The 72089-nt window shown below is 41.4% G+C and overlaps 3 protein-coding genes and 1 non-coding gene across 7 annotated transcripts; 2 read left to right on the forward strand and 2 right to left on the reverse strand.

Moving 5' to 3' along the window:
- Positions 1-1735: 1735 nt before the first annotated feature.
- Positions 1736-5967, reverse strand: LOC131243711 (uncharacterized). Its single transcript, XM_058243230.1, has 3 exons — positions 4866-5967; positions 4630-4757; positions 1736-2018 (listed from the first exon to the last, which is right to left on the reverse strand). Exons 1-2 carry the CDS (start codon positions 5891-5893, stop codon positions 4655-4657), a joined length of 1131 nt encoding a protein of 376 aa, XP_058099213.1. The 5' UTR covers positions 5894-5967; the 3' UTR covers positions 1736-2018; positions 4630-4654.
- A 2356-nt stretch (positions 5968-8323) lies between these two features.
- TRNAK-CUU (transfer RNA lysine (anticodon CUU)) lies at positions 8324-8396 on the forward strand. The gene has a single exon. It is a non-coding gene; the product is annotated as a tRNA-Lys (tRNA).
- A 1880-nt stretch (positions 8397-10276) lies between these two features.
- Positions 10277-35951, reverse strand: LOC131243712 (uncharacterized). Of its 4 annotated transcripts, none has more exons than XM_058243234.1 (4): positions 34525-35951; positions 23815-23955; positions 14788-14850; positions 10277-10598 (listed from the first exon to the last, which is right to left on the reverse strand). In XM_058243234.1, exon 1 carries the CDS (start codon positions 35851-35853, stop codon positions 34528-34530), a length of 1326 nt encoding a protein of 441 aa, XP_058099217.1. In that variant the 5' UTR covers positions 35854-35951; the 3' UTR covers positions 10277-10598; positions 14788-14850; positions 23815-23955; positions 34525-34527. The 4 variants fall into 4 exon arrangements, with proteins under 4 accessions (XP_058099217.1, XP_058099218.1, XP_058099216.1 ...); XM_058243235.1 differs by having other exon boundaries at positions 10277-10620; XM_058243233.1 differs by lacking the exon at positions 10277-10598 and having other exon boundaries at positions 14592-14850; positions 23815-23945.
- A 15728-nt stretch (positions 35952-51679) lies between these two features.
- Positions 51680-53548, forward strand: LOC131243715 (metallothionein-like protein type 2). Its single transcript, XM_058243238.1, has 3 exons — positions 51680-51837; positions 52514-52597; positions 53294-53548. Exons 1-3 carry the CDS (start codon positions 51773-51775, stop codon positions 53385-53387), a joined length of 243 nt encoding a protein of 80 aa, XP_058099221.1. The 5' UTR covers positions 51680-51772; the 3' UTR covers positions 53388-53548.
- The last annotated feature ends 18541 nt before the right edge of the window (positions 53549-72089 follow it).

Genomic DNA, 72089 nt, shown 5'->3' on the forward strand with positions numbered 1-72089 from the left:
CTCTCACTTTTTTCAACGCAAGAAACGAGGAGGCTGCCAAATATCAGGGAGGGCCACCATGATGTATGTGGATTATCCACACCGTCCATCATGCCAGCTGAATTTAGGACATAAGCTAAAAAATGAGGCGATTCAAAGTTCAAGTTGACCACACCACAGTAAAAATGTAATTGAACGCTTACCGTTAAAAACTTCTTGGAGCCACTGTTTACTTTGGTGTGAGACACTTGAATGTTGGATTTTTCTCATTTTTTGGCTCATGCCTCAAAATGTTAGGGTAAAACGGATGCATACTGTAATGATGTAGCCCAGTCACGTTGCAACAATAAGGAAACTCTTGTTTGTGGCGAGTAGAGGATCCCAACTCCGCCTTAATACATTGTTTCTCCCAATACCCACTAGGGATGGCCCATCGAGTAAATACTCCTAATTGGTTATTAAAGGGTGGCAACTGGGGCGAGCCAAAGCATGCCAAGTCCGGCCCAAATCAAGCTCAGGCCAGCTAGGGCCCACCACATGCAAATGCTTACACTACAATGGTTAAATAAGTCAAGCAAAACATGGGACAGATTCCATGCAATTAATTATTAAGCTGGATAGACAGGCCCAGCTCCAAACAATGGGCATGAAGGCTCAGCCCAAAATGGAGTGGAAGTGGGGCGGGCTTGAACTGGGCCAGTCCATATCCCAAGACAATGATGGTTTTAAGACAGCTCAGATTCGGTAGCATCCAGTCCAGTTCGATACCAAGAGACAAGAGTCACTCCCGACTCGTGCAAGTCGGGCCGAGTTCCAACTCAACTCATGGGAAAATAAGTGTCCGAGTAGCCGAGTCATTTTACCATGAGCACTGTGGGGCCCACTGTGATGTATGTGCCTTACATCCACACCTTCCATCCATTTTGACAGCTCATTTTAGGACAAGATCCAAAAAATGAAGCAGGTCCAAATCTTAGGTGGACCATAACATAGGAAACGGTCATGATTGAATCCCCGCCATTAAGAACTTCATGGGGCCACCGGAATGTTTATTTACCATCCGACCTGTTGATAGGATAACAAGGACCTGGATGAAGAGACCACACAAATATCGGTTTGATCTTAATGGTCGATTACCACTCTTTCATGTACTATGACCCACCTGATATTTGGATCTACTTCATTTTTGGGATCATGTTCTAAAATGAGTTTTCAAGACAGATGGACGGCATGGATATAAGACACATACATCACAGTGGGCCCCACAGTCAAGGATCGCACCCAACTCGGTGTATGATCCACCGAAGCCGCACCCCATTTCACCAGCATTAGACAGTACTTCGGTTTCAGCAGCCGCATCTCCTGTGATAGTGAGATTATCGGAGCCTACCATCATCCACCGTTGAAATCAGTAGGGCCCATTTGGCATACGCCTAGAAATGAGTTCATTTTATTTTACTTCATCGTAATTGTTAGAGGAGAGCCTACCATCATCCACGGAAAATGTGACCGGCTACGAAGAAAATGTCTTATAGTTGAGACAATTAAAAAAATAGCAGGACAAATTTCTCACAAGACACAGAGCTCAGAAGATATAGTTAATATTTCTTTGAACGGAGCTTAGTTACACGAGTCATCCCCTGAATTCAGCAAATCGATTGCAGCTAGGGTAGGGTCAGGATGTCAGAGAAAATCTCTCCTAGATCTGATATAACTCTACCCAAAGATCATGCCAATGGAGGCAGGCTTAGCAATAAATTCAGAAAAAAGAATTGTATTAAGATAAGATTTTCAAGCAATTCTAGTGAATCCCACAAATCCAACAAGATACACAGATCTTGATACCGTCTGATAGACCCTATAAGTATCTACACTACAATCAAAGAAAGTAGGTGACAAAAATCATATCTCAAGCCCTTTTCAATTCTAGTCTACCAGAATGACCTAGTCATTAGAGGGTTCACAGCCTCTAATCAACACCCCCATTGTCTTCATCTTGTCTTTGCAGGTACATTGGTGGACATCTCAAACCTCTTCACCTAGATTTTGGTAATAACAGTAATTATGTATTATAAATAACCACAGTTGATCATCAAGATTATTTTTCATCATTACCAAAGATATACAATCTCTAATATATAATCAAGATTTACAAAAATGAGACGAAATCATTTTGACAAAAGATATGGAATCGCTCATAAAAGAATATACCAAGATATAAAGGTTTGCAAATCCCACGCGAATGTACACCTCCATCCGTGTGACATCCAAGCCACCCATTAGATGGGTGCCAGATGTCGTGTGCCAATCCGAGGGTGGGGAGGCCGCAAGGATCCAATGGGCCACACTTGCATGCTAGATGCCAACCCCGCTGCCCAGCTTTTTGAAGCGTCTATTGGTTTCATATGATGTGGCCCACCTGATGAGTGGGCCACGTTATTATTAGTCCAGGTGGAGGTGTGACCGGTTCGATTGCATCAGATATCATTAACTTTTGTGGTCTATCAGTTTAATTTGGTGGAAAACATCATGAACTTTCAACCAATTTGGTACATTTAAACACACCCAAATTAAAATTCAGAGCCTAATCCCTCAACGGATATCAGAATCCTTTCGATATAACTGTGGCCTACTTGATGATTGGACCAGGACAAGGACCAGAACGGACCATTCATCACTGAACCGGGTTCAGAAACAGCAGAAATGCCAGGCGTAGTTTATACTTTGGTCCCAGTCCTCACGGCTGGCCCTAAGATCTGGCTTACCATTGCCAACCCCAATTATTTAAGTGAGCAACACCAAGGGGAACAATTGGAAGAGGAATGCCCAAAACTTGATTTTTTTTACAAGGATCACCATCATACGTACTTGAAATCCAACCTAAATATCAGATGGGTCGTCACACTTTAGGCCTACTGATGTAGGACATGGATCGAGCACATTCCTAACATACATGGATAAGAAGAAACCAAACGAAATATTGACAAAATTCAGCATAGTTCAATCGGGTTGACAAATTTGGTCGACTAGTCAAAATTTCACTTATGTCCGTCTAAACAAGTTAAAATAGTGTTCCAGATTGCTTGTTGGTTGATTTCTGCTAGTTTAGATAGGTTAACAAATTGGTTTGACGGGTTGAAAATCACAAAATTTCTGATTTAAATCTCTAAACACTTTTTGGTTATTTCAACTCGACAGGTTGACAGGTAGCGGAAATTTACAATTTTTTTTCTGAAATTGTTTCCTTATTTGATCAAAACTCTTTGATTACGATTTAAAGGATTAAACTCATTTTTATGATTCAATCAAAATTATGAATTAAAACTTCTTAGAAATTTTATTTCTTCTTATGGATTCAAGATTCTCGTGGATCTAAGAACGCCTTGTGGATTCAAGGTAGTTATCAATCGAGGAAGATGGTGATTGACCTCATCACGTCCTCCCCTGCGTCACCTACTTCATCTATGATAACAAGTCCAAGATGCCACTAAGCATGTGTTTGGATGCACTATCAAAATGAAATGCAATTATTAGCTATTTCCAATAGTATGGACTATGTGGGCTCCAAATTGCAATTATATTACCTCAAGATTGCACACCAAAAAAAAAAAAAAACTGCAAATTGAGGGCTGCTTCCTAACTATCAATACCACAAACACCATTCATTTTCTTGTCATTTCCTCTTGGTTTAAAATGAATATTCACAATTAGATTTGTCTGTGCATCCAAACACGGCCAAGGTAACAATCCAGCGGAATTGATGTCAGGCCAAAAAACCCACAGTTAGGTCACAGTTGGTGTTTGTTTGAAATGTCCACAGAAAAATACAATAGGATTATGCTCTTGACAAACTAAAATTATCAAGAACAACTGCAAATTGATAATCCAAATGCCCTCATTAACATTCATCAATCGTTCTGTATGCTGAGTCCACATAGACCAGGACAGCAAGTGAATCAGAAAAGCCATTAGAGAGATTTCTAGAGAATGTTTGGATGATAAAAACAGAACTAGAAACACTTGATACACAATGAGAGTCTAGCCCAAAATGCAATTACTGTTGCTTCAAGTCCAACTAGAAACACATGGAATTGCAATCAGGTGTTGCATAATCATTGAGAATTCAGGGCCTGTTTGGGTGCATTTTGCTAGAGGGTTTCTGCAAAAGGGAGTTTCAGGCCTGATTTTTTGGTAGACTCGACGAAAATCAATCAGGTTGGTTATCATAAATGGCATTTTGGCACATATATTCTAGCAGGATAGTGAAACAGGGGTTTGCTAAGTGCATCCAAACAGGCCCTAAATGGTGTCAAACCCGCTTTCGTCATCTCCTCCTTACAGCCTGTTTGGAGACAGATCACTCTGATTAAATCCAATTTCATTTCAACCCAATCAATCTTGCTTTTGATCAAGAAATGAAAAAAAAAAATGAATTGGAAACAAACCACTCTTTTTATCAAATTTTGGATATGCCTAACACTCAAATTTAGCCGATCAAGCTCTTTTCAAGACCAAACTGGCCTCTGATGAATTGAACTGAATTGCAATTCAATTCAAACAGGCACCCAACACAACCCAAGTTCTTAAAAATCAATTCCCCTCCCAAATGAATTAGCACAAAGATCAGACATAGAAAAATGAAGAAATTACCAAATATAGATGGTGAAATCAGACACTATCTTGCAGTGAAAATGGGTTCAGCGTCTGCCGTCGGTTGTGTTCTTCTTGTATACTTGATCAGCAAACCTTCAGAAGTGAGGCCAGGTACCCACAAATCCCTAAAAATCACAAATCAATAAAACAGAAAATCAATACAAATTCAGACCTACATAACGGAAAACACAGTACAAATCCAAGAACCCAAAAATCCAATTGCGAAAGAAAACCTGATATACGGCTCCAAATCCTTCCATTCCCACTTCTGTCGTTCCCGGAACAGAGCAGCAAACCGCTCTGCCGGGTCAGACGGCAGTGCCGAGATGCTGAATTGCCGGACCCATGTCTCAATTCCCATCCTCTCTAGCAGCACTTCCCCCTCCAGCATTTCGAAACATGCACGCATCCCAGAAGGAATGCTCTGCTCCCATTCTTCCATAAAACTCTCCATCTTCCTCTTCCCTTTCCGCAAGATGCGCTTAGCGAAATGCAAGCAGACCCGTCTCTCGTCGAGGCTCCAGACACCTTCAGATTCAGTCCCGAACATCTCCAGACAGTGAATTACAATCGCCGGCGGAAACCCATCTTTTTCGAGAGCAGGCACGACCTCATCTCCCTTCAGCGACTTCAAAGACCAGTCGTTTAGGACCGAATCATGCAGCATCATGGTGAAAACCTCAGCCATCAGTTCATCATCGACGATCCTCCAATACCCATCAATCTCTACAGCGGAGACAGCCTGCAACCCGGATCTCAGTTCCTCGTCGCTGGCCTGAATCCGACCGGCAAGGTCGGACCATGTGTACAGACCTGTCCGGTCAGCCTCATCAAAATCGGGCTGGTACGGGTTTTTTGCAAGAAGGGATTTCAGCTTATCGAGCCTCGGGGCGATGTGGACGAGTTCCATGTGGCCGGGAGCGATTTTCAGGACGGATGTGGGTGTGGCTGCAGGGGCGGGTTCGTTGTGGGTGTTTGGATCGTTATGGGTGTTTTGGGTTGTAGGTGGGATTAGGAAGAGGTTGTTGGAGGTGGAGACGGATTTGAGAGCGTAGGTGGAGGAGGGAGTGCAGAGGACGGCATCGTCGTCGGGGTGGCCGCGGATGCTGACCTGGTTGTGGAGGAAGTGGGGGAGGAAGGTGGGTTCCACTTCGAGGAGGAGGAGATCATCGTGGGGCCCGAAGGATGGATGGTAGGATATGGGGATTGAGGAATTGAGTGGGAGATTGAGGACTGCCTCTGCCCCACCTTCGTCCCCCATTCTCTCCCTCTCTCTCTCTCTCCCCTTCAACGAAATCCCAATTCTCTCTCTCTCTCTCTATAAATCTTTCCCGCGCGCGGGTTTTCTGTTGTATTTAGAAAAGGGCGGGAGCGGGAGAAGGATAGGATACAAGGCCGGCATCTGCATAGTATACGCAGATTTTTTCCAATCTCGCAAGTGGGCCCCGAAATTCTGTGATCTATACCATTGGTATGTTGTTTCCCAAAGTTGATGGACTGTGTCTTAAATATTTTGTTGACAATTGTTCATCTCCATTCTCGCCGATTCCTGCGTAAGCTAATAATAGCAAGTTCGGTGTGATTTGGATCGATTTGTGTGATATGTTTAGGAATTCGTGAAATATATGAAGATGATTTTATAATAATATAGTTGGACCACATCTCACAGTGCAGCGACATTCATATTAAATAATTGATTGAAGAAAAGTTATGTAAAAGCTGTTACAAGACAATTAGGAGAAATAGAAGCAAGTAAAGTTACATAGAAATCGTTAAAACAATAGTTCGAACATGCATCTAAATAGCTCAGGTATAGCTATAAATAATATATAAATTTAATAAAAAGATTATCTCTACCAATCGAATCAAATCAATATTATCTTTCAATTGGTTGTTTTTAGTGTAATTATTTATTTTTTGCTTGACAATTACATTATAATGTAATCCATAATAATAATTAAGTAGCTGTAACCTTCGATATTATTTAGATCTATGCTAATACACTAGATTCAATTTTCCATTTGAAAAGGTAACATGTAGTTATACTTTATGATTAACAATAAGTATTCCTTTCATGTTTTTATTTTTATCTATATTCAAAAGCATTTTGAAATATATACATATGTGTGTGTAGTTCATAGTAAGATGATAGATACTACCATTTGAATATCACAATCCTATTTATGTGAATAATTAAATAAGCAATTGATCTCATTCAATTTTAATAATATACTATATATCTACGTATCTCAAACCTTGTTATAGTTATTCAAATTGGATTAAGTTACAAATTCAATTCTAACACCCTTGGACATCACATGACTAAATGAGAAAAACAATGAACAGCCAGCAACAATAATAACATTTTATTTAGACTTATGGCCTACGCATAGACGGTTGATAATAAAAATAGAACAACAGTACACATTCACCTTAAATAAGCTACTAGTTATTTTCATTGAGATTCTATAATTTCGAATGTTTTTAATAATGTACCATACACTATGGGATTCAAAATACCAACCGTCTAGATTGGATAAATATGGGCCCTACTCGTGAGAATTGGAAATGCGTGTGTTATGAAAGTACGCTGACTACGCATGTTAAGAAGATCAAAACCGTCAAAGAGAGAAAAAAAAAAAAAAAAAGAAGTTTTATACTCGAATAATACGCAGGCGCTGAGAATTGTACACGTGGCACTAAACAAATTCAAACCGAACCGGGGAATTTTTTGGTACCAGTTAAGATGTATCAAAGGCCAAGAATTACACTTCTTTTGTTACAAAACTATTGGTTTGGGGGACATTTATTGGACGGTTGAAATGAAAAATATCCAACGGTTCTATAAAACAGGTGTCCACGAATCAGAGAGGATTGTTCAACCGCTTTGATTTGGGTGTTCTAATTACATAGAGTGTGGTCCACAATTTCTACTGTTTACTTTGAGTTTACATATGCCACGTGTATACTTTCTGAGTGCCTACGTATCAAGCATCATTGGCTGCTGCCTGAGTATCAAATAGCTCTCCATTTCAAAATGGGCCACGGAAGTTTTGGTTAAGGGACCCATCACCAGCTAGCTAGCTGATGTCAAAGATCTGTGGCCCACCATGATGTATGTGTTTTATCCACGCCGTCCATCCAATTTATCCAGATAATTTTAAGGTATCTGTCCAAAAATGAGGCAGATCCAAAGCTCATGTGGACCACAGGGAAACATGGAGATTGAACACTCACCGTTTAAACTTATTAGAGCCACAAAAGTTTTGGATCTGTCTGATATAGTGAGATTTACGTTTTCCCCTGTTTACCGTGGTGTGGTCCACTTGAGCTTCAGATCGGCCTGTTCCTAAAATGAGCTGGAAAATGGATGGTCGGCGTGGATAAATCACATACATCATGGTCGCCCCAAAGAGCTTTGACACGAGCTAGCTGGACGGTGTTGGGGTAGGGGTGTCAATTGGCCCGCCCGTTGACAGCCCTACGTTAGGGTCACCGGCCAAACCCATCTAGGATTATAATTGGTGTTTTCTGTTCATGCCAATTTGACTAACCTTAATGAACGGTTTGGATGACATCAAAATTTCACGGCTGGCCCACTAAGGTTTTAATGTGTGGTGTTCACGGTGGGCTTATTTGAGTCAAACATTCATAAATTATATATTTAAATATAGAGTTTAATATCCAATAAGCCCGTCTAGCTCAGTTGGTAGAGCGCAAGGCTCTTAACCTTGTGGTCGTGGGTTCGAGCCCCACGGTGGGCGTTAGGTTTTTTTTTTTAATGAGGTTCTTTGATATTTGTGATTTTTTTTTCTTTTTTTCTTTTTCTTTCCGACTTTAAACTCATCCCTCTGCCACTTCCTTTTCTTTTACTTAGCTCAAAGAACAAAATGATTCAGCACCTAATGCTATCCACATTGTCCATCCCGTGAGAACCATTTAAAAACAAAACAAAACTTAAAAAATCAACCACATGCTTTAATGGTAGACGTCTCTCTCCTAACTTTTTCCTTTAGTGTGGCCCATTTGAATCACATGTTAGTTTATTTTTTTTAGCCCCATATCTAACTCACGGTTGCACATCTAATGGTTTGAGTGGATTTATTGTACACATCCCCCAATTTTTTTTTGGGTACTTCAATATGAGAAAGTTTAAACATTAAATTTAAGAGAGAGAAGCCACACCCAAAGGCCACCGTACATTTTGGCCTAAGACCCAAAAATCAGAATAATTCGTGATTCAGGTGAACCGGAAAGAGTTTCGAGGGTGGGCAATGGCATCATCTTGTAAGCAGTTTCCAATCATACGGTCCACTTGAATCACCACGGATGGCACTGATGCTTGGGTAAAGGGTAAAAATAGATTTTTCACACTCTTTTCGTACTAAAAATTGTGTATTTTATTGCATAGAAATTACTGACAAGTGTCTTTAAGTTGTCATTTGAATCAGGCCTAGGTGGGTCATGGACATGACATAATACCATGATCAAGGGCTGGTCTGTGATCGGATCCCATCACCTGGCTGGAAAATAATGCAGTTAGCTACACCCATCTGTTATTCAGAAAACGAAGGGATCCAGGTCAGGAGGTGTGGGCCCACTGAAACAGCATGGCCTTCTTATCTCAGGATTCAATTGAGATGTGGAAAATGATTTGTGGCCCACAAGAGCTACAGTCCTCATCCTGGCATGGGCCACCACTTGAAAAGTGAACAACCGATGGACGCTTGGCGTTTTTTGTGGCCTCGATTTTCATGATATTGTCATGTGAGCTCCATATATCCTTAATTCGTCAACGAATGTGATGGGCCCCACCAAAACACTTTGTTTGAATAAATGAAGGGACAGAAAATCATGTTCCTTTGGCCACATCCAAAGCACCTCCACAGAGAGAGGTTGAGAGACTTCAGGGGCCCACCACTAATAAAAGGCTAAGATCGTACAAGTAGCTGCGTATGTCTTCCGTTCTCTCTCCTTTTCATGATTATTGCTGACAAAGGCAGTGAGAAATGCGGGGCCCAGATTGACTTGGGAGATGAAAGGAAGAGGATTGCGTACTGACTAAACTATATGGGGCCCACTGTGATTTATGTATTTTATCCACTCCGTCCATCCATTTTACCAGATAATTTTAGGGAATGAGCCCAAAATTGAAGCATATCCAAAGCTCAAGTGGACCACACCAGAGTTCCGAGTCGAGTCAGTGATGGGGCTGGCATCCATGCATGGTCCACCACTTGAAACTAATCAGGCAGGGGACTCCACATACAAATCACTGATGAACCAGTAAAAAACCATTCTCTGAAAGCAATCTGAACTCTTTTCCTGTGACAAGCTGATCCTCTCCGCCCATGCCAAAAGAATGCAAAGCAGCAAGATACAGAGTTTATGGACTAAGATCATGGGAGGAGATCACCAGCGGCCCCCAGAGGCATGGCATGGAAGGAATCGGAGCATGGATTTGATCGGTCAAATAGTGAATGGGACAGAATAAACAATAAAAAAATCATACGGTTTAGACAATCCTAACCCTTCAATCCCGTTGCATTTGAATATCAATGACTCACATTCATCGGGAAAAAAGGCCCATCAATTAGATGGTTTGGATCATCATGCACATGCCGCACGTGTATGGTACCCAATCTGGAGCACGAAAATGCTTTTGTTATATTGAGTATCTACGATGGTTAGATATTAGGTGAGATGAAGCAACTACTCTAATAAAGGAACTTTCATTTAGACAAGGATCAGGGTCCCACTGAAAGATGTTGACCCATCAGATTGCGTGTGGGTTGCTTTGTAGGGGTAGCATTAAAGTCTTTCTTGAAAGGTAAGCTGTGAATAGGATGGAAACTGACTTGGGCCCACCTTGCCTACCAACCAACCATTCCTTCCACATATTCAGGCCCACGTGCGGCCCAGCGAGTGAAGCATCGTCAGTGCTCTAAGCTAGGCCGGTGTGGTAGCTGAAAAGATGAACGGTGAGATCTGTTTCCATCATGACAGAATAAGAGCAAGGTATTGTTTTCATTTGAAATTTAATACAATGGCATGAGATTTGCGAGCACAACTCTAGACATGGCTGGTATAGTTGATCTGGTGGGCCACCATTGACTCGACAATCTCAGACATCCAATCATCGTGTGAGTTCCAGATATTCGAATCCAGCTGGTTGCTCATTTAGTCCAAATAGTTGTGCCATGGACGGTACATGCATTGGCCCACCAGATCAATGGTCACAGTTTTCCCCAGATATGGGTCAATCATCACCAGATATTTGGTTTAAAAAATTAAGTAAAAATACAATAAAACTAGATAATAAAAAGAAAGGTCTTACATCCAACATGAGGATTCCATAGTAAAAAATAATCAGCCCTATCTACACATCAAGTGGACCACACAATAGATAAAACAATGTCTGCACATTGATAAATAGAAAAATACCAAGTTTGGCCCACTCTATGAATGTCCAGGTTTCTTGGTTTTTAAAATGTGTAAGTTCATTATAATCTTCCTTGGCACATGAGTGTTGTCAATGTGAGCCTCTGCCATGGCCATTGCAGGCTCTAGAGTTATAGGGTAAAAGAGGAAGGTTGATATCCAGTAGGCAACCAGTTCTAGAACTTTTGTCAAACTACCTATTAAAAAGCTGATGATAAAGATTAAGATGCTGATGGTGATACTCTACAAACTCCGACTAGACTGATGTTGATTATGATACTCTACTTGAGAGGATGACGGCAATTATGTTTTTAAAAAAAAAAAAAACAAACAAACAAACAAACAAACAGGTTACTTGATTGTAGAATTGCCAATCTACCATTTAAAAGCTGACCCCAAACCGTTAGGATAAAGATTAAGATGGTGATGATCCTCTACAACTCTGATTAGAATGATGATGATGATGATGATACACTAGTCATGAAGATGACACCAATTATGTAAAATTCAGGTTACTTGGTAGTAGAACTGCCAATCCACCAGCTGACCCAAATTGTTCGGATAAATATTAAAATGACAATAGTGATGGTGATGAACTTTGGCCAAGCTGATACATAATATGGTTTTTATTTCTGAAAAAAAAAAAAAAAAACTAATAGATATATAATAGCGCAACCATATGGACCACATTGGCCAAATGAATTGGACCACACATGTGGATCAATCAGATCACCATGCAGGTCCACCAAACTGTTGGACAGGTGGAACACACTCCTACAACATCACCAGGGCATCCATTGCTAGCAAAGGTCATGACAACAATCATCTCACATCAGAGTCACATAACAGTACAGTGGGACAGCATGTCTCCCATTCTGACAGAGAGATCGTGCCAGTTCCTTCTTCAACTACCTTATCAAGCGATGAAATAATATCAGAGTCGAAGCCGCCAATGACTAGAAGATCTTGTAGGCAGCAATTTGCACATTCAATGCCAACACACTCCAACTATGAGATCCACAATACAAATATCAAGGAGCAAACAAATTACATTCAGTATACTATTGTGACCCTGTATACCCTTTTACCACCAGTAGCTAAATTTAGCACCTGTTGAGTAACTCAAGTGCTCCCACCAAATTGAAATCCCCAACCCCCGCACCTTTATTTTTATTTTTTAATAACTTCCACATGTTGACCCTCTGTCTGATGCCACTATGAAGCCCAAAGCTGCTTCTCATGCCACCTCTTGAGAACGTTGATCAAAGAAAGGAAGATGAGAAAGAAGAGAGCAAGAGAAGAAAGACGGAAGAAGGAAATAACTTGATGAGAAAGAAGGAAATGTGTGCTCTAACCCTAACATCTTACTTCCTATTTATTAAGAAGCAAACCGTGTATGGACCCATTGAGCCTTATGATGTGGGTTGGGCCCAATATCCTACATATTCAACTATTTTTTACAACTTATTCAACTATGTACATAACTTATTCAACTAGGTACCGGAATATATTTCCTCAAATGCTCTTCCTCTAGTTGAAGCATATAATAAACCATCCTTGTGAACGTGGTAGAGACTTGGTACATATGTCAACTAATTGTGAACGTGGCAAAGGCTTGGTGAGTATTACAATCTATGGATGATGAATGAATACATGAAAATATTTGAAGAGAATATGCAGGCCAGCTCCTCCACCATTCCTTTGGCTTCTCTTACCACCTCAAGAAATGCTCTGGCTGTCGCTTCTAAATTGTTGCCTTTGGGTAATTAACTCAATCACCAACCATATAACAAGTACACCATCCCTCCTCGCAACTCTCCATATATAAGCTTCCTTTTCACCATCTGTAGGTGGGTTTTCTCCATAAAATACTTAACATGATGGCTCCATTGAACGTCTGAAAGCAAGATTGGTGGCAACAAGTTATACTAAAACGGCAAGCCTAAATTTTAAAGAAAAATTTTCATTGATGGCTAAGCTGAACTCCTCGGGGGTTAATTTTTGTCGCCACAAATAGATCTTTGTCATTATATCAGCTAGATGTTAAAAATGCTCTTTTGAATGGTGAGTTGACTAAAGAACTTTACATGGAGCAACCTCCTGTGTTTGTTGCTCAGGGGGAGAAGAAAGAGACAGTTTCTAAACTTAGTAAGGCCATCTAAGGTCTAAAGTAGTCTCCAAGGCATGGTTCGAGAAGTTTTATCCAGGTTCTGATGAAATTTGGCTTTCACAGATGTCACGTGGACCGTCTAATGTTCATGAAGCAGACATCCCAAGGAATGGTAACATTGGTTATCAACGTAGATGATATAATCATCACAGGAAATGATGAAAATGGTATAATTAAAAAAGTCAAGCAGCATAAAGGAACAATTCCAGGCAAAGGATCTTGAGTCCTAAGGTATTTCTCCTGCCGCTCGAGAAGATCTCCACTAGTTTATAGACTTAGCACCGGAGGGGTTATCAGAAAAACTGATAACTGTGCGTGTGCAATAAACCCAAGTACCATTAACATTGTCCAACATTGTCTTTCATGAGTGGACGACAGATATTGGAAATAAGACAGCCACTATGCCATGGAGAAACCTACGGATGGAATCATTATTGCTGCATGTCTCCTCTGGTCTACAAATAGTTGATATAATCACAACGGAAATGATCCTCCAGAGTCCTCCAATTTGTTGGTAGATGAATTATCGCTTCAATCCATCTTAAGGCCATTTAGGTCCACCACGCATCATGAATGGCATTATTAGACATAAGGGTAGTTAAATCACTGTACTTACACTAGAACCAAGATTAGTCGCTGCACCAATCTTCAGAGGTAGCAGATTTCTTCTTCTTCTTCTTCTTCTTCTTCTTTTTTTTCTTTTTTTTTTTGTAAAATAATCCAATTTAGGCAAACAAATACTTTTCACTTGATATTCCCAGATTCTTCTTGTTGCATTTTCAGAGATAAATAGGTGCATTCCCACCTTAGTATCTTCTTTCTTGCAGCCTAAGCCCTTGTAGCTTTCTACATCTTGCAATTTGCACTTCTTCAGCAAAATTTTCCTATTTAGTGATATAATATACAAGTGTCCAAGGAAGTGCACATGCATAGACGCAGAGAACTCTAATAATCTAACATCCACCAGTTTCAAAAAATTGTCTACCTTGCTTTGAAAAAGAAATTTCTAGATATTAAAGAACCCTGGTATTCGTCTAATTCTAAGTTATTTGGATGGTACACTGGGTTTTGGTAAACATGAAATCACCTGAAGGACTACCCAATGCAGCACATATAAAACTGGAAGGCTCAAGACCTCAGATCTCGTCGCAACATCCAGTCAATGCTACTCCAAAATGATTCATAGAGGGAAGCAGGGAAGTAATTCAAATATGAAAACACGTTGCTGTGCGGGCTAAATTGAGGAACCACTTGATGAAGTCAATCTCAATTAATGAAAAGAAAAAAAGAATTTATTTTTTTTTAAAAAAAAAAAAGAGGAATATTGTAAATAAAAAGCACATGATGATGCATCTAATGATAAAATGCATTTGCCTGTAAATGGGAGTGATCGATGTATGAGAATCAATTCAATGTATGAAAAAGCACAACACATTGCCATGCTTTATTCACATTGGTGAACTACAGAGAAACTGTGATGCTTTGAAGTACCAATATCACAGGGATATAAGATTTAAGAAACCAAACAACACCCACGCACATACCGGAAACAGCAAAGGCTTCATCTTGAAAGTCTTCATGAGGGCATTAACTTCAACACATGGAACCTGCAAATATAGGCAACAAATCCAAACAGCTTGTAAAATATGAACTGAGAAATAAAAATGGACAGGATAAAACCAATATCTAAGAAAATGTGCAGACAATCCTCTCAAATACTCTGAAGGAGCACCTTAGTTCTGGCATACCATATCGGTCACTGCTAAAACTAGTACATGTCGGCCGTTACAGGCCATTTCAAACAGATATACACAAGTGTTTAAAAAAAAAAAAAAAAAAAGATTTTTGCAACCCACGTGATATGCATAGTCCATCCAACGCATCTAAGAGGAAGATATAATCATCAGGTTTAGATGCCCAAACTATCAGACTGATCCAATCATCAAATTGACCACACCATGCAGAAAACTGACAACCACCCGAAAGATGCAAACTGCATGTGGGGCTCACCATTATGTGTTTATGGAACCCAATCCGTCCAAATGGCATGCCCCATGCATAAAATGGGAAGCCACAAAAATCAGACCAATAAAATCATCAAGTTGACCCCATCACTTGAATTGGGATTTTCTATGCATTTTTACATTGTTTCCTATGCTGCGGCCCACCTTAGCTCTGGATTGGCCTGAATTTTGGGGCACTTGGAGTGCAGATGACATGTGTACACCATCCAACCTGTCCAACAGGAAGATCCAATCATGATGATTTTGGATCAAGCCCCCTTTCTCTGGTCCACTCCAAGTGGGTCTCTCAAATCAAGCCAAATCAGAAGCAATAAAGACAAGTCTACGGCCTTCTTTCTTCTTCTTTTTTTGTCCTTTTTTTAAAGAATTAGATCTACAAGGTTTCTTTGTGGCTGACATCTAGGAAGCAAAAATTTATTGTAATGATTATGAAATTGAAGGGTTGATGTCTCTGTATTTGATTTATTTCAGTCTCGTTCCTAGAGAAGCCAACTCCATGGTAGCCTGTTTGGCCAAGGGAGGAGTCAAGGATTAAAACTCAGTTTTGGGCATCGTATCCTTCACCACCCATATGGGATCGTATCTTCCTGTACCAGGCTGTTTTGGGCCGATATATTGGTATCTTTCATGGGTGATACTGGTATGCACCGGCCGATGCTTTAAACCTTGGAAGGAGTGGATAGGGACTCCTGTATACCGGTGACACTTAACCATCATCTTAATGGGTAATGTATGGTTTTCCTTCTCTAATGTATTTGTATTGTTACTTATCACACGCATACGGGAAATGGTACTATGAGGTTGACCTCATGGAAGCTTCCCATGAGGTCAAGCTCTGTGGGCCCCACCCTGATCTGTGTTGGACATCCACACCGTGCATTTTGTGGGTCCCCTCTAGATCATAGGATATCCCAAAAATCAGCCACATTTGGAACTCAAGTGGACCATACCATCTGAAACCATGTGAAATTGTGCCTAAAACATCTAAAACCACTTGGTGGGGCCCACCTGAGTTTTTGATATGGCTGAAACTTAGTGTGAGTGTGTGACCCCTCATCCAAGTTGTACACACACAATGGAAGGGCTGGAAGTCTGAACCACATCTCAGTGGCCCTATAAACAATCGTGAAGGCTTCGATGGGTGGGTATTTATTCTCAACAGTTGTCTGTGGTGTGGCCCACCTAAGTCATTGATTGACCTGATTCTTAGGCATGTGACCCACCATGGAAGGGCGTGCACATGCGCGTGAGAGGCCACAGAACCCTATGCAGGTTTAATGATGTGCATACATTTGCAGTTGGATTCTGAATAAGATGAAAATACAAGAGAAGGGTCCCTCCCTGTATCTATTCTCAACAGTTGTCTGTGGTGTGGCCCACCTAAGTCATTGATTGACCTGATTCTTAGGCATGTGACCCACCATGGAAGGGCGTGCACATGCGCATAAGAGGCCGCAGAACCCTATGCAGGTTTAATGATGCGGACACAAGCGCATTCAAGGTATACCAACGAAGAAAGCGCCAACCACAAGTGCCGTCCTTGTGAATAGGCGACTATTGAGGAGCTGAAGACCTTTCACATGTGATTCGACATATAGAAGACCCCACTCAGGGAAGACACATGTGAAGGAAGATTGGAGAAAGAAGACCGAGCGCCCAAACTTTCCTGTACTCATATTATTTGCGCGTTTTTTACTTAGTTAGGGGTCTTTTAGTAATTTTATGTCTTTATTTGCTTATTCTAGAGGTATTTTAGTAATTTTATGTCTTTATTTGCTTATTTAAGTAGGCTAAAGCCCTAAACTCAAATTTTAACTATTGATTAATGAAAAGCAAACCCTTTGGCTGCCTCCTTCCTCTCTTCTTTCTAATGGTGCTTCTTCTCTTCCCTTAATCTTTTTCTTCTAATTTCTTCTTGTGCCCCTCCAACTTCTTCAAGGTAATAATTTTCTTCCTTCTATTTTCCAGTTTTGGCTAATCCTTATTCAATCAAAATCTTGAAAACCGATCTAAACCCTAAACCCCCAAATTCTCAAATCCCTAATCCGAGAAACTTCTTAGTTCTTCGGACTAGTGATCTTCATTGATCGATTGGGTGTAACCATGCAAGATCGGGAGGTCTCATCCCTCGCCGGATCCAACCTAAGTAGTAATTGAATTCCATAATCCATGGTTGTAGTGATAGCCCGCTCCATTGCATGTTTCCTTTATGATTTTCTCAGTTATGATGATTACTGTTAGAATTTTAGATCATTTATTCCTTTTATTTCCACTGTTTAATTATGTCCATGAGCATGCATCATAATTAGGGCTGTCCTGCGTCAAATTTGGTATCAGAGCCAAGTTTGCGTGGTTTTTGTCTAGATCGAGTTATCAAATTAGGGTTTTAATTTTTAAGTTTAACTTAGGAAAGTTCCAGGTTTAGAAAGTTTTCAATTTTAGAAACTTTCCAATTTTAGAAAGTTCCTAATCTGGAAAATTTCCAGATTTGAGTTGTTTCCTGTTTCAACTTAATTATGTCAGTTCATAGTAGTTTTGCATTCATCGCATTCATCTTGAAAGTCATAACACCTAGTAGTTTAGTTAAGTAGAGTTTGGTTCAAGTCTTCATTGTATGCTCACGAGAAGAGGTAGAGGTTTCAGACTTCAACCTACCATGAATAACGAGCAATTATCTGAGCAACTTGCTCAATTGATACAAAAGATAACCGCCCTAGAAGCAGGTCAAAGGCGTGAGTTTGCCCGCCTTAAGAACCAAATTACCACTACCATGACTAAGGTGGAGCAACTAGAGGCGTCCCAAAAGGAAAACCCCGCTGTAGGGGAAGATGCACACTCCCAAGTGGAAGGAATCATTGAAGAACGCGCTGCCACACGTGGTGGTAGTGAGGATAGAGATCGTGGTAACGGTCATGGTGTGGTGCGAGAGGCACGAGCCACATGTGGTCGTCAAGACCGCTATGATCCAGATGAGCGTGCGATGAAGAGTGTGAGAGTTGAGGCCCCGAGTTTTGATGGGCGCTTAGATCCCAAGGCGTTCCTTGATTGGGTTGCTGACATAGACCACAACTTTGAGTGGTATGGCATGTCGGAAAACCGTCAAATGCGGTTTGCTAAGATGAAGCTTGTGGGTCAAGTCAAGCTCTTCTGAACCAACACCGAGCGTAGGATAGAGAGAGTTGGTAGAGCCCCTATCACACATTGGTATGAGATGAAAGAACAGTTGAAGGAGAAGTACCTTCCTCTCTCATACCGTCAGAAGCTCCTTGACCAATGGCAATCCTTACGCCAAGGGTCAATGCCTACCGCTGACTACATCACTAAATTTGAAGAGTATGTGATGCGATGTGATATCCGAGAAGACCCTCTAGTAACGCTCTCGCGTTTCAAGACGGGCCTTTGTGCAGATCTTCAGCGCGAGCTGATTACTCGGCCCTTAACGAACTTAGATGAAGCATATCAAGTCGTGCAGGAGTTAGAGCAATATCTGAAGGCTCCTGTCATTCGTCGTTTTGAGTCCCGAGACTCCAGTGCTAGATCTAGTTTCCAAGGAACTAGACCTAATATTGGTAGTCAACCTAGGGCACAGGCGACCATTCCGCCTAGGCCTAGGGAGGACAAGGGCAAAGGGGTTCTTGGTGTTATGAGTGTGGCCAAGATCGCTTAAAACTGAAATTCACACCTCATCTAGACCCGTATAAAGTTTCTTGGGTTAACAAGACATCCCTACCTGTCACCCAGCAATGTCTAGTTCCCATCGAGCTTGGGTCATACAAAGAGTCCCTGTGGTGTGATGTTTTACCTATGGATGTGGGACATGTTATCCTAGGTAGACCGTGGCTATTCGATAATGATGTCACGATCTTTGGCCGTTCGAATGCGTGTACTTTTATGTATAATGGTAAAAAGATCAAACTTAATCCCATGCCACCTGAGAATATACTAGGGAAGAAGAAGGATGAAAAGGCAAGTGAGCCTAGAGAAATAGGAAAATCCAAACCTAAGTCTTTACATATAATCAGCGCAAGAGAGTTTGAAAAAGAGGCTAAGGAGGATTCTATGGTGTATGCCCTTGTGGCTAGAGAAATTACACCTGAGGTTCCATCAGAGTTGCCCCGTGAGGTGACCTCGGTCCTGAAGGAATACAGTGATGTATTTCCTGAAGACTTACCGAATAAGTTGCCACCTATGAGGGACATACAGCATGCCATTGATCCTGTCCCAGGATCTACTCTACCAAACCTTCCTCACTACAGGATGAACCCTGTAGCGCATGCAGAGTTGAAGAAGCAAGTTGATGAGCTTCTGCAAAAGGGTTTCATCCAAGAGAGTATGAGCCCATGTGTCGTGCCTGCATTGTTGACGCCAAAGAGAGACGGAACGTGGCGCATGTGTGTGGACAGCCGTGCCATAAACAAAATTACTATCAAGTATAAGTTCCCTATACCTAGACTTGATGATATGCTTGACATGATGGCTAGGTCCACTATATTCTCTAAGATAGACTTCAAGAGTGGATATCACCAAATCCGTATACGCCCATGAGATGAGTGGAAGACGGCGTTTAAGACGAAAGATGGGTTGTATGAGTGGTTGGTCATGCCCTTCGGCTTGACTAACGCACCCATTACTTTCATGCGGGTGATGACACAAGCTTTGAGGCCGTTCCTGGAAAAATTCCTAGGTCGTACTCTGACGATATTCTTATTTATAGTAATACTAAGGAATCACACCTTGAACATTTAAAGAAGGTCTGTAGTGTCCTTAGGAAGGAAAAGTTGTACGCTAATCTTAAGAAATGTGCATTCATGTCTAGCTAAGTTGTGTTCTTAGGATTATTGTGTCATCTGAAGGGATGCGCGCAGACCCTGAAAAAGTCAGGGCCATAGTTGAGTGCCCCAAACCAAAGAACATTCATGAGGTGCAAAGTTTTCACTGCCTAGCAACTTTTTATCGTCGGTTCATTAGGGGTTTTAGCACAATCATGGCTCCCATTACTGAGTGCATGAAAAAGGGAGAGTTCGTGTGGTCTAAAGCCGCCGTCAAGGCTTTTAAAGAAATTAAGGGCAAGATGGTGGAAGCTCCTGTCATGCGTCTACCTGACTTTTCTAAAGTCTTTGTAGTAGCGTGCAATGCGTCTGGTGTCGGTATAGGTGGAGTGTTGAGTCAAGAAGGACACCCAGTGGCCTATTTCAGTGAGAAACTGAATGAGGCAAAACAAAAATACTCAACTTACGACAAAGAATTTTATGCGGTAGTGCAATCCCTGAAACATTGGCTACACTACCTCCTACCGCAAGAATTCATTTTGTTTTCTGACCATGAGGCTTTGAGATATTTGCATTCTCAGAAGAAACTCAACCCAAAGCATGCCAAGTGGGTAGCGTTTCTTCAAGAATATTCGTTTGTTTTGAGACACAGGGCCGGGGTTGAAAACAAACCAGCGGATGCCCTTGGTAAGAGAGTGGCGTTGCTCAACTCCTTGAGTGTAGAGGTAGTCGGATTTGAGCAACTGAAAGATGAATACCCCATATGTCCTGATTTTGGGGGTACTTACGCGTCGCTCTCTAGTGACCAGCATATTATGGGTGAATATGTTCTTAAAGATGGCTTTCTTTTCAAGAGAGACAGACTTTGTAATCCCCGTATGTCCCTTCGTGAATTCCTCATCTAGGAGCTTCATTCAGGAGGGATAGCTGGCCATTTTGGTCGTGATAAGACCATTGCCCTCGTGGAAGATCGTTTCTATTGGCCAAGCCTCAAGCGAGACGTAGCCAAAGTTTTAGGGCAGTGTCGAACATGTCAGCTGGCAAAGCAAAGAAAGCAAAATACTGGGCTGTACACGCCATTGCCAGTGCCACATGCTCCGTGGCAGGACATTAGTATGGACTTCGTGCTCGGGCTTCCCAAGACTATAAAAAAGCACGATTCCGTTTTTGTCGTTGTGGACCATTTTTCTAAAATGGCGCATTTCCTCCCATGTTCGAAGACGTCAGATGCGTCTCATGTTGCTCGTCTCTTTTTTGATGGTGTGGTGCGTCTCCATGGGTTAGCTAAAACCATAGTGTCTGATCGTGATGTTCGATTTACTAGCTATTTTTGGAAGACACTGTGGCACATTATGGGAACTCGTTTGCAATTTTCTACTGTTTACCACCCACAAACAGATGGTCAAACTGAAGTGGTAAACCGTAGCCTTAGAAATCTTCTACGTTGTCTAGTGGGTGAACATGTTAAGACTTGGGACCTAATTTTACCAACTGCTGAACTTGCTTATAATGGGTCAGTTAATAGATCTACAAGGTCGAGTCCTTTTGAAATTGTAAGTGGTTATAACCTAGAATGCCCATAGATCTCTTACCTATGTCTGTTACCCAAAGGTCTTTTGAGTCAGCCGATGCATTCGCTCGCCATATTCATGATTTGCATACACATATTAGACAGCGGTTAAATAAGAGCAATGATGATTATAAAGTTTCAGCTGATTCTTATCGTAGAGTGCAAGAATTTCAAGAAGGAGACTGTAATGGTGCGAATAAGGCCAGAGCGATTCTCTCAAGGATCTGCAAAGAAATTACAAGCGCGTAGTGCTGGACCATTCAAGATATTACAAAAGGTTGGGTCCAACGCGTATCGGGTTGACCTTCCACCTGAAATGAGCATTAATCCAACTTTTAATGTGGAAGATCTAGTCCGTGCCCATACTCCCATTGTTGATACATCGTCCCTTTCATGGCCTTTTTCTGAGTTTGTTACCCACCCCCTCCTCCACCCATTACCCATAAAGAAACAATTGAGAAAACCTTGGATGACGAGATAGTATCCACGAGAGATGGGGGTTTCCAAAGGTATCTTGTCAAGTGGAAGAACAAACCATCGTCTGAATCTATGTGGCTGTCGGACGACGCATTGCAGGGTATTGATCCAGATCTACTCGAGCGCTACAAAAGTTTCAACTCGTCGAAGTCGAGTTTTTCTCACCCGAGGGGAATTGATGCGAACACAAGCGCATTCAAGGTGTACCAACGAAGAAAGCGCCAACCACAAGTGTCGTCCTTGTGGATAGGCGACTATTGAGGAGCTGAAGACCTTTCACATGTGATTGGACATATAGAAGACTCCACTCAAGAAAGACAAATGTGAAGGAAGATTGGAGAAAGAAGACCGAGCGCTCAAACTTTCCCGTACTCATGTTATTTGTGCGTTTTTGACTTAGTTAGGGGTCTTTTAATAATTTTATATCTTTATTTGTTTATTCCAGGGGTATTTTAGTAATTTTATGTCTTTATTTGCTTATTTAAGTGGGCTAAAGCCCTAAATTCGAATTTTAACTATTAATTAATGAAAAGCAAACCCTTTAATCGCCTCCTTCCTCTCTTCTCTCTAATGGTGCTTCTTCTCTTCCCTTAATCTTCTTCTTCTAATTTCTTCTTGTGCCCCTCCAACTTCTTCAAGATAATAATTTTCTTCCTTCTATTTTCCAGTTTTGACTAATCCTTCTTCGATCAAAATCTTGAGAACCTATCTAAACCCTAAACCCCCAAATTCTCAAATCCCTAATCCGAGAAACTTCTTGGTTCTTCGGACTAATGATCTTCATTGATCGATTGGGGGTGACCATGCAAGATCGGGAGGTCTCATCCCTCTTCGGATCCAACCTAAGTAGTAATTGAATTCCATAATCCATGGTTGTAGTGATGGCCCGCTCCATTGCATGTTTCCTTTATGATTTTCTCAGTTATGATGATTACTATTAGAATTTTAGATCATTTATTCATTTTATTTCCGCTGTTTAATTATGTCCATGAGCATGCATCATAATTAGGGCTGTCCTGCGTCATTTAATGATGTGCATACATTTGCAGTTGGATTCTGAATAAGATGAAAATACAAGAGAAGGGTCCCTCCCTCCCTCTCTCTCACACACACACACACACAAAGAAATCTTAAATGAAGAACTAGAGATGAAAAGCTGGAGGTTAGTAGAAAATACAAGAGAAGGGGCTTTCACAAGAAGATGACTGAGTCAACATTTGCAGTTGGATTCTAACTAAGTTGACATTTGCCGTTATAATTTATCGTACAATGCCAATTAGTTTAAAACAAGTGTAGGAAACAAATATCCCAAGTCCTATAAATTGTAAATAGCAAAGGCAAGGCAAGGCAGATTAGATGAAACTTTCCAATTATGATATAGGCCGCACTTGTATGGGTTCTAATTTGACAAGTTTGAAGGTTTGCAGTTGTCATCTGACTATGACGGCCTGGCATCGACTTCTCCAAAAAATAAAAAATAATAATAAAAAAGGGGGAAAAAAAAAAAGAAAGAGAGAGATGGCCAAGCATGATATGGGTCATACCAGTACGCATCAAACCAAATTCATCTGTGGTGCCATGAGTTCCGCATGACCCATCATAAGCATATTTCATGATTTCTAATTTCACTATATTGCCAGGTTCACTACCGATGTGCATATAACATTTTCCAAAGCCCTATATTCAGCAAAAAAAACTTTCAAAAAAGAAAAGAAAAGAAAAGAAGAGGACCTGACACATCAGATGAAACTCTCCATCCTCCGGGTTTAAACCAAAATCACCGGAAGCTTCTAGAGGAGCATCACCAAACCAGCCACTTGCATTGTGCAAGAATAACCTTTGACCACGAAAACATAAACTTGCTGTCATGTCCTGCATCAAATTAATATATCAATCCTCCCAAAAGTGGCTGTTACAGTAATTTTTCAAGCTCGATGTTTTTCCATGGAGAGAAGAATGTGAAACTTTATTAAAGAAAAAATATTGAAGTCAATATAATATAGCATTGCATGAAAGTGAAAACCCCAACTTGAAAAATCACTGTTACGATGATATTTGAAGCATTTTTATGAATAATGGTATTTAAAAAAAAAAAAAAAGAATCATGGGGCACAATTGTGTTGTTGCATGTAAGTGGTGTTCACTAAACATGGATGGGTGGGCTCCTTGCTATTTTGAACAGAAAACGCTCAAGCATGACCCTTCATTTGTATGTGAATCATGCTCTACACTGTACGCCAGCAACTATACTCCATGAACCTACCTGCCCGCTCGCCCTTTTAGGTGCATGTATAATAGTTCATCTGGGGGTTAGTATTGGCAATGTTTTAAGTATCGACGATATCGGCCGTTATATCCCACGATAAATCTTGTATCCCACCTGTGCAATACAAAACGCACAAGTAGTGGGATATATCTCACACGTTTGATCCGATGAGCATTTTCAATTTTCAATCATTTTTTTTCCATAAATCATGTTAAATTAGTGTCAAATTGTTACAATTGGGAGCTTTGATTTCAAGATTTGGAGGAGATGGGCCAAGTTGCGGAAAATTGAAAAAAAAAAAAAAAAAATTCCCAATTTCTCATAAATCAGTTGCAATCTGTGTCCAAACGTAAAATCAAACATGTATGTAAGCTGATCTAGTTATTCTTCGTTTACTTTTGAATGTATTGCCTGTGTTTCCACACGTCTTCTTACATTTATAAATTATATTAATAGACTTATGTGTATTGATGTCTTTTTTAACAATCACTGAAGTTTAACTGAAAAATTCGACCAATTCCCCATGTTTCCAACAACAATGATACATTACGCGATACAACCGATATATCCCATGTAATAACCGATACGTATCCGTATCCCAAGGGTGCGATACGTAACATGATACCGATTTTTCGAACACTGAGTACTGGGTGGGAGATGGGCTGGGGAGAGTAGCAGATAGCATAACTTTTTCCAAATAACCTTTTAAAGGCTTAGCATGAATTATTGGGAGAAGGCAACTGGAAACTTGATTAGGTCAGATCTTGAATCGTTATTATATCATCAAACTATCCTTTGGTTAAGGATACAGTCTACATCTATCCAAGGATCATCTATTTTTTTAATGGATAATGATAATTTTATTAAAATGAGAAAAAAAAAAAAAAAAAGGCAACTAAAACAGCAAAGAATTTCCAATACAACTAGAGCTCTGCTGCCTCCCTTCTTTCGCAAGGGACAAAAGTTGACTGGTTGGCAACTTTTGGGACTAAGAATAGAGAATCATTTGCCATGGAATCATCTATTTAGGATAGCATACCCTGCTTCACATCTCATCAATCTACTTCGGACCCTAAAATGGCATATTGTATGCCATGGGCCCAATGATTCAAAAGAATTTTGGTTGTTAAGGTCCATCCATTAGTTGAGGAAACAATCCAAAAATTTATTCTGTAAACAGTGGAAGTTGCTTGCAGCCTTTAACTGTAAGTATTTGACGTAGGAGCCGTATATGTCTGTGTAACTAGCTCCATGTTGCTGTTCATTCTCATCTAGTGCTTTCAAGTACTAAAGTTGTTTCACCATCTATGGGCTAAAAGCTTACCAATACCTATTTTGGTGGAGGAATGCAGCATGAGTTTTTGAAAATCGAATAGTCCACAATAATGTGAATGCCCAGTTAGCACTACAAGAAATGGTATGTAGAATCAAATTTCACAGTTTGGATCAACAATTAAGGCTCTACCATATATTGTGATTTGTGAGTTTTTGATGAACATGGGCATAGGTGTCAGTGTCAAAATTTTATAGTGAATTACATAAAGAAAGCCCCCAAAAAATGTGACGATGAACGAGCGGCAGGAGAACAACGAGACGAGCGGCAAGAGGACGACGATGAACGAGACGAGAGGCATGAGGACAAACCCATACTTCTGGAAGAATGCAGAAATCCCAAAGGAAACGGGGTTTCAAAGGAGAACAGAACAGGCGATCGTGAAGATCAAACCAGAGACGACCAAGATTCAAGCGAATGGAAAAAAGTTACAAGGAGAAAGGGAAAGGAGCACAACAACAAACTGGCAAGGAAGACGGCATCATACCCTACTCTCTTCATTAGAGGATACCCATAGGGATGGCTCCCTATAAACATTTCCAGAATTTTTGGTCGAGCAGGAGCAGTAATGGAGGTTATAATGCCAAGGGATCGGCATAGTGGGCTTTAAAGAGGTTTTGCTTTGGTGAGAATGAGCTTGGAAGAAGAATTGGCTAGAGCAGTCTATATGTTACACGGTGAGAGCTTCGGCGGAGTACCCATGCTTGTTCAGAGGGCGAGGTTTGGCCCGGATCAACGTTCCTCGAAAGGGAATCTCCTTAACTCAGAGGCCGGGAAGGTTCCCAACATCGCCCACTCCCAGAGTCTCCAATCTGTCGGATACTCTTTCAAAAACGCACTCTTAAATTCAAAAGAATTTCTGAAGATTAACCAGGATAAAACCCCCTCAATCTCCCTCAACACCGTCAAAGAAAAGAAGAAAGAGTACCCCAAGGAAGACTCGAGCGATAGTGGAACTGACGTTGTAATACGCATCAATTAAGAAACTTTCAATCGCACTAGAATCGAGCTCTCGGAAACGGTGGTGGCGATTACCAAAGATGGAGCTTCCATTCCTCAAGTTAAAAAATGGATTGAGGAATGTTGCGGCTTTCAACCCGCCAACTACAACATTAAACCCATTGGTTACAATGAACTTTCGATTAAGGTGTGTCCGGGTCTTAATCCAAACATGTTAATCATGGCGGGAGTTCTTCACAACAACGGCCCAGTCGCCAAAGTTCTGAGATGGGAAGAGTTCTCCATTATCGGGACGGAAGACGTTTGGTGTCTCATTTGGGGAATTCCAATGGAGTTCTGGTATGATGAATTCTTCATCAAGACAGCAGCCATCCTCGGATCTTTCAAAGAACTAGACCTCAAAACCAAGCTAGGCGAAGAGTTATCAGTCATCAGAGTTTGAGTTAGAAGAAAGAAGGGAACCCCTTTGCCACCTCTCATCAAGGTCCATGCAGATAACAGAGTAATCCATCTCCCGGTGCAAAGGGAGGAGATTAACGGCAAAACTCCCAGGTAGGGAGATTTCTGGCGCACCAGGGAACTTCCACCGACTTCGTTGCCTCCAGAGGCAGAGAATAGGGCAGACGAAGGTGCACAATTTCAATGCTCTCGCGGACCACAACTTCCATCTCCCTACATGCCAGCTACTTCTCTAGGCAAGCGTGCCTCGCTTCAATCCAAGTAAGCGACACGCGTCCTCCCCGCAGAAGACCCTTCAGCTCATCTCGTGATCATCGCTTCTCGAGACGCGCAGTCGCATTCATGTAGGTTGGGGATCGACCCACGTCAGCTCCTCTTGGCGCAAATCTCAAGAGCGCCAGATCAAAGCCTCATCACCATCTTGCCACGCAACCGAAAAAGAGCCGATTTGTGACACGTTAGCCAGCTTACCTTCCCGATATCCACTTTTAGGTCAAGTCCCGATAATATCCCGGGTTCGGAGTCGGGTCCTGTGGATATCCGGGACTTTACTTCTGAACCCCCTCTCGATTGCAACATAGTTACGACTGAAAAGGAGCCCATCAGACCTCTCACTCTCTCCTCTTTAGCTGGTGAAACCCACATCTCCGACCCTCCAAAGATCCCATGGCAACCCCCTTCTCTGATGCATCCCAAACATCACGACACTCAGAGTGCTCTCCAGCTCAAAGATTCTCAACCTGGCTCCTCCATCAGAGAATCAGACGAAGAAGACCCTCTTTCCCTCTCCTCCGACTCGCAATCCTCACCCTCCTCTCCCCCCTCCCTCCCCTACTCCCCTCCGAGAATGGTCCAACCTTGGTCCAATCACCCTCTTTCAAGAAGGATCCAAGAGCGACATCATCGAAGCTGAACCTTTACAGATGCGCTCTGTTTGCTCTTATGCTCAGGAGGAAGCCCTCGAAACAAAGACCGCTGAAGATATCATCAGATCTAAGCTGATTCCTAAATACAGCAAAAGAAATGGATTAGAGACGCCATCGGACATGTGGGCCGATCGTTGGGTTTATCATTCGGGGACCATCCAGAAGACTACATAGCTCTATTCCAATGTATAGAGAACAGAGGCCGTCCTCTCCCAGCGCTCAAAACCCTGACGAAATCTCTTCCCAGGTCTATCAGCAACTCCAACGATTAGCTTCCAACGCTGGCCACGCATCATCCTCTTATGCAACCTCTGGAAGGCAGGGTACCCGAGGAAGTTCGGTTCCCCAATGAGAATCATCTCCTGGAACGTGAGAGGAGTGGGCTCAAAGCAGAAAAGAAGAATGATCAAAGAATCAGTGGGGAGGAGAAATCCTGACGTCTTTTGTTTCCAAGAAACAAAGGTTCCTCTTTTCAAAGATGATCTGATGGCCTCCCTGTGGAAGGCTAAAGATGCAAAATGGGTCTCGCTCAACGCTTCGGGCTCGACGGGAGGCATTCTGATTGCTTGGAAATCGTTTGAGTGGGATCTATTCGGTCTTTGTAATTCTCCAAAATAAATCGGCTAATTTCCAATGCCTCATATCTACGGTTTACGACCCTTCCCTTGATGCCAGAAGGTCAGAATTTTGGAACGAGCTATCGGCTTCAAGGCAATCCTTCTCTGGCCCCTGTTGTATCGTCGGTGATTTCAACATCACCAGATAACCGGAAGAACACTCTCGGAGCAAAAATCGTCCACAGCCATGGGAGAATTCTCGGACTGGATCGAAATGCAGGAGTTAGTCGATCTTCCTCTTCTTGGAGCTAAATTCACTTGGACTAATGGGAGACTGAATCCCATCCTCCAGACTTGACAGATTCCTGATTTCGCTTGAATGGTTGGAAGCTTTCCCTTTCGTCTCTTAGTTAGCTCTCCCAAGAACTACTTCCGATCATTGCCCCCTTATGCTATCGAACGAAGTCAACGACTGGGGCCCTAAACCATTCAGATTCGACCCCTCTTGGGTATTGATCGAAGGGTTCAACAAACTAATTTCCGATTGGTGGTTGTCCTTTCAGGTAGAAGGCTTTGCTGGCCACAGACTGATGGCAAAACTCCATCTCCTCAAAAATAATCTCAATCAATGGAAGAAGTCAGTTCTCAGCAAAAGAAAAGCTGAAATGGACTCCATTCTATCAGAGCTTCAAAAGATCGATGCTGACACAGAAGTTTTGCCGATGTCCACAAAGGTTCTGGGCCGGAGAATTCAACTCATCCAACTCATTTCTGCTAGAGCCCTGGAAGACGAAATCTCTTGGAAGCAAAAATCTAGAGCCAAGTGGATCAGGGAGGGAGACAAAAACACCAAGTATTTTCACAACATTGCAAGCATGCACGCCAGATCCAACAAAATCAGCAGCACCATAGTTAATGAGGAGTGTATTGAAGATAAAGATCAGATAGCAACTCAGGCAATCCAACACTTTGCTTCTCCTCTCAGCTGAAGACTGGAATAGGACGTGTTTAGACCTCCTCCAAGTGGACAGAATCGATGTTAATGAAGCCTCTCTTCTCGAATCCCACTTCTCAGAGGACAAAGTGAAGAAGGCCATTGACTCGCTTCGGGGAGATAAATCTCCTGGTCCTAACGGCTTCCCCATTTCTTTCTTCCAAACCTTTTGGGACGTCATCAAACCTGATGTTATGGCCTTCTTTATAGAATTTCATAACAGAGGGAGACTCTCTCCTGGTCTCGGTGCAACCTTCATCTCTCTCATCCCAAAAGTGGCGGGGTCTCGGTTGAAGAAAGTCATCGTCAAGATTATCTCAGCTAATCAAAGCGTGTTTATTCCAGGGAGACAGATCGTGGATTGTGCCCTCATCGCCAATGAATGTCTCCACTCCAGCCACAAATCGGGCCTAAAAGGCATATTCTGCAACCTCGACATCGAAAAAGCTTACAACCACGTCGATTGGAAGTTCCTTCTATACATGCTAGACCGGATGGGTTTTGGCCATAAATGGAGAGGATGGATGAGCGAATGCATTGGCTCTACCCACTTCTCCATTCTGCTCAACGAAACTCCTAAAGGATTCTTCAAAAGCTCCAGAGGTCTGCGTCAAGGTGACCCTTTATCCCCTTTCCTCTTTCTTATTATGGGAGAGGCTTTATCTCGTATGCTTCATAAGGGTCAACAAGAGGGTATTCTTCATGGTATTTCAATCCCAAGTATGCCCAATCCAATCTCTCACGTCCAATTTACCGATGACATTCTCATTTTTTCGGAAGGATCCTCTGACAAGATTGATAATCTTCGCACAACTATCCAGTGTTTTGAAGCCGTTTCAGGGCTAAGGGTCAACCTAGCCAAATCGAAAATGTATGGGGTTAACATGGAAGCAGAAGAACTTGCCAGGTATGCTTCGTCCTTCCATTGCTCTTCGGCCTCCTTCCCAACATCTTTCGTGGGCCTTCCTTTATGTCTTGGTCTGCCTCCAAAGACTCTTTGGACCAAGATCTATATCAGGTTCGAGAAACTGCTCGCTAGGTGGAAGTGTCGGTATCTCTCCCTGGGAGGTCGTCTCACGCTTATTAAGGCTGCGCTCTCCAACTTACCTGTTTATTTTATGTCTGTATTTAGATGTCCAATATCAGTCTTGGCATCTATCGAGAAGTTGAGACGCGACTTTCTGTGGTATGGCAAGGAAGACAAGAAGAAATTCCACCTCCTCGACTATAATGAGGTGTGCACTCGATTCCAGGAAGGTGGAGTAGGGGTCAAGAATCTTAGGATTATGAATTAGGCCTTGCTCGACAAATGGACTTGGAGGTTAGGGTCCGAAAAAGGCTCCCTATGGAGCACCCTCATCAAAAGCAAATACGATTGTTCTTCAGGTGGGTGGTGGACAAAAGAGACTGCCTATTACAAAGCTTCTTACGTTTGGAAAGGCATCCTCCGCATGAAAAAGAAAGCGCTTTCAGGTTTGGGCTATGAGATTGGTAAGGGAAACAACATCCGTTTTTGGGAAGATATTTGGATCGACGATATCCCCCTAAAATATCGTTTTCCAAATATTTACATTCTTGCTTCCAACAAGGCTACCTCTATCGTTGATTGTTTCTCCGCATCGACCAACAAGGTGAAATGGGCTGTCAATTACAGAAGGAATCTCCAGGACTGGGAAATTGACGAGTACACAGACCTTATTCAAGGCATCTATAAGGCCATGCCTAATCAGCAATCCGAAGACAACCTTATCTGGAGATGGGAAAAATCCGGGAAATTTTCAGTTAAATCGCTTTATTCCCATCTTCTTCTCAGCAATTCTGATCCTTCAACAAGCATCTCGACCCCTTTCATCTGGAAGTATTCGGCCCCTCCAAAGATTGTGTGTTTTGGTTGGTTGGCAGGGAAGAATAAGATTTTGACTGTGGATAATCTGAAAAAAAGAGGAATGCAGATAGTTAATATCTGCTTATGCTGCATGAGGAACGAAGCATCGGCGGACCACCTCCTCATTCACTACCCCTTCAACATTAAAATCTGGTCAAATTTTTGTCTTCGTTTTAACATTAGCTGGTGCTTCCCGAGCTCTATTGACTCTCTTCTTCCAGCTTGGCATGGGGTCAACATAGATAAGAAAAGAAAGCGCATTTAGAGAATGGCAATCCTTGCTATCTGGTGGTCTGTTTGAGTAGAGAGAAATAGTAGATGCTTCAAGAACATCTCAAGTTCAGCGGATTCCATTTCCTCTAAGACAAAGGGTCTGATCTTTGAATGGGCTGTCAATGTTCCTTTTTTGAAGGATTCTGACCTTCGTTTTTTGGGAGTCTAGGTGAGTTTGCTTTCTCAGCAAACTCCCTCTCCTCTTTGTATTTCTTTTTCTCTTAATATCAATCGTTATCTTTCAAAAAAAAAATGGATGTATTAAAAAAAAAACAAGTCTCTAGAGGTGTAAACTATGTAACTCCAATGGATCCAAACAATCAACTTTCTGACAATCAAGGTGAACCATTTGCAGACCAAGAGAAATGCATAAGACTACTTGGAAGGCTTATTTATTTGACCGATACTCGATCAGATATCTTGTTTGTAGGGTGAGTGGGTTCATGCATCAACCGAAGGTCCAACATTGCGAAGCCATCATCTGTATCTGAAAAAAACTCCCAAGCAAAATCTTCTCCACAAATCTCATGGGCACCTCAAAATCGAGTCCTATGCAGATGCTAATTGGGCACACTCCATTACAGATAGGAAGTTCACGTCTGGATACAGTACCTTCGTTAGAGGAAACTTAGTGACCTAGAAAAGTAAGAAACAAACAATTGTTACTAGGCCAAGCGCCAAAGCAGAATACAAGGCCATGGGTTGTGCCTTTTGTGAGCGATTATGGATAAAATTGCTTCTCCAAGAACTTCAACTCTTTAATGAAGAACCAACAATTTTATATTGTGATAATCAAGCAGCATCGTACATAGAAAACAATCCGGTTTTCCATGAACGAACAAAGCACATAGAAGTAGATAGCCACTTCATCATAGAAAAGATAGCATTTAAAAAACTTTCACCCACTCAATGTTGTCAAAAGCAATCGCATAATCAATTATGCGATCGCATAATGACATCCATATGGCATATGCGATGGTTGCATATGCCAGATGGATAGTATATGATCGCATATCGCATAAAGTGATCGCATATGCGATTATGTGTGGCACGCATAATCGCATACTTTCCTGTCCTTTTTTAAATTTCAAAAAAAGAAAAAGAAAAGTTGTGCAATTGCATAATCAACAAGCATAAACAATAGCACATGATCACTTATACCATTTGACAACATTGCACCCACTACATCCCATCAAAGACCCAATTAGTCGACATATTGATTAAGCATCTGTCACATTTACAAGAATTGTTTACTAGTAACAAGCTGGGCATGTTTGAAATATATGCTCCAGCTTGAGGAGGAGTGTTGAAGGAAACATATTTTAATACCTAGTTGAATAAGTTATGTACGAAGTTGAATAAGCTGTAAGAAACAGTTAAATATATATGTATTGGGTCCGGCCATATTATAAGGCTTAATGGGCCCAGACACGGTTTGTACACGGTAAATAGGGAGTAAGATGTTAAGGTTAGAGCTCTCTCTCTCTCTCTCTCTCTCTCTCTCTCTCTCTCTCTCTCTCTCCTCCTCCTCCTCCTCCTCCTCCTCCTCCTCCTCCTTCCTTTGATCAACAGCCTCGAGATGTTTACAATGTCATTGGATCCTCTAGCTACCAATACTTTAGATGACTGAATACGGAGAATAATGTGTGCTAAAGATCTTTACTGCAACGGAAGCTTTTAAATTTAGAATTCTGGTGTTGCTTACATTATGGACTGAATGCAAATGCATCAAATTTGCATCATGCAAGCTCTCATCTTCATCAAATCATGAGCTCCCATTTTTGTATTAGAGGCAAATGACTCTCTAGTCTTGAAGCAAATATTTACATGGCATGCTTCATGCTCCCTAGATGAATGTAGCTTGACCGAGACCCAATTCATTGTCTGGTTTCCTCAAATATAATCTACGAAGATTTGAATAGACTTGTACTGATTCTCCAAATACATCAAATTGATCAACTCATCAGACAGACCACAACTGTACAAGTAAATAGACAACTACCACTAAGAAATATCTGGTTGCATTCCCAGGACAGAGTATTCAACATGTCTAAAATTCTCAGGTGCTTGGCCATCCAAGGGAAGTCATATCCTCTTGTGACTTCACACTTATTGCATTCCAAGCTCTTGTACGTTTGTACTATACCAAGATTGCTCAATAAATGGACCAAAGAGAAAAGGGAAAACTGGAGAATAAGATGGAGAAGCAGTTTTACATATAGTCATAACAGTATAGCACAGAGAAACCAACAGCACAGTTTAAGGCCCTTAGCAACACTAATTCTTCTAAGCCCTTAAACCAAAGAACAGTTTCAACTTCATAAGATCATGTGACAAAGTCCAAGAAGACTAGTTCTATTTCCTTCTTTTTTCTTCTTCTTCTTCCCTTTTTTTTTTTTTTTGAATGATGAGCAATGAAGCCATATAACAAAAGATCGAAACAAACGAGCAGCCACATATGTGATAACACTCAAACATATTACAGAAAATAATAAGTATCGAGATCCACCCAACGTTTCATCTCACAACGGCCCACAACATTCACAATTAAAATCTCTACATATCAAATAAAGAAACCATATAAAAACAAGAATGTAGACATAAATGTAACACCATATCTAAACATAAAAGCACATTGCTCCAATAAGAATATCCTAAGAAAAAGCAAAAAGCTTACATACGCTGTACTTCTCTCACATATAATCTAAATGCATTTGGAGGATCTGAAAAATCACTATACAGCGAAAACCACCACAGCACAAAAAGAAGAAAAAGAAAATCTATCAACCAATCATTTCGAGACCAAGAGAATCTCTGGCTTCTTCGGCTTGCTTGGCGTGTTCGGATTCGACGCAGAGTTGGCCGCTGCAGCCTCCTTCGCCAATGCCCGTGCCCTCTTATCGAGCTGGATCAGACTCCGTGTGGCCAAAATTGCCTGTGGGATTAGATCGTGCAACGCCCGAGCATACAAACATCGTACCGCCACCGATGCTGCGTCCCTCACCTCCTGCGGATTCAGCGGGGCCAAAAGGCAGTGCCCAAGATTTCTCAGCATCACCTGGAATAACTCCCATGGGAGTGGAATTCTGGAACCTCTCAAAGAAGCCCCATTTTCTGTGCAATGCCCATTGGCTCTCTTGGGGCTGCATTCTACAATCCCCAGCCTGCCCATCTCCTCCCCAACACTCTCAATTTCGTCCCCGTCTCCTGAAATCCTAATCTCCATAAAGGAATTGCTATTTCCATCTTTCCCATCCAAGCTAGCACTGTCTAATTCGTCCGGGCAAGAGCAATCCTGCCCTGCCCACGCAGCGGCAAACTCGCACAAGTCAATCTTGGACCGGCTCGGCATAAGGGAGATCTTCTTATGGTAGCAATCGAGCGCGACAGCGACAATGCAAGCGCGCTTGGTCGACTTGATGGCGCTCTGGGGTTCAAGAGGGGCAGAGAGGACACCGACGGACGGCTGGGATTGGAAGGGAGGGGGCTTGTTGCGGGGTGAGTGGTAGAGGGAGGGGTAGGAGAGGTCGGGGACGGAGATGAGGACGGGCTTCCCGGCACGGGCCTTCGTCTCGGAGGCGTAGAGTGAGAGAAGGACGGCCTCGAAGCCGGCGAGGGACGGAGCTGCAGGGCCGGCGGAGACGACGCGGGAGAGGTAGATGCCGGAGAGGAGGGGGATGAAGGAGAGGACGATGAGGCAGAGATCGGGATCGGAGGAGAGGAAGGTATCGTAGAGCCAGTGGCAGAGAGGGTCGTCGCCGGAGCCGGAGTAGGGGGCGGAAAGGGCGGCGGAGATAGAGAGGGAGGCGTCGGGAGATTCGAGGAGGGAGCGGGCCGGGCGATCGGAGTCTGCGAGGGCGGAAAGGATGGACGATGAGGATGGAGGAAGGATGGATGAGAGCGCCTGGATTCGTGACCGGGCTTTGGAGATGGATTCCCACCAAGATTGCATGGGATTGTTGCTGTTGTTGCTGCTGTTAGGGTTTTCATTGTTGTTGTTGGGGTTTTCGTTGTGGTTGTGGTTATTGGGGTTGGAGGAGGAAGAGGATGAAGATGAGGGGGAGATGATGGTGGGGCGGGAGAGTTGGATCTCCATCGTGGCCGTTGATTCTTTCATCGATGTCTACTCCGTCTCTGTCTCTCTCTCTCTCTCTCTCGATCTGCCGATCAAGAACGAGAAGGACTCGTTTGGACTTTTGGAGAGGAAAGGGGGATTTTTACCCTCCCTGATCCGGACGCGGATTAGATACTGACAGGTTGGGTAGCGAGTCGGCTGTCACCCCTCACTGCGATGTATGTGTATACACACCGCCATCCATCTTGTGATGTCACTTAAGGGGGTGAGCCAAAAATTCAGGCGGATAAAAATCTATAGTGGACCCCACCACAGAAAACAGCGGGGAGAGTGATTCCCACCATTGAAAATATCCTAATGCCCACCATCATGTTTATTTGAAATCAAACCTGTTCAAAAGTTAAAAAAGACCTTAAATAAGGGAAAACATAAATATCAGATTCATCTAAAACGTTTGTGGCCTCTAGCAGTTTCTATTGGTGGGCGTCACCGTCCCACTGTATTCGTAAGGGTCTGTTTGGGCGGTGGGATTAGAAGGGACTAGGTGGGATGGGATTCATCGGGTCCCGTGCCAATTCCACTCCATGTTTGGGAAGAATGGAAGAGCTTGGAATTACATTAAATAGAATTGCATCAGGTCCTGTGCCAATTTCACTCAATGTTAGCAAGTTGTTATAGGTCCCACCATGATGTGTGGGCTATATCCACACTGTCCACCCATTTATCGAGATTATTATAGAGCATGGGCCAAAAAATCAGGTAAATCTAATGCTCAAGTGGACCCCACCATAAAAAGCAACAAGGATTGAATACTTACCGTTGAAAACTTCTTTGGAGCTACATGAGTTTTGGATCTACCTCATTTTTAGGACCATGCCATAAAATGAAGTTACAAAACAAATGAACAATTTAGATATAACACGTGTATTATTCTTAGTAATTTCAAATGATGGTGGGTATATCCATTCATTATACCACCATATTATCAACAAAGCAGGGCATTAATCTTATCCCATGGCAATAGGGGACAAGGGACAATCCCTGTCATGGGTAATAATTATGTTTTCTGAATCCCATCCCACTTGATCCCTTCTAATCCCACTGCCCAAACAGGCCCTAATGGGTCCACTAAAGCTTTGGATTTAACTCATTTTTTAGATATTGAAATAAAATGACCTCTCCAAATGAATGAAAGGCATTCTTTGCGGGGTCCACTAGAGCTTTGGATTTAACTCATTTTTTGGATATTGCACTGAAATGATCTTTCCGAATGCATGAAAGGTTTGGATATAAAACATACGTCATGGCGAGGCTTACAAAACTTGGTGACATCGCTTCAGTAGGTGTCTCCCTACTCAAACTGTCCGTAGCTAATCTGCGCCCCTCTACTCCTGTGCCCCCGTTACTGATTATGAAATTCTTGTTATGATCCTCGATCGAGGATATGTGTTGTGTAGTTACAAACTTACAGTATAATCGGAGCTGATTAGACCTCACCGAAGACGGTTGGACACTTACCATAGAGCTCACCTCGATGTATGTATTCTGCATCCACACCGTCCATCCATTTTATCAGATCGTTTTAAGAAATTGTACAAAAATATATGTTGCAGATCCAATTATCAAGTGGACCGTACCATAAGAAATAGCCATGATTGAACATCTTACCATTTAAAACTTCTTTGGCATATCTTGTTACTTAGATGCAGATAAGTTCACATGAGCATGAATGAAGCAAAAAAGGATATATCAGTTTGACCCAAAACTTCTATGGCTCAATAGCAATCTCTACCATTTCATATGATATGATAGTATGTTTGACCCAAAACTTATCTGGCTCAATAGAATTAACTTTAATCCAAAAGTATTTATGCATAGTATATTTACAGAGGTTTGAATTTAATTGCTAAATCAATTTTAATATCTATAATTAGTAAAAGTATATAATGTTTGACACAATGGATGTAATAAGCCTACTAAAATATGTACTTTACCCGAAAATGATGAAATTCCAAGTCTCAGATGGGTCCCAAGTACAAGATCACGGCCGAGTGACTAACCAATGATTTATAACCGTTGATTTACATGGACAATCTTCGAACGACATTGATCATCGTATTAAAGTAATTATAGTGATGCAATTGATAATCTAATTATTTGGGAATATCATTACTGGGCCATGTGTATTACTAGTCCAATGACACACATGTTACACATGCAACTTTTGAAAAGATTTTAGATGTAAATTGAGCTTTCATGTTAATTTCAAACCCCTCGTTGTTTGAGGGGATTTGAAACCCTAGTTACTTTATGGTGCCAGACAATAAGGGAATTTGAAACCCCTACAAATCCCCCTAAATCCATGATGCCAAACGACTCCTAATAGATTACATGGATATAAAATACATACATCAGACAACTCCTTGTGTGAGCCAGACCCTCACTTAATTGACCCCATGGATATGGTGCTCTGTGGGCCTACGATTTTATCCATCCAGTTCCATAATTATTTTAAGGACCATCCAAAACGGGAGGTGGATCCAAAATTTCTGATGAACCACACTATAGGAAAACGGCGATGATTGAATCACCGCCATTGGAACCTTCCTAGGCTCACCGTAATGTTTATTTGTTTAGAGTAACAGGAGATGCTTTAAGATCTTTTTTATGAAATTTTCATGATGTCTTTTCAATAATGGCATCACTCCACCATTAATAGCATCTTTTCATCACCATTTTGAATTCAAATGATACTCCATTTACCAAGAGGCATGAATATTCACCAACATTCACCAAAAGTCACAACCCTTTTTCTAAATTCTCTTTTATAAGGTAAAAAAATATTTTTAAAAATAATAATTATTTTTAAAAAATCCAACAGTTATGCCAATGTAATCAAAGATATCCCACCGAAAATACTTATCACTATAACGTGACTTAGCTGATACCCTAAAACAAGTGGTTTGGGTGGCATCGTTACCGTGGGATCCACCTTGATGCAGGCATTGTATATCTAAGCTATTTATCCGTTAATGTAGGCCCCACATGCCTCATCACTTCTCTCTTTCAAATGCATGATTAGTCAAATCCATAGAAAGTCATGCAATTTACTTCTTTACCCAAACACATACATTAGTTAGTCAAGATATAGTGAAAATCACTATCAATGTAATGGTAAACCGTGACTGCTTATTTGCAATACAATACCTTAAATAAAAGTAGGCACTTCTTCCCAAATGTTTCTTATAATGTGGCATACTTAAATTCCGAGTGATCATAATTTGTACATTGAGTGGTTGAAATTGAGCAGCATGTCTGATTAATGGGGTGGATGTTAACCTGATTAATGGGGTGAATCTCTATTGAGATGTGGAGCCACATTTGGGGTCGTGCACCCTGCTCGACCAGTTGTGGTTATGCAGATTCATTTCCAAATTTAATGTGGACTGCGGAAATTTGAGTCGCCTTTCAGAAGGGTGCAAAAGGGAAGTTGTCAAAACTATAAATTGAGGTCCCTAGGGCTATTCTAATGTAAAGGTGAATATTGAGAAATATTTCTAAAGTGTGGGCAAGGGATTTTCTATATGCTTTTAAGGGAAAGGTTAGTATATTGCCTTGTAATCTTCATTTTTCTTCATAATGGAAGTTTGCATCCGTGGTTTTACTCTTGTTGAGGTTTTTCCACGTATATCTTGTCTTGTGGTTTGTTTGGAATGCTTTGATTCTTCTTCTAGTTTATATTTATTCTTGTTTATCGTTTGTGGGTGAGACCTGAGATTGGATCTCAGTTCACTGCGTTGTTGAGGTGCTGCGCAACAACTGGTATCAGAGCTATTGGTTTAGTTCTATTGAGAGTGATGACAGAAGAAGGGAAGACTAGAATTGAGAAGTTTGATGGTTCAAACTTTGCCTTCTGGAAGATGCAGAAGGAGGATTATCTATACCAGAATGACCTCTATATTCCTCTAGGAGGAAAAGAGAATAAACCAAAAAAAATGATAGATGACGAGTGGTTTTTATTGGATCGGAAGGCATTAGGAATGATCCGACTCTCTTTGTCTAAGAGCGTCGCCTTCAATATATCCAAGATGAAAACTACAAAATAATTAATGGAAGCACTAGCCACCATATATGAAAAACCCTCTACGTCTAACAAGGTTCATCTTATGAAACAACTATTCAACATGAAGATGTTAGATGGTGGGAGCATGACTGAACATCTAAACGAGTTCAATACAGTCATGAGCCAGTTGGAATCCGTTGGCATTGTTTTTTAGAACGAGATCAGGGCGTTGTTGATCTTATCCAATTTGCCAGACAGTTGGGATGGTTTGGTGATTGCTGTGAGCAATTCTTCAGGGTCGACAAAGTTGAAATTTAATGATGTGGCCGGTCTAATTCTCAGCGAAGAATCTATAAGAAAGGCATCAGGAGTTTCAGGGGGATTCAGGGAATGCTCTAAACGTTGAAGGAATATGAAGATCACTGAACAAATGAGGCAATAAACACGGACATTCTAAGTCGAGGAAGAAGTCCAAGGGATCGAAAGATAAAGACGAGTGTTGGCATTACGGCAAGAAGGGGCATATGAAACGTGATTGCAGTGCGCTCAAGAAACAAGAAGAAAGCTCTAAAGCGAGAAGGATTCAGTGAATCTATCTGAGGAGAGTGACACAGAGGCATTGACATTGTCTCTTGATACAAAGAATGAGTCTTGAGTTATAGACTCGGGTGCTTCGTTTCATGCCACCTCATTCAAGGAAGTTCTGCGTAATTATGTGTCAGGTGACTTTGGGAGAGTCTACCTGGGTGATGATGAGCCGTGCAATATTGTTGAAAAGGGAAACGTTCATATAAATTAGAAAGACGGAACGACGTTGAAATTGAAGGATGTCAAACATGTACCGAGTTTAAGAAGGAATTTGATCTCAGTGGGGCAGTTGGGCGATACTGGTTATGTGACGACATTCACCAGTGATTCCTGGAAGATCACAAAAGGTGCATTGGTGATATCTCGAGGCAAAAAGGAAGACACTTTGTACATGACTTCAGGATCATATAGTTCACTCGCATTCACATCAACTGGAGTGAATGGGCAGTTATGACATCAGAAGTTGGGACATATGAGTGAGAAATGGATGAAAGTGTTATTGTTAAAAGGGAAGCTACCAGGGCCGAAATCTATTGACTTGGAGTTCTGCGAGGACTGCGTGTTTGGCAAGCAAAAGAGGGTAAACTTCAAGAAGACGAGACGCGCTCCAAAGACGCATCTATTGGAGCTTGTATACACTGATGTGTGGGGACCGGCACGGGTATCATCTTTTGGTGGCTCACGTTATTTTATTTCTTTTATTGATGATGCCAATAGATAACTGTGGATTTATTTCTTAAAGCACAAATCTGATGTATTTGATGTATTTAAGAAGTGAAAAGTTATGGTAGAAAACGAGACAGGTAGAACAGTAAAATGTCTCAGATCTGATAATGGGGGAGAGTACTGTGATAAGAGATTTGAGGAGTATTATGCAGGAAATGAAATCAATCATCAGAAAATGATTCCAGGGACACCGCAATAGAATGGTGTGGTTGAGTGTGTTAATAGGACCGTCCTTAAGTGCGCCAAGAGCATGAGGTTACATGCAAGGTTGCCCAAGACCTTTCGGGCAGATGCTGTGAATATTGCCGCATATCTCATCAATAGAAGTCCCTCAACACCATTGGATGGTGGGATACCAGAAGAAACGTAGACTGAAAAAGAAGTGAACCTTGCACATCTTAGAGTGTTCGGTTGCACTTCATATGTTCACATTGATACAGAGCACAGAAACAAGTTGGATGCGAAGTCCATGAGGTGCATGTTTATAGGCTACGGGTAGCATGATTTTAGATACAAGTTTTGGGATGCAGAAAATAAGAAAATCATCAGAAGCAAGGACATAATCTTCAATGAAAAAGTGATGCATAAGGACAATGTGCAAGAAAATAAGGCCGACGAGAAAGAATTCGTAGAGCTGGAAGAGTTACCGGACGCGTGTGTTACAATACCACAGGATGATCATGCATATGAGCATTATGAGGCAGAGCCACAGACACCGGTTGTGAGGAGGTCTACTCGGGAGAGGAAACCCACGGTCCGATACTCATTCTCCTTACATTATCTACTGCTGACAGATAATGGTGAACCAGAGTGTTTTGAAGAGGCATTATAGTCAAATACACGGGTTAAGTATGAGCAGGCCATGGATGATGAGATGAACTCTCTTGAGTCTAATCGTACATGGGAATTGGTCACTCTACCTAAGGGTAAGAAAACTCTTCATAACAAGTGGGTTTACAGACTAAAAGAGGAGCACGATGGTTCGAAACACTACAGAGCCAGATTGGTTGTGAAAGGGTTTCAACAAAAGGCATGTATTGATTTCACTGAAATATTTTCATCTATGGTGAAAATGTCTATGATTCGCATGGTTTTGAGTATAGTGGCTACAGAGGACTTACATCCAGAGTAGCTAGATGTTAAGACGGTCATTCTTCATGAGGACCTTGAAGAAGAGATATATATACATCAGCCGACAGGATACGTGGCACCAGGAAAGGAGAACAAGGTGTGTAAACTTAAAGAAAAGCTTATATGGCCTGAAGCAGGCCCCAAGGCAGTGGTACAAGAAGTTCGACAGTTTTATGTGGGGAAACGGTTTTAGGAGATGTTATGCAGACCACTATTGTTACTTGAAGAAGTTTGATATATCATACATCATCTTTCCTCTGTACGTTGATAATATGTTTGTGGCTGGTTCAAGCATGAAAGATATTTCAGATCTCAAAAGACCTGTCCAGAGAATTTGCCATGAAGGATTTATGAGTTGTAAAACAAATCCTGGGCATGAGGATAAAGTGTGATAGGGAAAACAAGAAACAGGTTTTCTCACAGGCAGAGTATATAGCCAGGGTACTTGATTGACTCAATATGGGAGGTGCTAAGTCAGTTAGTACTTCATTAGCCAACCACTTCAAGCTATCTAAAGAGCAAGGTGCAAAGATGCAGGAGGAACGTGATTACATGGCTAAAGTCTTATACGCGTCAGCTATTGGGAGTCTCATGTATGCTATGGTTAGCATGAGACCAGACATTGCTCAAACAGTGGAAGTTGTTAGCAGGTTCATGAACAACCCTGAGAAGGAACATTGGGAAGCTGTGAAGTGGATCTTTAGATACTTGGTAACTACTAAGGATGTAAGGTTGTGTTATGGTGGATCGAAAATCAAGCTACAAAGTTACGTGGATTCAAATTTGACAGGAGATATCAACAGTAGAAGAAGCACTATAGATTATGTCTTTACTCTGGATGTAAGGTTGTGTTATGGTGGATCGAAAATCAAGCTACAAAGTTACGTGGATTCAAATTTGACAGGAGATATCAACAGTAGAAGAAGCACTATAGATTATGTCTTTACTCTGGGTAGTACTGCAGTCAGTTGGGTCTCTCAGTTACAGAAAATAGAATCGATCAGTACGATAGAAACAGAATATGTTGCGGTTACAGAAGCGTGTAAGGAGATGGTGTGGATGTAAGGTTTCATGGAAGAGTTGGATAAGAAGCAAGCAGATTGTAAGCTATACAGTGACAGTCACAGTGCAATACACTTGGCTAAGAATTCAACATTTTATTCAAGGACCAAGCATATTGCCATCAGATATCACTTCATATGTTCGTTATTAGAAGATGAATCGATTGCTCTGGAAAAGATTCATACATGTGAGAATCCTGCGGATATGCTGACCAAGGCGGTCACACGGGAGAAGCTGAAGCTCTGTTCAGCTTTGATTGATTTTCAGGCTTGAAGACGAGGAGGTGGTGCACTCCGGATGCAGAAGATGAAGGTTTATAATGATGTATCTCCAGGTGGGAGATTGTTGAGATGTGGAGCCACATCTGGGGGCCGCACGACCGGTCGTGGCCCCTGCTCGACTGGTCGTGGACCCTGCTCGACCAGTCGTGGTTACGTAGATTCGTTTTCGGATTTGATGCGGACTGCGAAAATTTGAGTCGCCTTTCGCAAGGGTGTGAAAGGGAAGTTGTCAAAACTATAAATTGGGGTCCCTAGGGCTATTCTAGTGTAAAGGTGAATATTGAAAAATATTTATAAGATGTGGGTAAGGGATTTTCTATGTGCTTCCAAGGGAGAGGTTAGTATATTTCCTTATAATCTTCATTTTTCTTCATAGTGGAAGTTTGCATCCGTAGTTTTTTTACTCTTGTTGGGGTTTTTCCACGTATATCTTGTTTTGTGGTTTATTTGGAATGCTTTGATTCTTCTTCTAGTTTATCATTTGTGGGTGAGACCTGAGATTGGATCTCGGTTCACTGCGTTGTTGGGGCGCTGCGCAACAATCTCATGAAAGATCCACTCCCATGGGTTTTTTACTAGTGCCTATTTGATTTTCCTACTTATTAGAAAATATTTGGTAATTTGGTCATTATTACTTTTTATAATTATTTAATTTTGGAGAAAAAATTGTCTAAATTTTAATTGAATTTCATATGTTTTTATACACACAAAAACTATGGAGCCCACTGTAATAAATATGTTATATTCATGCCACTCATCTATTTCACAAGCTCATTTTAGGGAACGTATCCAGAAATGAGACAAATCCACAGCTCAAATGAACCAAACCACGTGAAAGAGTGATGCTAATGGACCTCAACAGTTGAAAGTTAATACCTTGCTAGAGCCCACACTTGTGTTTATTTGTCATCCAACCTGTTCATGAGATCCATAAATAAAGGAAAAACTTAAAAATCAAAATTCCAAAATTTCTATAACTTCTAAGAAGTTATCAATAATAGGCGTTCAATTCTCACTATTTTATGTGGTGTGGCTCACTTGAGATTAGACCAGTCTCATTTTTTTAATGGATGGACGGCATGGATATATTCTATACATCACGTTGGGTCCCACAATTTTTGTGCCAAAATGTCTTCCTACATACATTTTGTACCAATACATTGAATCTATTAATGTCTACTTTAGGGATGCGGATTGCTTCCTACCCCTGCCTGGACGGTAGGGCTTTGTGGGGCCCACCATAATGTAAGTGTTTTATCCACGACGTTCATCGCTTTTATAATATCATTTTAAGGTATAAACCTAAAAATGAAGCAGGTCTACGGTTATAGTGGACCACACCAAAAGGAAGCTACATTGGTAATGACACCCACCATTTCTAAAGGCCACCTTTATGTGTTTTTACCATACAACCTATTCATGAGGTCATGTAGACTTTGATGAAGTGAAAACACAAATATCAGCTTGATCCGAAACTTCTCCAGCTCCCAAGAAGTTTTTAATGGTGAATGTTTAATCCCTACTCTGTGGTCCACATAAGCCCTTGAACTATCTCATTTTTGATCTCATACCTTAAAATGATATGAGAAAAACGATGAACGGTGTGGATAAAACATTTACATCATGGTGGGTCCCACAGATCCGCAATCTGCATCCCTACTTTAGGTTAAGAGTGATAAATACAAGTGCAAGTGCATGTAATGATGGCTACTTTACAATATATTTATATTGTAATATAAAAATCAAACCTGAGGGATATCCAAGCTACAACAAAAATTTGAGCTTGGAAAGCAATAAAATAAGCTGAGCCTGACCGTTAATGATTCTATTCTAGGCTTTAGCTTTTCATAAAGTATAAATGTTGTTTGTGGTTGAAATTTCAACCATCCATTTTACTTTCTTAAGATGCCATCGACTTTATTTAAAATATCTTTAAATATCTCTTAAACACATAACATGAAGTTAAGTTGAAGAAGGCAAAATGTCTCCTCCATTAAAGGTCTATTTAGTACCTGGGCTTATATGGAATTAGGTGAGATGGAATTGCATTTGGTCATCCAGTGTTTGGGGAAGTGAGATAGAATTGCATTTGGTCTCATGCAGGGCTTGCATCGATTTTGAAATCTACTACACTTGCACGCCCCACATTGACGCATGTGTTTTATCCATGCCACCCATCCATACATGCCCTTTAAACATGACATTTTGGTTATAGAGAAGGTCAAAATACTGTGGCATTCCCAGACATGCAATTATTGTGCTATAGTGGTGTTAATCTTATCTAATACAATTCCATACGATTTAATCCCATGAACCAAATAGGCCCTAATCCAAATATAATATAGATGAATATGGTCAGTGTGAAGGTTAGAGAATGGGATCGTTGAGATTTTATACAATGGGTTGGAGTCTTAGGTCATGGTTTCCCCATGATGTGTCCCATCAGATCAACAGCCTTCAAGCATGCTATGGTCCCACATAAGGAAAAGAGAAGAAAGAGAGTGAAGCTAAGGATGCTATACATGTCCTTAGGTTGACTAATGACAAGAATAATACTCAGTTTGCAAAGCCTTATGGGTGCACCATGATGCGTGTTTTATCCATGCCGTGCATTCATTTTTCTAGGTCATTTTAGGTCATGAGCGAAAAAGATATGTCATATTTAAATCCCAGGTGGACCACACCACAGGAAACTGAGGGGATTCAATGTTGAAAACTTTTGAGGGGCTGTAGAAGTTTTGGATCAAGCTGACATTTGTGATTTCCCTTCATTCAGGTCCCTATGCCATTGTTAACAGGTTGGATAGCAAATAAACATGACGGTGGATCCTAGGAAGTTTTTAATGGTGGACATTCAATCCCCATTATTTTTCCATGGTGTGGTCCACCTAAGATTTGGTTCTGCCTCATTTTTGGGCTCATGCCCTAAAACGAGCTGAAAAATGGATGGACGGCATGGATAAAACACACATTATGGTGGGCCCATAGAACTTTGACACTAGCCAGTTGGCTGGTGCTGGGGTCACTAGCCAAACCGTACTGTGTATGACCATCTAAGCTAAAATACTCATGCATACACCCACTCTACGTGGCCTACATTTCAACCAATCCCAACCATCCAAATAGTGCATCAAACGTTGAATGGAGCAAGGTCCCAAAATTACATTAATTGAATGGTCCTTATCACTGATTGATGGATATTGGTTTGTTGATTTTGGGCCCTTTGATTGCTTCCAATTTAGCTGTCCATTTGATGACCACGATCAGAACTTTAAGATCATTCATTCATCATAAATTTCTACGAATTCGATTGACATACACATAAGCAACGAGTGGATGTGAGTAAAACCATGGATTCTCATAACCAGCCAGCATCTAAATAGGTTTGCTAGCCGTAAAAGCACCCTTTTAGATGACACATAAGCAGCGGAGATTAAATTCCTGCCGTTGAAAATTACTTGGGGGTGGGGTAAGAAGTTTTAGATCAAGCTAATATTTATGTTCTCCCTTCATACTGGTCTATGTAACTTTACGAACATGTTAGATGGCAAATAAACATCAATAAAGTTGTACACTTAAGCCTTCTATCTACCTCTTTTTTTGACTCATGCTTCCAAATAATCTTTTAAAATTGATGGACGGTGTGGATAAATCATATATATCATGATGGGTCCCACAGATCCCCTAACAAGACCGTCAGTCCTAAGCATGGGCCAACACACAATCCGTTCCAGCATGCATAGGGAGCAAATTAGGTGTGGTTCGGCCATGGCCTACATTGATGCGCATATTTTATATTTACATTGGCCATCCATTTTTCCATTTCATTTTAGGGGACGATATTATGAATTAAATAAATTCAATTCTCAAGTAAACCAAGCTATAAGAAAATAATGGTCATTGACCATTAAATACTTGTTTTGAGCCATGAAAATTTTAGATCAATGTATTAATTATTTTTTATTCATCTAAGTTTGTGTGACTTTATTAACAAGTTGAATGTTAGAATATTACATAAAAATTAGAGTGGACCTTAAGAAGCTTTTTATGGCGGGGTATTGCCCTGTATCCAGGGTTTTGTGTTGGAACTTAGGAAGGTTTTAATAATGGGGCATTCAATCACCACAATTTCCCATGATATTGTTGACTTGAGATTTAAATATGTTTCATTTTTAGACTCATGCACCAAAATGACATGAAAAATGAATGGAAATGGTTAATATAAAATACATACATCAAGGTAGGCCCCAGGTAAAGGCCTGCCCTCACCTAATCTGCCCCCTTATGTGGGATATCAGTACTATGGAAATGGAAGACCCCACCATAAAGATGGTGGAAATTAGACCGTTCTACTCATAAGGTCGGCCGCACCGTTGGAATCAATGGACAACGGATGCTCAGATTCAACATACAGATGCCCACATGAGTCCAGATCGTTTTCAATAAAGTTCGAGTTGAGCAACAAGGCCCATTATTCGAGCCCATTTATAAGGTCTGCGTGACTTATTGATCTGGACCTGGGCTTTCATTTGTCTAAAGGCCTAAATAGTATGGCCCACCTGGCTGGTGGAGCTTATCCACCGTTGATCGTGTTGAGTATTTGGGCTGGTGGGTCTAGCTAATCACCAGTGCATTTGTTGGGCTCATGTGGTCTGGGATAGAAGACCATAAGGCTGTACATGGACATTCTTCAGCTGGCCTCGCCTACTCGACACAGGGCACTTCAAATCCACACCGTCCACATACAGGCACCAACCGTAAGTTGGCCTAATGGTCATTTGTTTATTGAAATAGTTAAAATTGAATGTTGACCGGCCCGTTGTGGGGGACCTCTGTGCCGTCGATCACTAGGACCTCTACCTCCTGGTGGAGTAAACCTGTTGGATGGATTGGATGTCATGCACACATGTCTAGCATCTTGGAAATTTTCGTACTGAACCTCAGTACCTCCGGTCCTCCACGAGCGAGACCGTCAGAGGGCTGCATTAATCCGACCCACTACATTAATTCCGTCAAAAACGGTGGATTTAGGATGACTTGCGATTGGACAACCGTTTCCGTTAGTCCTACATGACTAACACGGCCAACTTAGCAAATCCTAACGCTGATCCAGACCCAAGAGAAGATTCGAGGATTAACTCCTCCTGGAGATACCCCAATCAGCCATATTAGATCTAGACCACGCATTGGTGGTATGCTAAATCTAGAACTATAGCATAATGTTTGTCTTACCGGGCTCGACGTCCATAGCGGATATTGAGCTAAGATAGTGCCTAGGATCATTCAACTTAAGCCCGTAAGATAAGTGCATGGGATATGTGAATGCCTGGAATGATAACACGAAATTTAAGTGAACTAAGCACACTTCATTCGATCACGAAGTTGTAACCTTTGGACTGTTGGATGATGACTAAATTTGCGGCAGGGACCAAGATTATTACCCTTCCCAAATCTGTATAGTTAGGGACCCGATTGACACTCGATGATCGCCGATCTGAGCTAGGGGCCTCCCAGTTGATCGACACACCTGATTATCAAATAGTTGTATCAAAACATAGATCATTTGGTGGAACATCTATTCCATGGTGTAGATTACCACATATACCTCCCATGGGACCCCATTGGTGCGAAACAACCCCCTTAGGGTTATTATGATAAACAAATAGCCATTATGGTCATTTGTGCACAACATGGCACTATAAATACCAGTTTATTTTACATCCCCTCCCCTTACATAAATTTGGAACCCTAGCTTTGAAAATTGAGAGAGAGAGAGAGAGAGAGAGAGAGAGAGAGAGAGAGAGAGAGAGGAGGTGAAAGTGGTGTGAGAGAATGATCAATCGGGAGAGGTTGTCATTCCCTCCTTTGGTCGTCGCCCATGTTGCAACCAAAACCCTTTTTAGATCCTCCCTGTAGCGATAAGGTACGATCTGACCCTTCCAAACTCTAGAGCAATTAGAAGGATTTCTCTAAAATCCTCATAGGCCCATTTTTAGTTGCTTAGGTCTCGACGATTTACCCTGAATCCCTAACCTTATGAGCACTGAGCTGGGTGAATCGTCGCAAAGGTGCACACAAATATCTCTATGTTACCTTCTATTGACCATTGGGGGTCTCGGTCAATGATTAGTTGCTTGTATATGAATTGTGTATGCTAATATGTTCACATTTTTTATTTGGTTATAATAAATGTTATGAGTTGCATTTGGATGCTCACATGTTTGATAAAATATCTAAGTGGTAGAATGTGTTGCTTTGTCGATGTTCGCATGTTTGATTTAATGCTTAAATGATTATACTAAGGTTTCATATATAAATATGGTTTCATATAGTATGGCCCACCAGAGTTTCATATATAAGTGATATTAGGTGACCTATTAAACACATGGCATGGATGTACATCACATATCACAGTGGGGCCCACAAAGCTCAACATAATGGGAATCTCCGTGAGGTTTATTAAGTTTATAAATACATGCATAGAATTTCATAATACATACAATTCTATTCCTAAAAGCATATGGCAAGGTTGGATGCATCTAGAGGTGTACACGAACCGAGCTAGCTCGGCTAGCTTGCTTGACTCGACTAATAAAAGCTCAATTCAACTCGTTTTGAAGCTATGTTTGAGCTGAGTCGAGTCGATTTTTCAAGCTTGAAAATGAGTTCAAGCCGAGTTTGAGCTGGCCCCAGCTTGACTCGACTTGGATTGAACCTAGCTTGAATCGAACTTGGATTGAACCAGTTCGGTGGCTCAGCTACTTTGATATTGATGTTGCTCACTAAGTGTTTGATGAAATGACTTAAAGAAGTATGATGTATGTATATGAAACCAACATCCTTTTTTTCTTAATTTTTATGTTGATTAGAAGGTGTTTGATAAAATACCCATAAAATCATTGCTGTTGTCTCAAATACGGTGAGATTTTGAAGGTACAATCAAGGCGTTTGTGAAAATGCTGCAATGGCGAACTTAGCTCGATCGTGGCTCGAATTGACCCGAGCTGCTGACCAAACTGAGCTGAGTTGGCCTGTTAGGCTCGAGGACCGAGCCGAGCTGAGTTCGAGCTGAGGTCAGCTAGTGGCTGAGTCTAGTTGAGCTGAGGCTAGCTCGACTGAGTTGGACTCGCTGTACACCCCTGGATGCATTGAAAAGATGGTACAGGTGCTTCCTCTCTATTTTTAGAGAAGAATTTTGATACTCTGTGAGACTATGATAGATTATACACATGCATTTATAAGTTTTATTTAAAATTTGCATACAATGGTATACAATTATCTAAATTAAACCGCTCCAATTATGAATCACAATTTGAATTTACCACTGACCAAAAAATAAGCTTATTTGATTATCTGATCATCAGATTGACTGACATTTATTGAACGGTTAAAATAATAAGAAAAATTCAATTATCCTAATTCAACATGAAAGTATCCACGGTTCAGATGACTTAGGAGTGCCTGTATATAAAGTGTCACACTCTGTAGGAGTATTAAATAACTCGTAGATGGTTATGCCTGGGTACTCATTACTTAGGACAGACACAGGGATTTTGCATGGACGAGGATTCCTTGGGAAAGCCTTTGGAAGGAACTTCCCATCACTGTAAGTTAGATGGGCCCACCGTGATGTTTATATGCCATCCATACCGTTCGTAAGGTCATTCCTACCGGATGAACTGAAAATATATATAAAAAACAAACCTTGATCTATTTATTTTTTTGGCCCCACGAGTGTTTCAACGGTGTAGATTCAATCCTGTCGTGTGGCCCATTTGAGTTTTGGATTTGCATAATTTTTTAGCCCATGTCCTTAAAATGATCTGGAAAATCGGATGGATAGGAAGGATTTCCCAGGAACATCACGGTGGGCCCATCTAGCTTCCCGTCGCAGGAAGTTCCTGGAAAGGCAGGGAATCCGCGTCCATTTTGCATGACTTAAATTGTGACACGTGTACGGTGGATAGGGCCAGTCCCTCTCCTCCCCTGCCGATAAATAGAAGTCATGGGCGCAAACGTATTACTCGCTCAAGAACGTTGGTTTTGGTCTTGAAAGCTTAGCCGCTCGTTTTATTCATTTGCTGCATTTTCTTTCCTTTCTTGGAAAAAAATGTCTTGCTGTGGTGGAAACTGCGGATGTGGATCTGCCTGCAAGTGCGGCTCTGGTTGTGGAGGGTACAAAATCTACCGTAGACCCTTATGTATTTTGTAGTTTAAATGTTGGATAATTATATTTTACCCTTTCTTCTTCTTCTTGTTTTTTTTTCGTAATTTTCATGGTATGGATTGATGAGTATTGGGTTTTCAGAAAAATGTTTATATGTTTTCTCGATTTTTTTGGATAGAATTTTAATTTTTGTAATTTGTAGGATATTGGTCGGTCTTCTTCTTCTTTTTTCCTTGTGTTGGTTGGCTTTGCATGTGATTTTAGCAAGTGGGTCCTTTTCATGGATGGCCATGGTTAAAATTTCATTCAAAACAGATTTCTGTGCGTCAAATGGACCGTAGAAAGAAATGGATGGTTAGGATTGTTCTTTTTAGCATGGTCTTTGAACCATGGGCCATCTGAAGCAGAGGCCACTAGTAATTAGATGGACGGTCCTGATCCACTTTCTTTGATTTTTATTTAAAAAATGTTTTTTTTAAAAAAAATACTTGTTAAGAGATTAGATATTTATATTTACACCCACCTAATTGACTTGTGTACACCCATTTTCTATTTTGGGAACTGAAAAAATAGAAAAGTATAGTCTGTCAATTCCAAAAATGGTAAGTGGGTGTGTGCAAATCAGAAAGGGTTGGTGTAAATATTTCTATATTTTTCCTAACATTTGTATTTTAATTTTGGCAGATGCAAGATGTATCCTGATTTCTCTTTCTCCGGAGAAACCACCACCACTGAGACTATGATTGTTGGGGTCGCTCCTCAGAAGGGGTCTCTCTCTCTCTCTCTCTCTCCCTCTCTCCCTCTCCCAATAGAATAACAAAAGGAAAATTGTCATTTCCACCCCCAGAAATTGATAATTTCACTCCAAAATGGAGGAGTATTCATCTTCATTTTTTGAAGAGGGGGTAGTGTGCACTATGAAGAGAAAAGAAGAAGATGGAATTGACATTTCCACCCCACAAATTGATAGTTCCATCCCATTAAGGATAGTACGTTCAGATTGCATGGAAAATGAGGGCTGTCAATGGGTCGGGTATTGGACCCTTGCCCTGAGCTTGCAGGTTTCGGGTCTTGCCAGGTCTAGTTACCCTCTTTGGATCCAGGTTTCTAGTTGGTTCAGGTCAAATAAGAGCAGTTTTTTGGTGGGCCAGTTGATGGATGGCTTTAAATCATACATGCATGTGCCACTTTGACACGTGCCATATCTTGCAAATGGCCTCCGTTGTCATCAATGAAATTTGCTTAACCCGAAATGGACCCGACTTGATCTGACCCAATCCATCTTGTTGGATCTAGTTCATAGACCCGATTCCGAGATGCAAACCGACTCTAAAGTCGGGTCGGGTCCGTGGGAGACCAGTACACGCTGACAACCTTATCAGGAAAAAAAATAAAAATCTATTTCATGGGTGGAACTCTTGCTTCTTATTTCATTGATCTCATGGTATGCATTGATATTTGCAGATACTTTGAAGGGTCTGAGATGAATGCTGGATCCGAGAATGGAGGCTGCAAATGCGGTTCTAACTGCACCTGTGACCCATGCACCTGCAAATGAGAGGCTCAATTGTTTGAAATAATCTCGTATGGGTCTGTTATGTTAGTATCTTAGGACTTCAAAATGTTAACTGGAGAATAAGTGGGCTATGGCTCTCGTGATGTAAGCACAGCCTTTCGTTTGGTCGACCATGTCCCTCAATCCTCATCACTGGAGTTTTTGTTTGTCCTGTCTGTTTCTTGTATGAAATATCAGTATTAGCAGCTTTTGTGTCTTGTGATGGATGTGGTTGGTTTGCATTTATTTTCTTGGTTTGATTATTGGTGCCCAATATTTGACGCAATTTGGACGGCTCCCCTTAACCCAAAGCTTAATGGGGCCCACCGTGATGCTTGTGTTATAACTACTCCATCCATCCTTTTCGGGGCGTGGATTGGCAACCACCCCTGCCTGTACCAAGCTCGGCATAGGCTGGGTCTATGAGGGGCCCACTGTGATATCTGGTTATCATAGACACCATCTATCCATTTCCCCATATCATTTTAGGGTATAAGCCAGAAGAGTCGGCTCTTGTAAGAAATCCTTTGTGTAGGATCCTCAGAAAAGCAAATCCAAAACATTAGGACACGAGGCATCACGACAGAAAAGTGCACAGGAAAATGCCCACTGTTGAAACCTTTCAACTCTCTACCATGATGTTTATGTATCATACAAACACTTCATATGATTATATCCATGACCTATTGAGATTGAGTCCAAAAGGTAATTTCCATTGAGAACTTTTGTAGCCCAAAGAACCTTCAATTCCCACATTCTGTTGTTGCATGGTTCACCCAAGTTTTGGATCTGCCTATTTTTTAGCCTATGTCCTAACATGAGCTAGAAAAGAAGATGGAGGGTGTGGACTTCTCACAAACATTAGAGTGATATGGCTAATATTTTGAGCTCATGTCCTAACATGATTCACGAAAGGGGATGGACGGTGTGGATTTTTGTTTCTCACAAAGAGTAATCAAACTAAAATGCTTGATCCTATATCTATTGGGTAGCAGGTCAAGCTTAGACTTGTAAGTAAAAGAGTGAAATTGTCACGATCCAAAATTCAAGCACCGATTGTGCATCCCAGGCCCAAGTTTCATATGGCGACTTCTATACTAAGTGTACTTCATCTAATAAAAATGTAGTTTATTAAGGGCCCGTTTGGCCGGGTGGATTGAAAGGGATTGAATGGTATTAGGGTGGATGGCATGGATTTCGAGGTAATAATGGTGTTGCCAGTGGATTGTCTTGAGATACATGGGATTGCTACTGCCCTGGATTGCTATATCTACTCTGTTTGGCACGCCTGGCGAATCTTGGGATTAAACCTTCCTATCCCATTGAATACCTCGGACCAAACACGTCTCAGGCATATTTGTATGGATTAAGGTGGATTGGATGGGATTTAAAGGTAACGATGCTTTTGTCAGTGGATTGTCTCAAGAACCATGGGATTGGGATCAGATCACCGACTCTGTTTGGCACGCCCGGCCAATCCCGGGATTTCACTTCCAATCCCTTCCAATACCCTCTAGTACCTTCCAATCCGACCGGCCAAACGGGCCCTAAAAGTTCATAACTATGTTTAAGTTATCTACTCTAAGTTCTATTTACAAACATTCACACACCTCAAATCAAACTAGATAAATTCATAAATTTTCAATTAAAATGTCTATTAGCCTACCCACTTGGGGCCTTAATTTGATGTAATAATCATCAACTATTTAACAATAATTTAAAACCATGTTCAAGAGCATCACACCCAATTACAACCCAATATCATACCTCTAATTAAACAAATAGTTAGAAACATAACTAAAACCTAGAAATAAACATGTTCAAATGAATCAAATTAATAAATTAAAATTAATCCAATGTATCTAATTCTTCTTCCGTTAAATACAGCCAGGTATTCCATGAGTTATCCATAAGTTTAGCCAGGTCCTCCTGCTCTTGCACAGCAGGCTTAACATTTATTACATATACAACTTTTCCATCAATAAAATATAAGCTTGCTAGGCCTAGTAAGAAATTCCAACACTCATCCAATTAAAATTAATATCAAACAAAAAACATAAATCAAAATGAATAAACAATAAATAATTAAAATGTAAGAGTGCTTCAAGTGAGGATAAACATCCCCTTACTTGAGTTGGAAATTTGTCAACCCGCATCCTTTGCTTGTGAAGGCATCTACTTATTGATAAGCATGGGCAAGGCTTGTATCGGCTACTCAGGAAGGCATCTACCTGTTGGTAAGCATGGGCTAGGCCCGCATTTAGAAGCATGGCTACTAGGAACAAATTTTCATCCGGGTGGTCCTCGGGAACGATTGGCATGGATCGTGCACTCGACATGCTAGGGTTCAACAATTAAATCTTAAAGCAGATCATTCAACATATAATAAGGAAGCTTACGACAATAACAAATTATAAACTGTTATATATTTAACAATTGTAAACATGAACAAACATCAAATCATTCTAAATCACCTGTACAAATATCAAACAATCAACATAGCAAACACTACATTAATTTTAATGGAGGAGAAACAAGTTGGGATCACTCACTTGGAAAATTTGGTGATATTGATTCTGTTCGAATAAAAGTCAATAAAACCAAAGTATTTCCTAAAACTAGAGCTGGGCAGAATTTGACCCAATCTGGCGGATCAGGTCCGACCTGATCCGAAGGCCTGGATCGGTGCAGATCGAGTTAGACCACTCAGATCCAATCGTACATCGGTTCGAGTTCAGATCATTGGTTAATCCGGACCGATCTGATCCAAATGGATTCGATTCGATCTGATTTGACCTAATCCGCATAATGTTCATTCAACACTATTTACTATAATGTTGTCCACTTGAGATTGGGATATACCTCATTTTTGGTCTAATACCATAAAATGATATAGAAAAATAGATAGATGACATGAATGAAATAAAGACATCATGGTGGGGGTCCACAGAGCACCAACTATGAGCCATTGGCTAGTGGTGGGGGAGTAGTCAATCCCTCCTCTGTTGTAACATCTTGAAAATTGGGAGTCGTGCATACGCTCGACTCCCGAGTTCCCGGAGTTACTTATATCCAGTTTTCATTTATATGCGATTAATCCAGTCTAAATGCGCATTCTGGAACTTCCTGGAACATGAAACACAAATGCACCTGCCGACTGAAATGAAAGAGAACTAACATACATATATATATACACACATATACATGACCAAGAAAAATATAAAGGGTCACACATGGTGTCACCCAACAAAATCACAAAGAATAATATGTCAAAAAAAAAAAAAGCTGAGCCCTCTACGTAGCGATCCAACGACCCATCTACTGATCCAACGGGGTCCTACTCATCAACTGGAAGTAAGGAAACTCGTCCTCCTCCTCGAGGTTCGCATCACCAGGCTCCATGAAATCTGTATTACCTGCATCTATGAACGGGTCTGGTTGGTGTTTTAAAACACCGTCCCAGAGTGGGAGTGAGTGATCAACTCAGTGGGTGCTATTAGCCTTAAGTTGCAACAAGCATCAATTATAATAAGAATTTAATGAAACGCAATCAATCATAAACATCTATCTAGTCTTGTTAATGTGCATGCATGCAGGATGATATGATGTATGCCCTCACCACAACGCTCCCTCGTGCGACAACATCTAACGATCGCCAATGCCAACACTCCCTCAGTGCGACCTCGACTGCCGAGTCGCTAACCTAGCTAATGCCATGCAATGATGATGTTAACCGGGTTCTTAGTTAAGTCCATTCATCCAGTAGATTTGAGAATCTGATACACCCCACGTATCAAATGCCCTAAACTAGTTGCGAGGCCAAGACCCCCCAATGTGTGAGGCCGAGACCCCGCGATTCTTGACCCCGTCGGGTTTCCCCCATCCCCGACTTCAAGCACATGGGGGTGCTGAATGTGGGGTCGCTCGCGGTCACTACGGGGAGGCGCGTTACCCCAGCGTAGGCCGACAGCTCCTACATAGTGTCCCATTCCACCATGCCCGGCTCACGAGGCTGTGGACCAATTCCGAGTGGGTTATTGTTGGGCTACAATGGTTGTAGGGTGTCCCAGGTTCCATACAAGTGTGAGCAAACAGGGTTAACAATCATGGTTGGCCAGACAGTAGGCTAGACCACACGAGTCCAGGCAAAGTGCATGTCGGAACGACTTCGGGTGCAAGCAACCCATGTAGTATAACTACAGTCGCCCACACGCACTCGCACGAATCTATGGGTTTAGCCTCAAGGCGGTCCTACCAACGAGACCGCCTTAACTTTTCCCGTTTTCTTGGCCAACCCTAGGGTTTGGATGGTGGTCCACAACATGTCAACGGACAGGGATATCAACTAGCAAAATCATCATCATGCTCTCATACCTCAATCATATAATCCATATTCACCTAATAAGCAAGCTAACAATTTATGAGCAATGGTGCATGAGTGTTGGGTGTGTTGGTGAGGAAGTTGCTAACTTCCTACAACTCATGGAAACAAATTACACATGAAGTAAATAAGGCATGCAAGCTATAGGGCATCATCACGTGAGCAATCATATGAGCAATCCAACAAGTCATCATCAAATTTGCACCAAGTTATGTAAGAAGCAAGAACAACGTCATGTGGGGAAATCAAATAAACATACAATTCCAAACCACTATAAATTCCTGGGTTCCTCTATATTCTCTAAATGCATCAAGGAAGCAGTCAAAATCATTAAGCTCATATTGAAATTGGTGCTAGGCCACCTAGGAGTAATAGTCCGCACCTATGGATCGTTGAGATCTTGGAAAACGGCCTAGAAACGCCAAACTTGATGTTGATCGGCCGGAATCCTAAGACAATGCACTTGTATGTTAGGATTTCATACAAATCCTATCTCAACACAAAGGATTACAAAAAGGATGGGTGCTTACCTCCCTAATAGGATGAAAATCGCTTGCATTTGTGGATGCGGGGTTTCTTGAGGAAAGGGAAGAGAGGTTTCTAGATCTCACCTCCCTTTGGCCCACCTTTCTCTCCCTTCTTCCTTCTCTCCTTCTCTCTTTCTCCTCTCTTCTCTTCTTCCTCTCTTCCTTCACCTTTTTTTCTCCTCTCTCCCTTTGTTCTAGGGCAAATTCGTATGAGAGAGGGGTGCCCCAAATGAGGCCCTTTTATAATGCCAGATTTGGTGACAATGACCCCCAAGTGTTGGGTTTTTACTATACTAGACCTATGAGAGGGTCTTTCTAAGCTCTAGGGCCCACTATGGGGTGTACAAGTCAATATACACCGTAGAATAGTTAGCCCTAATGATGATCTACGTATGGATATGATCGGCCCGCCATTTGGATGCGCCGATCGACAGATATGATGAGAAGTTTGTTCAACGGTGGCCGATGGTCGATCGGGGCCGCGGCTATACGGATATGAGCAGGGAAATATCCTTACTCTATGTGTGAAGTTTGGTCGCAAACCGACGGTCCGAAATCCTCAACTTTGCATAAGAGTGGACGACTCAATTCACTTAAGTTCCAACTCCTTCCTTTAAGGTATTTGCACTTCTCATGCACTCGTCCTTCAGCTCAAGTTGACCATTTCTGGACCGTACCCAGGTCCGATTCCCGCGATGGACGTCAAGCCCAATGAGACGGACATTATTCTATAGTTTTGGAACTAGTGGCCCGCCAACGAGCGGTCTAGAGCTTGTTTAGAAATTTGGAGCATTTCTGGTGGCCCTTTGGCCATGAAACTTATAGGATAGGTACTCCATAGCCCATTGAAGGGCCATGCAAAATTTGGGGATGATCAGATATGGGGTTTGGTCACACGGGTCTGATTCGCGATCAACGGTCACCGTGCCACGATCGGGACCCAGATTTTATGGGCGGGCGTAGAAAAATATATTAGACCCTCAATCTAAATTATGAAGAAATCTGATGGCTGAAATGTCTTACATTTCAGTTTTATTTATACGTGCCAGATTCCAATTTTGGCATTGGTGGGGCGCATCTGGCAAGTGTCAGATTACACTTCTGGGTGTCCACTGGGTCCGTGGTCCGCGATGGTCCCCAAGCCCAGTGAGATCTATGCTCCCCTCAATTTTTATAATTTTCTAACCTTCCCATGTTGCGGTATAGCCCGCACGGGCTGCTGCTAAGTGTAAATGGCCATTTGGCTTAACGGCTCGCACTTGGCCCAATCACAACCCGACTGGTCTACTCTAATGGGCTAATCCTAACTTAATTTAGTTATGACACCAAACCATGAGTAGTTTAAACGAATGGTCCTGCGGCAAATCCTAGGAGGACGCCTCAGTACACTGTTCTGGTTGGACAGGACGTTACATGATTAACCGGACTTGTGCGGTTCTTCACTGGTACACCCTGTATAAACTGACATTGAGTGCTAATGGTCATTAATTAATATTTAGGTTATTTGAATAAAATAAAACAAATAAAATTGATGAATTTTTAGAAATCCAAAACAGTGAAAATCAAGGATGTTACAATCTACCCCCCTTAAAAATAATTTCGTCCCCGAAATTGCTTAAAGGTAGTAAGTAAAGGCTTCATTATTTCATTTGCCCAGGTTTGTTGATTTCAAGTGTATATGCATGGTAGGGTGTATACTATCTATGCTAGGCTGGCTCATTTTACTCTACCTCCCTTAAAACTTTTTCACCCTGATGGTTTACTAAAATTTATTTATAAAGATTTAGATTCTTGGTAACAGTTTTCCTCTATCTAAAGTAAAAATATTTATTTTCAATGGTAGACCAATACGGAGAGACGGTTGTAGTAGGCTTGAACCCGATACGTCGATCATCTACCTGATCAGGGTAGAAGGCTCATCGTATCCCTTCTTCGCCCTGGTGGATCCTAGTCTTCTGCTCGGCCAAAGCAGTGAGTCCATTGGTAGTCGCCCAGGATTAAGAATTGAGTCAAGCCGCGAATGCTTCGCAGGTGTATACTTCCGTAATTCCGTAGTCCGATCAATCTAAATGTTTAGGAAACGACTATTATTGGAAAGTTTAAATCTCCTATTTATAAGGTTATCCTTTAGGTCTTGGTCCGAGAGAGTTCTCATTTTAATTCTTGTCTAACTTAGTGATTTAAATCTCCCACGGTGCCAATGGTCAAATGATTATCCTAAAAAGGTTTCTAGTAGTATAAAATCTTATATGTATATCATCATTTCGATCTCATGTCTAGTGGGTTAAGAGCAGACTGCACTTTAGTTTCATAAAATTCAAGAATGAAGGAATAGTCAAAATTTTTAAAGTATTCTGATGGTTTGAAGTGCTAATAACGTTAATAAGGACGCAGTAAGGCAATCATGCACACAAGCATTTACAAGGCAACAAGAAAATTTCAAGGCAATCCATACATACATATTGGATTCAAAGTACCATTAGTATGGCCAGTTACATCCTACAGTATGGATTTCAGCATAAATATTCTAAACGTAAAGGAAATACAACCTGGTCAAGCAAAAGTTCTAATTATCCTTCAATGCATGGAAATAGCCCTAACTGACTCAAAACAAACTACTAATTATCTGTGTGTTAAACTTCTATTCTTTTGGATCAGACGAGGGTGAGGGTGCTTCTTCCCCATGAGGGAAAGAATTACCGGAATGGAGAAGAAGGAGGCAACAGTTGCTAGGAATGCCACTTCCCTCGGCGATGAAATGGATTGTTGATGAGAATGTTTTTGGAAAAATGAAATGGGTTTAGTGTTGGATTTGCGAAGGGGGTTTGAGATGAGTTTTTGGAGTAGATCTAAAATGGGAGAGTTCTCTCTAGGGTTTAGAAGAGATGGTGACCTTAGAAAGGCCGTAGGATGATATCGTAAGCCTTTTCTTAACTATCCATGTAAGGTAGCTAAAAGGATCTTAGGTCTACATAAGGAAGACGGGTCCTCATTTGTAACTAACCAAATAAACCTCATTCTTCAGTCCTAGTATTACAAATTCACTTACCTTGAAGGCTCGCTTATATTACTCTCCTCTCCAAAATAGCGTGACTACACTATAGTGGTAGGCTGACTCATTCGCAACGAGGGTGTGTGTGAATGCCTCATAGTCTGCACTTAGGGAAATACCCGAGATATGACACTAAGATCTAGGAGCTGGCCATGGCGGAGCCTCACATTGACTACCCTTGCATCTTGACATGGTCCCATTTAGTACTAAACCCAACACAACTATTACATGCACACCTCAAATGGGAAAGCTGAGTAAGCAAATTAGGCGATAGAGTTCAACGAGCTATACCATATATATACAAATATATATTTTAAATCTCACCTTCCTTATAATAGGCTTAAATCAACGAAGTATAACTAACCACATTCGGCAAAATACCCTTCTCACCCACTAACAGCAAAATGTCTGATGAAACTTCTATCTTGCCCAACTCACACCATCCATCAATCAATGAATTACAAGTAACCACATTTTGGCTCAAACCCTTTATCTTCTACACCTGCAACAAACTTAGTTGGCCTATGCATCATCCCATTCTTAAAGCAAACATTCACCATCGTTGTAAAAGTGAAAAGATCAGGCATGATCCCAACTCAAATTATCTAATCATACACATGAATCACTACACGGGCTTCACGGCTCCTAACCAAATTATTGAAGAAACTATTACATGATCTCAAAATAGGCCTCATCCACACCTCCCCATATTATGGAACATATAGAGTGCATTCTTTGATATGCCATTTTCCACATATACCTCAAAAATATTTTTAGTGGTGGGATTTTTGTCCTCACTGTGTGGTTCACTTCAGTCGTCTATTTGTCTGGCTCATACCCTAAAATAATTCGAAAAAAACTGAATGAATGGCATAGATACAATCCATATATGAAATTGGTCCCACGAAGCCATTGGATTTGAGAGAGGTGAGTAGAATATGAGGAAATGGGGTGGGATTTGGAAGCCTAAGGGCCTGTTTGGTTAGTGGAATTGAATGGTGTTGAATTGTATTAGATGTGATTAATATCATTATTTCACAATGATTGCATGTCCAGAAATACCATGGTATTGCAGCCATCTAATCCCATGTTTGGGATAATAAAAAAAAATTACCACGGAAAACACCGGATTAAGCTAAATCATGTTTGGTGAACCATGAAATTTTGTAATTAGCAAACCAAATTCACAACGGATGTCGTTCATTTGTACACGTATATAATCAGAGCGTCACATGTAAATGGTGCATATGATGGTTGGCATGGCTTAATGCATGCCTCAATGTAGGGCCTACATGTGTAGTAGATTTTAAAAAATCCATGGAATTCATGCATGGGATCAAATGCAATTTCATGGAACTAAATGCAATTCCATCCCCCCCTAATCTTACCCTTTCCACCCTCTTCAAATGTTAGATGTAATTACACAGACCAAATGCAATTTCATTCCACCTAATCCTATCAAATACCATGTGCTAAACACCCCTTAAGGACCTATGCATGTTTCTGTATATTGTCATCTTGATCTTATGGGTGTGGGCTATGAACAAATCACACATTGCTTTCGTTGATTTCGGGTAAAGGAAGAATCAAAAGTTTTAGGATATCTCAAAAATTTGGAGGGCTAATAACGTTATGAACGATGCAAAAAGGGAAGAAAGAAAAAGTTTTAGGAACTCATAATGTTTTAGCGAAGTTTGCATCGAATACGAACTTATAAGATCTTAAGTAATAAAATTCAATCCTTCTAAGGAGTTGTAATCCAACCATGCTAGAAACTACTTGGAATAAAAAAATATATATATACTAAAAATAATCTGATTTAATTATACAGGACGATTCCTGGCTCAGCCCGCCTCCTCGCGAGCCGGTCCTTTCTTTCCCATGAGGGAAAGGATCACCAGGAGGAAAAGAAGGAGGCAATGGTTGCAAGGAAGGTCATCTTTCTTGGCTAGATGTGGATTGGATATGAGGAAGAGATTTTGAAAAGGGGCTTGAAATTGAGTTTTAGGAAAGGGTTTGGGGAATGGCCTTTAGAAATGAGTTTTTGTGAACGGTTCTTAGGAGTGGGGTTTAGAAGCGGGTTTGAGAAAGGGGTTTTAAGAATGGTCTTGGAGATAGGTTTTGAAAAATAGGATTTGAGAATATGCAAATTTGAGAGAGTGGGTAGTGAGATTTGAGAAAAGTTAAAGAAATGGAGAAGCAGAAGAGATTTTTTTTTAATGGGTTTTAAGAGCGACTGAGCGAATGGAGTGGGACTTGGGAATGAAGTGTGATGTTGGGTTTTGGGGAATGTATGTCGGAAATGGGTTTGGGTTGGATATGAGAAAAAGAGATGGGAGTTAGTTGGAAAGGGTATGTTTGATGTTGGCTTTATGAATGGGATTTTGTGGATGGACTTAAGAACAGGGTTGAGAGATAAAAATGGTTAAGAAAGAGTTTGGGAAGGTGGTTTGGAGATGAGGAAAAGGAGATGGGGAGTTTGTAGGAGGAGAAGATGGATTTTGAAGAGATGTGTTTGAGGATGGGAGAGTAAGGATGATGGAGTGGGAGTAGAGGGAAATGGGCTCTACATATCTCTAATTTTTGCAATGTTTCTTATACTTTTAGTAACTGAAATATTTTTAAAATTTTTTATAATGATTTATCATTAAGTTTAAAGACATCTCACAAAATTTCATCTCATTTGGAGTTGTAAATAAATTATTAAAATTCCAAGAGCAACAGCTGTCCGAAATTAATAATTTTTAGATAGTTGGTAAAACATCTTAATTTTAACTATATTATAATTTTTATTTTATTTTATTCTTATTTTTATATAAAACTAGACTCATCAAGCTTCAATATGACTTTTGAATCACCTAAATCGGAGTTATAACGAAGGATATATGAATTTTTAAAAATCAGGATAAAATCTGAAGAAAACGGGCCGCCCGGCCCGCTGTGGCCCGCCCGGCCCGCTGTCGGGCGTTGTGCTACGCCCGCTGGGCGTTGCAACGCCGGCCCGCTGGACGTCCGGCAGGGTGCAACGCCCGGGAGTTAGATGGTCGCGCCTTGTGACGACCATATCTCGCAAACCGGGATGAGTTACGTGACGTGCCATATATGAATTTGGGGTAGGAAAATCTGATCTACACAATGAGTCTATCTATTTAATGAAATTCCTCCTGGTTAGGGGCCAAAATCCTATTTTTTCTTTAGTTTCACTATTTTCGGTGAATTTTCATTTACCTCTAACTCTTTACCCCCAAATGGGTCAAAACTATCAAATTTGACCCGATATTCGCTCATTTGGTGTAGGATGATGGCTTTGACCGTCAAATCGTTAAGTCTCCGGCTCGTTTCTATCAATGTCCCAGAAAAACTAAAGGACAGAGTGATGGTAGGTGAATATTTAAAGAGATATGTTGGAAATAGAGATTTCGACTTATGCTTATCTGGCTAAGGGCATTTAATTGTACTAAATGGGGTTGCAATGCTACTCCCAACTCAAGATTTGGGAATGACATGTGGGGAATGGGTGTAGGACGAAATTTAAAGCTTATTTCATAGGCTTTGTAGAATGAGTCTTGCGTTGGAAGGTGTGACATGTGATTTTCAAGTGTAATTTAAAAGAAAATCCAGCGATTTACCTTTAAATGCATGCATCCCAAACCAGGTATTAGAAAACATGGGATACAGACAATCTAGAGACAATACCTTACACATGTATGTATTGCTACTCTTACCATTCCATTCACCTTAATCCCACCTAACGCAGTTGGCCAAACGGGCCCTTAAGGATTTGGTAGCCTAGACTACCTAAACTTCCTACTTAGTCGGATCGGGTCTCGCCGTTAAGTTCCTGACTTTTTGCCCGGGGATGGGCTGAAGCGTGTCGTAAGGCTCCTAAGTTGAATTCTAATATTGTTATGCTCTGTCTCCTCAGCCTAAGCCCTTCATAAGGTTCTCTGACCTATTTCGTAGCGTCACTACTTATTCTCGCTACCCCACCCTAACACTTTGTGAGTCTTACCTTTCGTCTAAGAGCGACAGTTCAGGGACTAGGGTGGTTCCTAGCGTTTTAAGTCTCTGTTGCGTTTTCAAATACATATCCTCTCAAGTCAGCGGACGCGTTAGTGAGTTCATGACCCATGGCCCAAGGGATTCCAAACTATTGCTCTGATACCATCTTGTAACACCCTGAAAATCGGGGGTCATGCATACGCTCGACTCCCGAGTTCCCGGGGTTACTTATATCCAGTTTTCATTTATATGCGATTAATCCAGTCTAAATGCGCATTCTGGAACTTCCTGGAACATGAAGCACAAATGCACCTGCCGACTGAAATGAAAGAGAACTAGCATACATATATATATATACACACATATACATGACCAAGAAAAATATAAAGGGTCACACATGGTGTCACCCAACAAAATCACAAAGAATAATATGTCAAAAAAAAAAGCTGAGCCCTCTACGTAGCGATCCAACGACCCATCTACTGATCCAACGGGGTCCTACTCATCAACTGGAAGTAAGGGAACTCGTCCTCCTCCTCGATGTTCGCATCACCAGGCTCCATGAAATCTGTATTACCTGCATCTATGAACGGGTCTGGTTGGTGTTTTAAAACACCGTCCCAGGGTGGGAGTGAGTGATCAACTCAGTGGGTGCTATTAGCCTTAAGTTGCAACAAGCATCAATTATAATAAGAATTTAATGAAACGCAATCAATCATAAACATCTATCTAGTCTTGTTAATGTGCATGCATGCAGGATGATATGATGTATGCCCTCACCACAACGCTCCCTCGTGCGACAACATCTAACGATCGCCAATGTCAACACTCCCTCAGTGCGACCTCGACTGCCGAGTCGCCAACCTAGCTAATGCCATGCAATGATGATGTTAACCGGGTTCTTAGTTAAGTCCATTCATCCAGCAGATTTGAGAATCTGATACACCCCACGTATCAAATGCCCTAAACTAGTTGCGAGGCCAAGACCCCCCAATGTGTGAGGCCGAGACCCCTCGATCCTTGACCCCGTCGGGTTTTCCCCATCCCCGACTTCAAGCACATGGGGGTGCTGAATGTGGGGTCGCTCGCGGTCACTACGGGGAGGCGCGTCACCCCAGCGTAGGTCGACAGCTCGGACATAGTGTCCCATTCCACCATGCCCGGCTCACGAGGCTGTGGACCAATTTCGAGTGGGTTATTGTTGGGCTACAACGGTTGTAGGGTGTCCCAGGTTCCATACAAGTGTGAACAAACAGGGTTAACAATCATGGTTGGCCAGACAGTAGGCTAGACCGCACGAGTCCAGGCAAAGTGCGTGTCGGAACGACATCGGGTGCAAGCAACCCATGTAGTATAACTACAGTCGCCCACACGCACTCGCACGAATCCATGGGTTTAGCCTCAAGGTGGTCCTACCAACGAGACCGCCTTAACTTTTTCCGTTTTCTTGGCCAACCCTAGGGTTTGGATGGTGGTCCACAACATGTCAACGGACAGGGATATCAACTAGCAAAATCATCATCATGCTCTCATACCTCAATCATATAATCCATATTCACCTAATAAGCAAGCTAACAATTTATGAGCAATGATGCATGAGTGTTGGGTGTGTTGGTGAGGAAGTTGCTCACTTCCTACAACTCATGGAAACAAATTACACATGAAGTAAATAAGGCATGCAAGCTATAGGGCATCATCACGTGAGCAATCATATGAGCAATCCAACAAGTCATCATCAAATTTGCACCAAGTCATGTAAGAAGCAAGAACAACGTCATGTGGGGAAATCAAATAAACATACAATTCCAAACCACTATAAATTCCTGGGTTCCTCTATATTCTCTAAATGCATCAAGGAAGCAGTCAAAATCATTAAGCTCATATTGAAATTGGTGCTAAGCCACCTAGGAGTAATAGTCCGCACCTATGGATCGTTGAGATCTTGGAAAACGGCCTAGAAACGCCAAACTTGATGTTGATCGGCCGGAATCCTAAGACAATGCACTTGTATGTTAGGATTTCATACAAATCCTAGCTCAACACAAAGGATTACAAAAAGGATGGGTGCTTACCTCCCTAATAGGATGAAAATCGCTTGCATTTGTGGATGTGGGGTTTCTTGAGGAAAGGGAAGAGGGGTTTCTAGATCTCACCTCCCTTTGGCCCACCTTTCTCTCCCTTCTTCCTTCTCTCCTTCTCTCTTTCTCCTCTCTTCTCTTCTTCCTCTCTTCCTTCTCCTTTTTCTCTCCTCTCTCCCTTTGTTCTCTAGGGAAAATTCGTATGAGAGAGGGGTGCCCAAATGAGGCCCTTTTATAATGCAAGATTTGGTGACAATGGCCCCAAGTGTTGGATTTTTACTATACTAGACCTATGAGAGGGTCTTTCTAAGCTCTAGGGCCCACTATGGGGTGTACAAGTCAATATACACCGTAGAATAGTTAGCCCTAATGATGATCTACGTATGGATATGATCGGCCCGCCATTTGGATGCGCCGATCGACAGATATGATGAGAAGTTTGTTCAACGGTCGCCGATGGTCGATCGGGACCGCGGCTATACGGATATGAGCAGGGAAATATCCTCACTCTATGTGTGAAGTTTGGTCGCAAACCGACGGTCCGAAATTCTCAACTTTGCATAAGAGTGGACGACTCAATTCACTGAAGTTCCAACTCCTTCTTTTAAGGTATTTGCACTTCTCATGCACTCGTCCTTCAGCTCAAGTTGACCAGTTCTGGACCGTACCCAAGTCTGATTCCCGCGATGGACATCAAGCCCAATGAGACGGACATTATTCTATAGTTTTGGAACTAGTGGCCCGCCAACGAGCGGTATAGAGCTTGTTTAGAAAATTGGGGCATTTCTGGTGGCCCTTTGGCCATGAAACTTATAGGATAGCTGCTCCATGGCCCGATGAAGGGCCATGCAAATTTTGGGGATGATCAGATATGGGGTTTGGTCGCACGGTCTGATTCGCGATCAAGGGTCACCGTGCCACGATCGGGACCCAGATTTTATGGGCAGGCGTAGAAAAATATATTAGACCCTTATCGTAAATTATGAAGAAATCTGATGGCTGAAATGTCTTACATTTCAGTTTTATTTATACGTGCCAGATTCCAATTTGGCATTGGTGGGGCGCATCTGGCAAGTGCCAGATTACACTGCTGGGTATCCACTGGGTCCGTAGTCCACGATGGTCCCCAAGCCCAGTGAGATCTATGCTCCCCTCAATTTTTATAATTTTCTGACCTTCCCATGTTGCGGTATAGCTCGCACGGGCTGCTGCTAAGTGTAAATGGCCATTTGGCTTAATGGCCCGCACTTGGCCCAATCACAACCTGACTGGTCTACTCTAATGGGCTAATCCTAACTTAATTTAGTTATGGCACCAAACCATGAGTAGTTTAAACGAATGGTCCTGCGGCAAATCCTACGAGGACGCCTCAGTACACTGTTCTGGTTGGACGGGACGTTACATGATTAACCGGACTTGTGCGGTTCTTCACTGGTATACCCTGTATAAACTGACATTGAGTGCTAATGGTCATTAATTAATATTTAGGTTATTTGAACAAAATAAAACAAATAAAATTGATGGATTTTTAGAAATCCAAAACAGTGAAAATCAAGGATGTTACATCTGTGCTCAAGGCTTGAGGTGCATCAAGCACCGAGCTTTGACACAGAGCCGAGGAAAAGGTTTTATGCCGTCCAGCTCATGGGAACTTCCCGTGAGGTCCAGCTATGTGAGTCCCATTGTGATGTGTGTCGAACATCAACATTGTGCATTTGATGGTTCCCGTTTAAATTATGGGATATCTCAAAAATCAGCCGTATACGGAACTTAGGTGGGGCATACAATCTAAAATCATGGGAAGACATTCCTAAAACATATAAAAGCACTTGGTGGGGCCCACCTAAAATTTGGATGCATCTGAAACTTGGTCTGACCCCTCATCCAAGTGGGACACACATAATGGATGGTATGGATTCATGAACCACACCTTGGTAGGCTCAAAAAATGATCATGAATATTTTAATATAGGGTAACCGTAACCCCTCTCAACGTTTGTACGTAAGTAGACTGGCAGGTGTACCATGCAACATGCCAGCTGTTGTATTGACGTAAGTAAGTTTTATGGGTCCCATCATGAGGTATGTGTTATATCCAAACCGTCCATCTATTTGGCGGGCTCATCTTAAGGCTTGAGCCGAAAATTAAGATAGATTTAAAGATCAAGTGAATCACACTGCAAAAAGCAGTGGGGGTTGAACGTCTACTATTGAAACAGAGGATTCGATCCGAACCGTACCCAACCCGATCCAATTCGGTTTCCTTGATCAAGTCAGACTCAGTTCGGGTCAGGCCAGCAGTGCGATGGATTGGATTGAGTCAAAGGACTTGGACTCGGTCTCGGATTGGATAGAGTTCGGTCAGGGCATTGAAGGTTTTGGACCTAGTCGAGTTGGACCCAATCTGGTCCAGCTCGACTCGATGCCCACCTCTATCTAAAACAATATACATTTATAATCATTTTCCAATTTAGATGAATTTGCATGGTGGGGCCCACTCTTAATTGATCAAGTTATATATTGGGGTCTATAATATTGTCCAATCATATCCTTTTAGATGTAACCCATAAGACAATGTATTAAGATATGAAATGAGCTTCAAATCTAGTCCTTAATAGTGGACATTAAGACCTCAAGTAGGATCCTCTTGATCAATTAAAGTGGCCATCCATCATCCCAATAACATTCCAATTGTCTCTCAAAATTGGAATCAAACAAACTGTTTCAACTCCTGTTGATTAGTGCATTGTTGGTCGAACCTACGATCTGTCTTTGCATATTGGTTAGATTCAAACTGACCATTGGCCCTCCCATGATTGATTAGGAGAGGGGTCCATTAATCAGCTTGATCTAAAACCTCTATGGCTCACATTATTCATAATTACATAATTTATTTAAGATTACCATGTGACCGGTGTGGCCCATCTGATAGTTAGATTGATCTGATATTCGGTGTCCCAACATATTTCAACCTAAAAAACCAGATGATTCGTGTGGATCTAATCCCACACATCAAGGTGGCCCTGCGTTATTCTCTACCCCAATTCATAAAAGCAATTGGGCAGAGAATATTATCTCATCACTATTTATACCAAATATGTCAATGCAATGAACATACGGCTAATTCAAATCGTTCATTTCATTGCATAAATCTAATGGAAATAATCTAAATTACATAAGAAATAATTAAGGGAGAAAAATCATATCACCCACTCGAGCTTAGCATGGGTCTCTCTCCCTCACTGTTTCTAGGATTTTTCCTCTGTTTTTGGAAGAGATTTGGGGCGGTCCAAATTTATCTCCTTAAGAAGAGAATTTCACGGGATAAAAGTTACAACCAATTCCTCTTATCGCTCCTCTTGTTTTAAAATTCATTAAAATTTATTTTTTTTAAAAATGGATCATTAATTACATAAATAATTAAACATTTCATACCCTATCATCTATATTTTTTAGGAACATCTCCTCCATCCACAATTACATACATGTTCCACGTGAACCATTCACAAGCATCTTTAAACCCATCATTATTTTTCACAACAATGGCACACTTTATGGTTAATGGTCCACTTGATGTGGTTGGATTGACCAACAGGCTGCACCAGGCTATTCATCATTGGCCTAGATATAGCCCTTGGTCGGACTTTGGAAAACTAAGCCCCAGCTCATTAAGGATTTTAATACAATTTAAGAATTTTTTAGGGCATCCCCTTCCCTTAATGCATGATGTGTTACTTCATATAAATGGATCTAGTCATCCAAATTGACCAAGATTCAAAAGTCCATTTAAACTGTATATTTTATTTTAATGAAAACCACTAACAAGTATCTTTAAACTTTATTTTCTGCACAGCAGCGGCCCACTTGATGATTGGATCAGGCCAATAGACACGCCTGGGCCATTTATCTTGGCTTGGGACGAACCATCGAATAAAGTCTTGGGTTCAAGCCTTTAGTCCTACAATGTCTAGGGCCGCCCGTCCCATTAGCACCCACACTTCTGGATACACAGGTGGGTGGATCCCAATGTGGAGCCCAACTTGATGCATCTGCCTTACATCCACACCGTCCATCCGATTTTACAGCTTATTTTAGAGTAGACCCAAAAAATGAAGCTGATTAAAATATTAGGTAGACCACACCACAGGAAACACTGGTGATTGAATATCCACCATTAAAAAAATTCTTGGGCCCACTGGAATGTCTATTTTCCATCCAACCTGTTGATAATGTTATAAAGACTTGAATTAAGGGATCATACAAATATCAGCTTGATCCACAACAAGTTTGTAATGGTTAATCACCACCACTTTTTCCTATGGTGTGGTCGATTGGAGATTTGGATATGCTTCATTCTTTTGCATCATGCTCTAAAATGAGCTTCCAAAACTGATGAACGGCAAGGATGTAAGGGAAATACATCAAGTGAGGCCGTCCCACACTTCTACTTTTGTGGGCGCAAAAAGTTTTCAACGGTAAGAGTTCAATCTCCCTGTATTGTTCCTGCAGTGTGGTCCGAGCTTTGGATCTACTTAACTTTTTGGGCTAATGCTCTAAAATGAGCTGGCAAAATGGATGGATGGATGGCGTGGATAAAACACACACATCCATTCAGGAATGGAAGGAAGCGTCCACTGAAATGGCATGGCCTTCTGATCTCAAGATT

This window comes from Magnolia sinica, chromosome 4 (genome assembly GCF_029962835.1).
Source record: "Magnolia sinica isolate HGM2019 chromosome 4, MsV1, whole genome shotgun sequence".
Lineage (NCBI taxonomy): Eukaryota > Viridiplantae > Streptophyta > Magnoliopsida > Magnoliales > Magnoliaceae > Magnolia > Magnolia sinica.

Coding starts and splice junctions, on each gene's coding strand:
- LOC131243711 (XM_058243230.1), bottom strand. CDS start 5,893: ATGGGGGACGAAGGTGGGGCAGAGGCAGTCCTCAATCTCCCACTCAAT. Junction 4,758..4,865: donor GATTTGGAGCCGTATATCAG/GTTTTCTTTCGC, acceptor TGTGATTTTTAG/GGATTTGTGGGTACCTGGCC.
- LOC131243712 (XM_058243234.1), bottom strand. CDS start 35,853: ATGAAAGAATCAACGGCCACGATGGAGATCCAACTCTCCCGCCCCACC.
- LOC131243715 (XM_058243238.1), top strand. CDS start 51,773: ATGTCTTGCTGTGGTGGAAACTGCGGATGTGGATCTGCCTGCAAGTGC. Junction 51,838..52,513: donor TGCGGCTCTGGTTGTGGAGG/GTACAAAATCTA, acceptor TAATTTTGGCAG/ATGCAAGATGTATCCTGATT. Junction 52,598..53,293: donor GGGGTCGCTCCTCAGAAGGG/GTCTCTCTCTCT, acceptor TGATATTTGCAG/ATACTTTGAAGGGTCTGAGA.